General features: G+C 45.6%; 2 protein-coding genes, 4 non-coding genes and 1 pseudogene across 7 annotated transcripts; 4 read left to right on the top strand and 3 right to left on the bottom strand.

Moving 5' to 3' along the window:
- Positions 1-17,597: 17,597 nt before the first annotated feature.
- On the bottom strand, positions 17,598-17,714 carry LOC120603133 (uncharacterized; annotated as a pseudogene).
- A 16,528-nt stretch (positions 17,715-34,242) lies between these two features.
- Positions 34,243-36,172, top strand: RPL21 (ribosomal protein L21). The gene is made up of 5 exons (XM_039862861.1): positions 34,243-34,331; positions 34,615-34,676; positions 35,184-35,296; positions 35,714-35,864; positions 36,048-36,172. Exons 1-5 carry the CDS (start codon positions 34,265-34,267, stop codon positions 36,135-36,137), a joined length of 483 nt encoding a protein of 160 aa, XP_039718795.1. The 5' UTR covers positions 34,243-34,264; the 3' UTR covers positions 36,138-36,172.
- Positions 35,015-35,085, top strand: LOC120603038 (small nucleolar RNA SNORD102). Its single transcript, XR_005652949.1, has one exon. It is a non-coding gene; the product is annotated as a small nucleolar RNA SNORD102 (small nucleolar RNA).
- On the top strand, positions 35,341-35,467 carry LOC120603049 (small nucleolar RNA SNORA27). Its single transcript, XR_005652954.1, has one exon. It is a non-coding gene; the product is annotated as a small nucleolar RNA SNORA27 (small nucleolar RNA).
- A 6,399-nt stretch (positions 36,173-42,571) lies between the features above and the next one.
- Positions 42,572-44,858, top strand: RASL11A (RAS like family 11 member A). Of its 2 annotated transcripts, XM_039862859.1 has the most exons (4): positions 42,572-42,742; positions 43,032-43,088; positions 43,198-43,277; positions 44,175-44,854. In XM_039862859.1, exons 1-4 carry the CDS (start codon positions 42,634-42,636, stop codon positions 44,640-44,642), a joined length of 714 nt encoding a protein of 237 aa, XP_039718793.1. In that variant the 5' UTR covers positions 42,572-42,633; the 3' UTR covers positions 44,643-44,854. The 2 variants fall into 2 exon arrangements, with proteins under 2 accessions (XP_039718793.1, XP_039718794.1); XM_039862860.1 differs by lacking the exon at positions 42,572-42,742 and having other exon boundaries at positions 43,055-43,088; positions 44,132-44,858.
- Positions 44,859-54,594: 9,736 nt separating this feature from the next.
- LOC120603196 (5S ribosomal RNA) lies at positions 54,595-54,713 on the bottom strand. The gene has a single exon (XR_005652970.1). It is a non-coding gene; the product is annotated as a 5S ribosomal RNA (ribosomal RNA).
- A 9-nt stretch (positions 54,714-54,722) lies between these two features.
- On the bottom strand, positions 54,723-54,795 carry TRNAA-CGC (transfer RNA alanine (anticodon CGC)). Its single transcript has one exon. It is a non-coding gene; the product is annotated as a tRNA-Ala (tRNA).
- Between the last annotated feature and the right edge of the window lie 15,946 nt (positions 54,796-70,741).

Raw genomic sequence — 70,741 nt, 5'->3', positions numbered from 1 at the left:
TGACGGAACCAGACAGGAAGCTCTCACCTGGGGACAGGTGGTCCTCCCGGTGGGCGGAGCTGCAGGTACGACGCGCGGTCTGCTGTGGCCAGAAGGTCTGAACGACCACCGAGCTCGTGGGCGGCGGGTAACAGGTTCGCAGCTTGTTCGGGGCGCGGACAGAATAAGTTGCACGTCTGGTGATAAGCAGGGCTGGGGAGAGGGATGCGAACGGCTGTGTGGCGTGTGCGTGGACCACAGAGACACTTACAGCCCCCGGAGGCGCCCCCCAGGGCTCCCGCTGCGGAGGGGGCTCGGCCGCCCGAGGACACTCCAGGGACTGGTGGCTTCAACGACAGACATCCACTTCCTCGCAGCTGTGGAGGCTGAAGGACCAAGACGGGGCGCCGTCCAGCTTGGCTTCTGCTGAGCCCCCTGGTCCCCGCCTGCGGAAGCCCCTTCTCTGTCCCACGTGCCCTGTCCCTGCGCGCGCGCAGAGAGCGCCCCGCTGTCTCTTCCCCTTTTCGCGGCACCTCGTTTTCTTATTTTTCCCTCCAGCTTTTAGATACTGACACTTAATCTTCCTTTCATAGAAACACCAGACCTTTGGGGGTAGGGCCCCCCACCGATGGCCTCATTAAGGCTCCATCTCCAGCCACAGAGACACCGTGGTTAGAGTATGGGCACACGAATTCGGAGGGACACAGTCCGGGGCCACGATGACGCGTTCCGTGCGCGTGGGTCTCTTCCCCTGCGCCCTGAGCCTATGCGCACAGGGGCGGCAGTGGAAGGGAAAGCGCACAGCTCAGTGACACGGGAACCGGGCTCCCGTCCAGGCCCAAGGCCCAGTCTGCGGCGGCTGATCCCCGCTGAGACCCTGAGTGGCGCTGCTCCGCAAGGGAGTTGGCCAGGGACTCGGTAGCACGTAGGGGACCAGCGGCCGTTCTCACCAGGGAGGGGCCAGGATGAGCCTCATTCTGATACCTGCTCCCAGCGTGGACTGGCCGTCCCTGCCCCCAACACTCCGCCTGGACCAACGTTCACAGACTTGCGAATCTGTATGTGTCACGATGCTGTTACGACTCAACTTCTCCCAGCACCCCGGCCCGCGACCCCGCAGATGGCTTAGCAGAATCGGGGACGGCCTGCGGCAGGCCCCCATAATCGGACTTCGCTGTCTGGGGGCCAAGGGGTCGAGGTGGGTAGGAGTGGCCTCTCTCGCTGTGACAGCAACGACCACGGACGGAAGTCTTGCTTGCCCTTTGACCTTGGGCTTAGTGGCCTAGGAGGAGTTTCCGCCAGGGAACACACGGGGCCATTCCAGTGGAAGCTGAAACTGAGTCTGACCCTCAGCCATTTGGGTTTCCTCGTGTTGCTTAACTAAACGGCAGGGGAGGCCGGGGAGGCGGGGGAGGCAGTCGCGCTGGCTGCCCCTGGTGACCGAGGGGAGCGACAGGCTGTTACACGCGAGAGAAGGGACGCAGGATTCCCTGGCGCCTCTTGCTCTAGCGGTCAACGGGACATGGGGCAATCCAGAAAGACAGTGCGCCAAGGACTGGAGCCACACGAAGGCCTGGGCCGTCTTACCAAGTGGCACTGGGCCCTCAGCCTGGCAGAAGGTGAGGTGGGTGTGGAGCGGCCGGTGGCAGGAAGAAGTTCGTTTGGGCTTGGTGACTTGCTGCGGAAACAGGGGCCTTGGCGGTTGTGTTTTACGGCGATGACTTTCATCGACGCCCTCCCTCCTGCTTTCTCCTACCTCCCCCCGCCCCATTCCTTCTCCGGAGGCCAGTGGCAAGGGCCAACATCTTAATTTCAGCTCAAATCACTGCAACCATACGACAGGTGGCAGAGCTTGCGCAGCCGCCCTGCGCTCAGAGAGGAGGAGCAGGCGCGGCCGGCTCCTGGACCACATCCCTTCCGCTCGCTCCCCGCCAGCTCTGGGCCAATGGGCTCTCTGGACCTCTAGGTTCTGGTTCGGTTCGGCCAATGGGAGACGTGAGCAGGAGATCGGAGGGTGGGGGAAAAGGGAAGCTGGGTCGCTACGCCCGGGCCCCTCCGTGCCAGGTCCCCACGGACTGGCTGCGTCCCTGCACTGTGAGCTTCACGCGACCCTCTCCCGAGCTTCAGTACCATCCCTTCCCTCTGCCCCGTCATGAAGCCTGGGATACTGCGCCATTCCTTGTCCATCTCACTTACCGCCCCCTGCACCTGTGCAACCGTCCCCTGTTAACTGTCCTCCAGTACCCGGTTTGAGGGCGCCCTCTGTTTCCTGCTAGGAAGTTGACAGAACCAGGCCCTGCGCACAGCACCGGACTCACAACCATGAAGCACACGTAGTTCTTGCCCTCGAGGAACTCGTGTGCGCTACAGAAGAAACAGGTATAAGACACTTGAAATTCTATGTAACAAAAACGCGCAACGGGAGCGTACATGAGGTCCACTGCGGCCACCGAGGCGGAGTGGTCAGTGACTGCCTACAGGTGGGGCTGGAGTGGGGGAACCTGGATTTGAACTGGGTCTTACGGGGGAACCTGGATTTGAACTGGGTCTTACAGGATGAGTGGAAAGTTAGGAATACATACCGCCTTTTACACCCCCACAAAGTAGAAGGTTCTCTGATTCTCTCCGGTGCCAAAAATGTCTCCAGCACGATGCGACCAAAGGAGACAGTCCAGAAGAGAAGAGAAAAGTGCCGGGCCTGGCCAGCAACAACGACCTCGCCCCGCACCGTGGACCCCAGGTCTAGCCGGACGGGGAACTGCGACAGGCTGACAGCGCCACTCTAAATGGCCTACCAAAGAGGCATGACACAATGGGCTATAACTAACACTTAATAAGTGTGTTTATTCAATCTTTATCAATCTAAGAAGCCAGAGGAAATAGAACATGTTCAATAACACCGTGAAGTTACAATCAGCAAAATTCAAGCTCTGGAACGCTCTGTAGGACAAACCGGTTTATTTCACAAATAAATTGCAAGGAGAGAAAAGTATTTTGAAGAAATCAATACATGAAAAGAAATCTAAATGACATATCCAAACTATCATGAACGATCCTTACTTGAATCTTGATCGAACTATTTAAAAATTATAAGACGACTGGAGAAAATGTGATCAGTATCTAGATTTTGATGATATTAAGGGATTGTTAATTATTTAAAGTGTCATAATGGTATCTGGGTTATGTCTTTTAAGACGCGTACTGAAATATTTATAGAAGAAATAAGCTGATGACTGGGATTTGCTTCAGAATAATTTAGAAGAGGAGGAAGTGGGTGTTGGCCCGGATGAAAAAAGATTGGCCGTGAGTTGGTAATTATTGATACTGAGTCATTAGTACATGACGGCTCATTATATTAGATTGTTTTACATGAGTTTTCTATAATAAAATAATTTTTTTAACCTTTAGCGATCACTGGAAAAGTATGAAGCATTAGAGCTCGAAGTGGGCTACGGAGGAGTCTTCTGAGGATGGGTGACACAGGGGGTCAGGATGGCTGCTACGTCACACCTCACGTCAGGGTTAGAGGCACGGCCTTCCCATTGGGAGGTGGAACATCGATTTTTTTTTAAATTGAGATATAACATACATATTATATTAGTTTCAGGTGTACGACATAATGATCTGGTATAGGTATATATTGCGAAATGATCACCAAAATAAGTCCAGTTAACATCCGTCACCACACCGTTATAGTTTTTCTCGTGACAAGAACTTTTAAGATTTACTCTTAGCAACTTTGAAATAGACAACCCAGTATTGTTACCATAGTCACCACGCTGTACAGTGCATTCCCTTACCTTATTTATAACTGGGAGTTTGTACCTTTTGACCCCTTAGCCCACCTCTCACCCCCATCCCTTACTCCTGGCAACCACCAATCCATCCTCTGTATCTATGAACTTTTTTTTTTTTAGACTCCACATATAAATCAGATCTTACGGTGTTTGTTTTTCTCTGACTTATTTCATTCAACATAATGCTCTCGAAGTCCATCCACGTTGTCACAAATGGCAGCATTTTCTTCTTTCTATGGTTGAGTATTATTCTGTTGTATTTATACACCAGATTTTCTTCATCCACTCATCCATCGATGGACACATAGGTTGTTTCCATGTCTTGGCTGTTGTGAATAATGCTGCAGTGAACATGCAGGGGTGCAGGTGTCTTTTTTAGTGTTTTGTTTCCTTCTCATAAATGTCCAGAAGCTACATTAGTGGACTATATGGTAGCTCTATTTTAATTTTTGAGGAACCTTCATACTGTTTTCCATAGTAGCTGTGCCAATTTACATTCCCAGCAAAGGTACACAAGTGTCCCCTTTTCTTCATGTACTCATCGACTTGCTATTTCTTGTCTTTTTGATGATGGCCATTCCAACAGGTGTGAGGTGATATCTCAATGCGGTTTCAATGTGCATTTCCATGATGACTAGTGATGTTTTGAGCACTTTTTCATGTACCTATGTATTCCAATGTTTCATTATGGTTGGATTTACCAAAATGGTGGTTGAGCTGCTTCTAGGCTAAAGAGAGAACAAGAATCTTCAAGAGAAAGACCTGTCCCCAATATATCTTGATCCAAGATATAGCAGGATGGAAAGTAACTCTGACTGCCCAAAGTTTCCCTAACTTCGATCATGTTACACATCACCCAGGGTCTTTGTTAAACATTAGACTCAGATGCAGTAGGTCTGCTGGGGTTCAGATTCTGAATGCTAACGACCTCCCAGGTGATGTTATCCTTGGACCCCAATTTGAGTACACGGCATAGCTCTGTGTGTCACAAACCCATTACAGTTTAGAATAACCTAGGGCTTTTAAGAAGTACTGTCATAGCTAAATCTCTTTTCTAGAGATTCAGATTTAACTGGGGCTTGGGTATCATTTTTTAAGTCTTCCATATAATGCTAATGATTCCTTAGAGGGACAGTTTTAGGATGAAATGGCATAGTCAATTATTTCCAATTCATTAATGATGCATTTTGAATCAACTATTCATTCACTCATTCATTTACCCAATTTCTAACTCTAATGGCTGAATGTTCTATTTTAGAGAAATTATGTCTATGAAGTCTTTATTTTTCAAAGAGTTATTAGTATCTTTTAGAAATATCTACATTCTTTCTGCTGGATTTTCACTGGGTTTCTACATATTGAAATTAAACTCAGAATAGCATCCTTCCCACAAATTTCACAGCAAGCTGCTTCTTTTGGAACTAGACAATAGCGAAAGAGAGCAAAATTAAGTCGTCTAGACAAGGAAGAAAAAATTCTATTTTCGGTTTATATTTTATTAGAGGTGACTTGCCAGTGAGATATGTCAAAATTATCCAGAATAAAAAAAAAGAGTAGTTTTATGAAAATCTTCTTGGTTCATTTTAAGTACTTTCTCTAGGCGTTATGCACATAAACTGAAATTCTACGTGACTTCAGCAATGGGCCAGAAATGTAGACCTTTGCACCTGTCGAGCCTGAGAAAGAAGACAACTACCAAGAAGGTCTTCTAATGGCTAATTGGGCTCAAATTTTAAAACAGAGCCTAGTAACTGTTTCTCAGTAGGGGCCTAACATGCAAGCCCAGCTTCAGGGAGATGCCTGCACTGCACTGCCTGCCTCCCGCTGCCTGCACTGTGTTCCTGTCATTTGAGCCAGTCCCCATAGAGCTCCTGGAATCAATAGGACTGACTTTTCCTGTCCAATCAGAGCTGTGCAGCTGTCATCCTCACCAGCATCTTCACCAACCAATCAGAGCAGCTCCATTCCAACCAATAAGGACAGTACTTTTTGGACCAATCAAACTGTGGGGATTTGGAGTCCTCATTTGCGTAAGGAAGAACCAATCAGGGACCAGGGGCAGAGCCGTCTCTCTGTATACGTTGGCTCTCCACTAGCTGAGAGTGCCCACTGCCCTTTCCACCAGAGATGGAAGGCTGCATGTCCCCAGCTGAAGCTGAACCTCCAAAGCTGTCTCCCTGTAACAGAGCGGAGCAGGCATGGGTGGAGCAGAGCTGTCTAGCCAGAGAAGGAGCTTGCCCCAGTTCCAGCCATGCTGTCCCTTAACTGAGCAGTGACCCTACTGAGCTGATCCATAGCTGTGCTGAACCGCAACTGAGCTGTCTGTACTGAATAAATATTCCTTCTTCACCGCACCCCTAACTGGGGATTTCTCTTCATGTTGAATTGGTGCCAACAGTCATTGGTTGATACTTCTATCCAGCACTTTCAGAAAACATGGCGGAAACATGAAGCTTCAATCGTGCTATGAATGTGTGTACACGTGTCTCCTTATGCGCATGCGAATGCGCATGCGCAAACGCTGTAGGGGCGCCCTCTAGTGGAACTGCAGGTTGTGAATGTTCGACTATTAAGATATTACCAAACTGTGTCCCACGTGGTTGCATATATTTATTGTCCCACCAGCAGTGAGTAAAAGTTTCTACGGATTTGGAGACTTGTGATTATAAAACTTCTTAATTTAGCCAATTTAGTGGCTTTTATATGACATTTTATTGTAGTCTTGATCGGCATTTCCTTAATGACGAATAAAGTTGAGTGATTTTTAATATATTTATTCACCACTTCTGTTTCTTCTTCCTGTGAAGTATCTGCTGTCATGAGCTGGGGCAGATTTTCCGTTGGCTGTTTTGTCTTTTTCTGCTTGTTTTATATGAGTAACCTGAATACTACTTTCTTCGTCAGATATGTGTGTTGCAAATACCTTCTCTCAGTTTGCAGATTATTTTTGCACTCATAACATAAAATACTAATGCTACCGAATTGGTGTCTCTTGATGAACAGAAGTTCTTCATTTTAACCTAGTCAGAGGTATCAATCTTCCCAATTAGAACTTTTTGTGTGTTTAAGTCCTTCTTTACACAGAGATAAAAAAAAAAAAAGATAGTCTGTTTCTAAATGCTCAGAGGCTGTACATTTAAGTGTTTAATCCTTCCGAATTTAAGTATAATAAGCCCACTCCTAACGGCTGATTTACATGTGGAAATGGTAACCCACAAACTGCTCCCAGGGAAACTTGCCTATTGTACGCTCTATGGCTTAGGAAACCCTCCCCTTACACATAGTTTGAGTTTCTTGCTTCCTTGCAGGCCAAGATAGTAACAAATATGGGGAGCCTTCCCTTCGTAGTTACTTCTGGCCAACCTGCTAGAGTAAATTAGCTTCTCAGTTCTCAGTCCCAATAGATCTGATAAGGGCAGTAAAATACTTCTGAACAGAAAAGAGAATTATAACCCTAAGGGCTGAACAAAATCCCCTCTGCCCTGAAAGTGTATTTTTAAGTCTTCGTATTACATGACTGAATTTTTGATAATCATTAAAAGGACTTTCTGGAAAAACAACTGTAGTTACTCCTGTAAATGAAATAACATAAAATACTAATGCTACCGAATTGGAAAACAACAAAAACTATAAGCCAACTCTGCCGTCAAATCCACATGTTCCCTCCTGACTAAAGGAGGGAACGCAGAAAGCCCACAGTGACACACGGCTCTATCTGCGAAATGACTGAGCACTTCACAGTCAGCGGTCAGGAAAAAAAGCGAAGCACTCTGCACTCTGAGATACACCGAAAATAACAGGGTCACCCTAGCTGGTTTAGATCTCCAAGATATTAAAATATTGAATATCCTATAAACACGGATTTCTGAACAAAAACAATTTTATTCTTGATTTTGCTGTTGGTATCTGAGAATATGTCTTGGTCTTTATGACTATAACCATGTGAGCAAGCTGTCCATTGCTGCCATGAGCACACCGATATAAGCTTGGGAATCTTGATAACTTCATGGTTTATTTCATTAAATACTTGTTAGTTCTCTATTTGAGAAGTGAGTCCTTATGAAGTCAGATAAAACAGACATTAAGAAAAAAATGTTAGAAAATAAGAAAGACAAAATTTGAGACAAAAAAGGCATTATATATTGATAAAAGGGTCAAACCATCAAGAAGCTATAACAATTACATCTAATAAAAGTGCTCCAAATAAAAGAACTTCAAAATATATGAGGCGCTCTGAATAGAAAACCTAATGAAATAATTCCAAAATATATGAAGCACGTAATAAAGATATCTAATAAAAGAGCTCCAAAATATACATAGCAAAAACAGACAAAATTAAATGGAGAGCTAGATAATGCTACAATAACAGTTGGAGATTTTGATACACGATTTTCAATAATGGATAGACCAACTAGGCAAAAGCTCTCCAACCCAAGCAACACTATAAACCAACTACAACTAACTGACATATGAGAACATTCCATTACAAAACAGCAGAATACACATCCTTCTTAATTAAGTGCATATGGAACATTCTCCAGAATAGACTATATGTTAAGCCACAAAATGAGTCTTAATAAATTTAAAAAGATTGAAATCAAAGTATATTATCTGGTCATAATGGAATTAAGCTAGAAGTCGATAACAGAAGAAACCTGGAAAATTTTAAATATATACAAATTAAACCACACACTCTTAAACAATTGGGTCAATGAAGAAATCACAAGATAAATTAGAAAATGCTCTGAGGTGAATGAAGGTGAAAACACAACATACCAAAATCTATGGGATGCAGCTAACCAGTGCTCAGAGAGAGATTTACAGCTGTAAATGACTACCTTACAAGAAAAAAGATCTCAAATCAATAACCCAATTGTACACCTTAAAGAAACCAGATAAATAAGAGTAAACTAAATCCAAAGCACATTAATATAATGAAGGGGTAAAAAACCACATGATCTTCTCAGTTGATGAGGAAAAAGCAGTTAACACAATTTAACACCCTTTCATATAAACGTATTCAACAAACTAAGAATAGAAGACAACTTCCTCAATATGAAAACCTGCAGCTAACATACTTAATGGTGAAAAGTCTAAAGCTTTCCCCATACAATCAGGAGGAAGAAAAAAACTGCCAACTTTCACTAAGTTAGTCAACATAGTACTGAAGGGCTTAGCTAGAGCAATTAGGCAAGAAAAAGAAATAATAGGCGACCAAACAAGAAAAGAGCAAGTAAAACTACTCACAGATTACATGATCTTATTTTAGCATTTTATGTCATTTTATTAGTTTTGAGTATACAGTGCATTGGTTAGGCATTTATAGTTTATGAGGCGATACCCCCGATCACTCCATCGCCCTCTGGCTCTACGCCTAACCATCGCTTTACTGCTGACTACGTTCCCTATGCCAGGGGTCCCCAAGCCCTGGGCCATGGACTGGTACCAGTCCGTAGCCTGTTAGGAACTGGGCTGCACAGCAGGAGGTGAGCTGCAGGGGACCAAGTGAAGCTCTATCTGTGTTTGCAGCCGCTCCTCAGCGCCAGCATCACCGCCTCAGCTCTGCCTCAGACCCTCAGGCATTGGATTCTCACAGGAGCACCGGTCCCTGGTGCCAAAAAGGTTAGGGAACACTGCCCTGTGCCATGCTCCCCATCCCCACGACCATCTGTCAACTACTGATTTGTACTTCTTTAACCTTCCACCCCTTTCTCCCAGGCCCTCATCCAGCCCTCTCCCCCTCCCCAGCCATCACCAGACGGTCCTCCATATTTGTGAGTCTGTTTTCAATTAGTTTGTTCTTTTTGTCCCTTAGATTCTGCACATAAGTGAAATCATGCAGTATTTATCTTTCTCTGTCTGACTTATTTCACTCAGTATTAATACCCTCTAGGTCCATCCATGTCGTTGCAAATGGTAGGATTTCTTTTTTTTTTTTTGTGCTGAGTAATAATTCATTGTGTATATGAACCACAATTTCTTTATCCAATCGTCTGTTGATGGGCATTTAGGTTCCTTCCATATCTTGGTTATTGTGAATAGCACTGCCATGAACATAAGGGTGCATAGATCTTTAAGAATTATTGTTTTGGTTTTCTTTGAATAAATACCCAGAAGTGCAATTGCTGGGCTATAAGGTAGATCCATTTTTAATTTTTTGAGAAACCTTCAGACTGTTTTCCACAGTGGCTGTACCAGTTTGCAGTCCCACCAACAGTGCATGAGTGTTCCCTTTTCTCCACATCCTCGCCAACACTTGTTTTTTGATTTACTGATGATAGCCATTCTGACAGGTGTGAGGTGATAGCTCATTGTGGTTTTAATTTGCATTTCTCTGATGATTTGTGACCTTGAGCATCTTTTCGTATGTCTATTGGCCATCTGCATGTCCTCTTTGGAGAAATATCTATTCAGGTCTTCTGCTCATTTTTTAATTTTATTGTTTTGTTGTTGTTGTTGAGTTGCATGAGTTTTTTATATATTTTCAATATTAATCCCTTATCAGATGTATCATAAGCAAATATCTTCTCCCATTCAGTAGGTCTTCTTTTCGTTTTGTTGATGATTTCCTTTGCTGTGCAAAAACTTTTTAGTTTGATGTAGTCCTATTTATTTTTTCTTTTGTTTCCCTTGCCCTTGGAGATATATTCGAAAAGAAATCACTAGCAGCAATATCAGAGAGTTTACTGCCTATGTTTTCTTCTAGAAGTTTTACGGTTTGGGATCTTATATTTAAGTCTTTAACCCATTTTGAGTTATATGATCTTTTATATAGTATCTCCTAAAGAATCCACAAAAAAAAAGTTTAGAGCTAATAAATGACTTCAGCAAAGTTACAGGATGCAATATCAACATACAAAACTTATTTGCATTTCTATACGCTAACAATGAACAATCCTAAAAGGAAAGCAAGGAAACAATTCCATTTATAAAAACCATCAAAAAGAATAAAAGACTTCAGAATAAATCTAACAAAGGAAGTTCAAGACTTGCACTCTATAAAACTACAAAACATTATTGAAATAAATAAAAGAAGACCTAAATAAATGGAAAGATGTCTTGTGTTCATGGATTGGAGGACTAATATTATTAACATGGCAATAATCCCCAAAGTGATATACAGATTCAGTGCAATTCTTATCAAATTCCAACTGCCTTTTTTCCCAAGAAATGGACAAGCTGCTCCTAAGGTTTATGTGGAATTTCAAGAAATTCTAAATAACCAAAGAAATCTTTTAAAAAAGGTCAAAGTTGGAGATCTCACATTTTTCCTATTTTAAAACATACTACAAAGCCACGGTGACCAAAACGGTGTTACTGGTGTAAGGCTAAACCTTTGGTTCAATGGAATAGAATTGAGGGTCCAAAAGCAAACCCATAAAGTTTAAATGGGTGCCAACATCACTTAGTAGGAAAAGAATCACCTTTTCAACAAATGGTGCTGGGTCAATTGGACATTCATACGTAAAAGAATAAAGTGGGACTCTTACCTCACACCATTATAAAAATCATCCCTAAATATATCGAAGACCTAAATATAGCTAAAACTATAAAACTCTTAGAAAAGATAGAGAGAAATCTTCATGGCCTTAGATTTGACAATGGTTTCTTAGGTATGAAACAAAGAGCACAAGCAACAAAAGAAAAAATAAATAAGACTTCATCTAAATTAAAACTTTTGTGCATCTAAGGACACTATGAAGGAAGTGAAAAGACAACACAAGGGAATGGAAGAAAATATTTGGAAATTAAACATATGTTGGAAAGATTTAGTATCCAGAGTATATAAGAAACCTCACCACTCAACAACAAAAGACGACATAAATTCAAAACGAGCAAAGGACTTGAATAGCTATTTCTCCAAGTAAGATATGCCAATAGCCAATAAACACAGGAAAAGATCCTTAACATCATTAGTCTTTGGGGAAATGCAAACCCAAACGGAAAATGACAACAGTTGGCAAGGATGCAGAAGATTGGAACACTTGTATGTGCTGGTAAGAATGTAAAATGATGCAGCTGTTGTGGGAAACAGTTTGCTGGTTCCTCAAAAAGATAAACGAAGAATAAACAAATGCCCAAAAGAACTGAAAACAGGAACTTGAACAGATATTTGTATGACAACGTTCACTGCAGGATTATTCACAATAGCCAAAAGGTGGAACAAACAAACGAACATCGACTGATAAATGGATAAATAAAAGTCCATCCATACAAAGGAATATTATTTTGCCATAAAAAGAATTGAAATTCTTACTGATATTGCAACATGGATAGACCTTGAAAACACTGTGCCAAGTGGAAGTCCTTAAAGTCTTTAGATGGGCGCTAAAGACATTTTTCTTTGATCACTAAAATAAAATGCCACCCACTCAAAATTCTAGATTGTTTTCCCTTTAAAATATGGATAAAGGGGAAAAAAACAAAAAAGAAAAAATAAAGGTACTGCTAAAACTTCTATAATGCCTCCTCTAAGCTTTTCATAAGAATTAATTAAAATATTTGAGGCGAGGGAAAAGCAATGTTGAAATCCATTATTTACTATCACAATATTCCATCTTCAAGGTCAGGGTGGGCATCTTGTTAGCTCAGTATTTATATCCCACCATCACTCAGGGCAAAGGCCTCCCTGGACAAGAGACGTGTTTGTTCTAAATAGCTTTATTGAGATATAATTCGTATTCCACATTCCAGTGGTCTCTACTGTGTTCACAGGTCTGTGCAGCCATTACCACAACTCAAGTTTTGACCATTTCCATCATCCTCCAAACCAACCTGGTGCCCAACAGCCATTAACTCCTTCCTCCTCCTCCGACTTTAGGCAACCACGAATCCACTTCCTATTTCCATAGGTTTGACTATTCTGGATATTTCATATAAATCTACATGTTCTTCTATGTCTGGCTTCCTTTACTGAGCACGTTTTTGAGGTTCGTTCATGTTGTAGCACGTATCAGAATTTCGTTCCTATTTCCTGTCAAATCATCTGTTATATGGATATACTACATTTCGTTTATCCATTCACCAGCTGACGGACATTTGAGTTATTTCCACTTTTTGGCTACCGTGAGTATTGCTATTCTGAATAGTCAACATAAAAATCTTTGTGTGAACATGTGTCTTTATTTCTCCTTGGCAAAGATCACTGGGTCATATGGTTACCCTATATTGAACCTTCGGAGAAAATGCCAAACTCTTTTCCAAAGTGGCAGTGTTACTTTACATTCTCATCAGCAGTGCATGAGGGTTTCGTTTTCTGCACATCTTTCCCAACACTCATTAATGTCTTTTTTACTATAGCCACGAGTGGGTGTAAAGCAGTATCCCATTGTGGTTTTGATTTGCATTTCCTTAGTTACTACTAATATTAAGCATATTTTCATATGCTTATTGACCATTGGAATATCTACGTTTTAGAAATGCTTGTGCAAACCCCTTGTCCATTGGAAATAAACTGGGTCTTGTTATTTTTTGAGTTGTTAGAGTTTTTTACAGATTCTAGATATAAGTCCCTTACTGAATATATGATTGGCAAATATTTCTCCCATTCTGTGGGTTTTCTCACTTGCTAGAGAGTTTTTTGAAATGCAAAAGTTTTAATTTTGAAAAGTCTAATTTATTATATTTTCTTTTACCACTGTGCTTCCTGTTATTTCTGAGAAATCATTCCCTAACTGAAGGTCACAAAATTTTTTTTTTTTTTTTGTCCTAACACTTACAATTTTAGCTCTTACAGTCAGGTCTGTGATCCATTTGGGGTTAATTTTGGGGTATGGTGTGAGGTTGGGGTCTAACTTCATCTCTTTGGGTGGGGCATATGTTTACACCCAATTGTTCCAGAACCATTTTTGAAGACTCCTTCTTCCTCATTAGATTTTCCTAGTGTCTTTACCAAAAATCAATTGACCATAAACGTAAGGGTTTATGTGTGGGCTTCTTAACTCTATACTTGATTTACAGTCTATCTTTATGTCAGTACAGTGCTGTCTTGATTATTGTAACTTTGTATTAGGTTTTGAAATCAGGAAGTGTCGGTCCTTAAACTTTCTTTTTCAAAATTGTTGGCTCTAACCTGGGTCATCTGCACTTCCACAAGAATTTTAGCATGTCAATGTTTGCCAAAAAAAAAAAAAAAAATAGAGATTTTAATAGGTTTTGCATTGAATGTGCAAACCAGTGGCTTTGGGTTTTTTTTTTCTTTTCTTGTTTTTGTTTTTGCTATCTAACGACATTCTTTCAATCTATGCACATAAGATGTTCTTCCACTTATTTAGATCTTCTTTAATTTCTTTCAGCAATATTTTGTAATTTAAGTATAGAAGTCTCTCGCTTTTGCTACATTTATTCCAAAGTATGTCGTTCTCTTTGATGCTATTGTGGTTGGAATGGCTTTATTAATGTTATTTTTGAACTATTAATTGCTAATATATGGAAATACAACTGGATTTTGTATATCCTGTGATTCCACTAGTTTATTCCTGATAAACTAAGTTTTATAGTGGATTCTTCAGGATTTTCCTGTATACAAGATTACATCATCTGGAAATACAGATAGTTTTACTTCCTCCCTTCCAAGTTAGGTGCCTTTATGTTACTTTGCCTAAACACTCAGGCTAGAAACTCTAGTGCAATGTTGAACAGAAGTGATGTAATGTACAGCATGGTGACATCTTGTTTGTGATTTTAAGGGAAAACCTTTTAGTCTTTTGCCATTTAGTAAGATCTTAGCTATAGGATTTTCATAGATGCTCTTTACCATGTAAATTAAGTTCCTTTCTGTTCCTAATTTGTCCAGAGTTTCATCAATAATTGGTATTGAATTTTTTCAAACACTTTTCTGCATCTATTGTAATCATGTAGTTGTCATTTATTTTATTAATATATTATAGTAATTTATCTTCAGATGTTAAACCAGCCTTGCATTCTTGGGATAAACCTCATTTGGTCAAGATGTATAATCTTTTGTACATGCCGTTGGATTCATTCGCTAGCATTTTAATTTTTTTTCATCTATATAAATGGGAGATATTGTAGTGTTCTTTTCCTGTAACGTCTTTGTCTGGTTTTGGTATTAGGTAATACAATCCGTAGGATCAGTTGGAAAATTTTCATAATCCGCTGTTTTCTGGAAGTCTGTAAAGGATTTGTAATTCATTTTTTATTAAATATTGGGTAGATTCCTTCAGTGAAATCATCTGGGCCTAGACTTTTCTTCGTGGGAAGATTTTAAGTTATTGATTCAATGATTTTACTTGTTATAGGTCTATTCAGAGTTTCTATTTCTTGAGTCAGTTTCAGTAGCCTGTCTTTCTAGCAATTTATCCATTTATTGTAAGTTGCCTAATTTGTTGACATACAGTTGTTCACTGTATTCCTTTATAATCCTTGTAATTTCTGTAGTCAGTAGTGATGCCCCCTCTTTCATTCCTGGTTTTAATAATTTGAGTTTTCACTCTTTTTCTCTTGGTCAGTGTAGCTAAAAGTTTACTTTTGTCAATGTTCTCAAAAAAAAAACAACTTTTGGTTTCATTTATTTCCTCTGCTGTTTTTCTATTTTCTATTTCATTTGTATGCTCTCTTTTATTTTATTATCCCCTTCCTTCTGCCTGCTTTAGGTTTTGTTTTTATTCCTTTTCTACGTTCTAAGGGTGTAAAGTTACTTGAGATTTTTTTCCTAAGATAAGATTTACAGGGGGGTGATGGGTGGGCAAAATGGGTAGAAGTCAAAGGTACAAACTTCCAGTTATGAAATAAATCGTGGGGACATAATGTACAGCATGCCGACTATTGTTAATTATACCGTATTGCATATTTGAAAGTTGCTAGAATAGATCTTAAAAGTTCTCACTGCAAGAAAAAGAAATGTCATAACTATGTACGGTGACAGATGTTAATGAGACTTATTGTGATCATTTCACAATATGTAGAAATGTTGAATCATTATGTCATACTCCTCAAATGAATATGTTATACCTCAATAAAAAAAGAACTTACAGCTATAAATTTCCCTGTAAGCACTGCTTTCAACTGCATCCTATAAATTCTGCAATATTTCCTTTTCATTCATCTCAAAGTATTTTTAAATTTCTATTATCATTTCTTCTTTGATCCATTGGTAACTTATAGTGTGTCATTTAATTTCCACGTTGTGATTTCCAAAATTTTCCTTACGTTTCCACTGTGGTCTGAGAACACGCTTTGTATGAATTCAATTATTTTAAATTTTTTGAGACTTGTTTTATGGCCCGGTATATGGGCTATCCTGGAGAATATTCCATAAGCACTTGAGAAGCTGTCTATTCTGCTGTTGTTGTTCGAATGTTCTATAGATGTCAGTTAGGTCTAGTTGATTAGTAGAATGGTTCAAGAGCTCTATACGCCTGCTAACTTCTGTCTGGCTGTTTTTTCCCATTATTGAGATGGGCCAATAAAAGTTTCCAACCATTATTTTCAATTTTCTACTTCTCACTTCGGTTAGCTTCTGTTTAATCCTAACACTAACCTCAGAGTGATCTTTTACAAAACTCAGTCGGATTATGTCACTCCTCTTGAAAATCCTCTCATGCCTTCGCTCCTCACTCAGAATACAAACCAAAGTACATACAACGCCCACCGGGAGCTGCCCGGTCGGCTCCTGCTGCATTCCGCGCTGCCCTCCTCGTTTTCCTCGTCTTCCATGCAGCCGGTTGCCAACACCGCACCCCCAACGTTGCTCAAACACGTCAGGCCCGCTTCAGCCACAGGATCCGTGCGCTCGCTGTTCTCTTTGCTTGAAACGTTCTTCTCGCAAATATATGCACGACTCCCTTCCTCGCTTCCTTCAGGTTTTTGCTCAGAGGTCCTCCTCAGTGACGTCTTCTCAGGTCACTCTGTTTCAAATCGTTTTCTCATCCCTCCTTTCCTGCTTTGTTTTCCTCCACGGTACTGGTCTCCATCTCTTGTAATGTACAAATTATAAAACCGTAAATTAATTGTTTTTTTTTTCCCCCACTAGAATGTAAACTTCAGGAGCACAGGGATTTCTTGTCTTTTATTCCTCTGTATCTCTAGCACTAGATCAGGGCCCATAACATAGTAAGTGCTCAATAAATGTACGCTCCATGAATAAAGGAATGCTCTGAGCACTGTTTGAGGAAACCAGTCACCTGCGCAGCAGACTAAGTTGCATTCATTGTCCATCTCAAGAGGACCCTAAATACAAACTCACTCTTGTTACCGTAAGACTCTGCGACTGGGATCAATCATTTTCTTAAAGTTCCATTAATGCTATTAAAATTACCCGTATTGACACTGATCTAATTGGGCCAGAGTGTTGGTCCCTTCCGGTTCCATTTTTCCATCTGTTCCTGAATATCTTTTGAACATTTACTATACGATAAGCACTGGATGTAAAGTAGTACACCTCCAGTGACAACGGCCTTACCTTTGTCGGGCTTACATAATAATTTTCTGAACTTCACTGGGCACAAGGAATCGGACACTATCTCTAGAAGTCCCCTGTCCAGCTTACCCTCCAGTTTCAGCTGTCTTCTCCTGGGTCAACTAAAGCCAAACAGAATTCTAGCAAATGCTTTCAACTGAACCTTACCAACTTAATGCACACAAATCAGCTTTCGAATACTGCGAAAAACCAAGATTTAAGGATCACATATTTGAAGAGTAGTTTGAAGAAAACAGTTAGCAATGGAACTGGATCTATAAAATTTGAAAGCTTAGTGCAAATTAGCAGCCGTCTGACAAAGATTCTTCGCATAGCATTTTACGCTCCAGCTACAAATCCCAAAGAGGAAATTTTTAAAAAAGTCTTTTTTTTTTTTTTTACGCCTACAGCACCTGGTCTTCAGGTGGTCTCCCATCCAAGTACTAACCAGGCCCAACCCTGCTTAGCTTCCGAGATCAGACAAGATTGGGTGCGTTCAGGGTGGCGTGGCTGTAGACCAATGATGAAACTAATAAAGGCATTTTGTATCAATTATTTTGCAGGAATATTGTGATGTCATTAAAGTTATTGCCAGTTTTCAAAAAAAGTCTATTTCGATAATTCCTGGCATATATGAAATTGTAGCCAGAGTAATTTTTCTAATGGCTAAAAACGTTTTCGTCTTTTGTCAGCAAATAGTCTAGTTAAAATATTTCAACCACAGACTTTCCTTTTTTCCACAGAGTACAGCCAAGTCTTGAATGAGAGCTCGGAGGTAGAGACAGGACACTGTGCCGGTCAGCAGAAAATTGTGAATCTATTCATAGTATCTAAGCCCAATTGCTCACCTATTTCATTTGACAACCAGAAAGGCTATTTTGAGAAAATATTTGTGGCATTCTTTTTAAAGCGTCTCCAAGATAACTTTTAACGAGCATCGCCAAATGCTAATTCCCTATCTGCTTTTCCCACAAAATTTGACCCATTTGACTAATAAACAGCTTCACCAGAAATCTAAGGACATGACAGAGTAGGAGGAAAGCGAAATCAGCTTAATTACAGGACAAATGAAAAACTGAAGACCTTTAGTTCAAAGCAATTTAGCAGAGTTGTGCTGAGACTTGCCCAGAATTCACAAAGCAAAATGGAAATAACCCCGTGTGTCCGCGTTCCTGAATAACTTTGCAGAAGCAAGATCACCATGGAAACATGCATTTTGACCTGGGACTCACCCAAACGGCACAGTAGTCACAGTTTGCTACAAATGGAGATTACTTCGGGAGCTTTCAGTGACAGCCCTGGCTCTCCTGGGAGCACACCCAGCAGAAGTACGAGACCAGGACAGTGTTCTTAAACCTTTTGGTCTCAGAACCCTTTTACTGCTTAAAAATTATTGAGGATCAATCAGAATTTCTGCTTATGTGAGTTTTATCTATCAATATTTACATATTAGAAATTGAAATCAATTTTTAGAAATACTCATTAATTTATATTAAAATAAAACCTCCACTACATGTTAACATAAGTAATGTCTTTTATGACAAATAACTATATTTCCACTCTCCCCCAAAATAGCAAGAAGTGTGGTATTGTTTTACATTTTTGCAATATCCTTGATATCTAGCTCAGTCGAAGTCAGCTGGACACTGGTATCTGCTTCTGCACTGAATCTACTGCCATACGCTATTTGGTTGAAGTATATGAAGAAAATCCAGACTCATACAGATGTGTTATAGCAGTATTTTAATAACTTTTTCAGGTAATTGTAGCTATTCTTGCTTGATACTACACCAACACTCAATAAGTGGCAGACTTTTTTGAAGAGAGTAGATGCAACGTAATATCTAAAATGCCATCGCTAAAGTTTTCAGTTACATTAAAATCTACTGGTGTATCTTATACTTCAAATGATCTTTTCCAAGTCTTTATTTTGTTATGGTTGGTCATTTGAAAATATGATTCCCTCACTTAGGCAGATGACCCAAATGCTGACACATTTAATTATACAATATAAAACAAAATACGTTGGTTTATATCACCAATGATCTCATCAGAAAAATATGTACGTTATAGGAAACTATCAAACTCATCGTGGTGGATACAAGTTTTCCAAAGTTCTCATTTTTACTTAAAAGCTCAAGTTCTCATTGGCAACAAACACTGCCAGCTGTTTTCCTTGAAGTAACAGTAGTCTAGTTTAGTTTATTTCTCAGGAAATGTCTGCCAAATACTCAACTCTGAATAACCACAGTTTGTTGTTCTTTAAGTAAAAATAGTATTCAACGGGACAGACGAAGTGATGGTTAGCTCAGCTTTCACCTTGAACAACAGAACAAGTGCTTGCTTCTCCTCCAGGCAATCATCAAACTGGTCATAGAGCAAAGGTTTCTTACGCATACTTCCCATTTCGTCACTATACAAATAATTAAAAAGATGTATACTCGAAACTGGAGATTGAGTAGAATTAATGATTTTTACAGCCCTCATCTAGCATATTCTTAAGTGAGCTGGCTTTTTTTTTTTTTCTGTCTTAACTGTGAGTACCTGGTGATGAAAAACACAATAATGACCAGTACGATTTGTTGCCACTGCCCTGATTCGTGGTAAGGCACTGGGTTGTTTTTCCCATTATTGCTTTGGCTCCATCGGAGACATGTCCATGCAGAGAAAAAGGCAAATAATGTCTTAGCATTATTACGACTACAGTTGCGACCTCACACATCCCTTGCAAAGGTCTTGGAGACACCCACACACACACAGACCGGACTGAAGAGGGACACCATAGAGGAAAGCGTGGGACAGCTCGCTTGGATTCGGGGACGCCTTCTTTGAGAGTGCCCACCCCCGTGATAAGCCACGTCCCCTATGCTGTCTCCCGCCCTGTTTCTGTATCTGTGCAGACCTTTGCTTCTATCAGTGAAATCGCTTTGCCCAGCACCGGTTTTGTCACCAGCGGTGACAAAAATCTGGCGTGCGGAGGTCTTTTCTCCCCAGTGAGTGCCTATCAGGCACGAATACTCTTAATTTTCAGTCAGCCTGGAACTGGCCTCAGAAACTACTCGACCCAAGTACACGTAGCCATAATCAATCGGGGCTCACAACAGAGGTGACATTTGTCCACTCCCATCGAAATCAGCAGGAAGCACGTGTGTGGGATCCGAGGTGAGCCTCTTTCTTCTTCGCTGCAAATAGAAAAAAGTTAAGTTTGCCAGGAAGAGACGTGGACAGCTCCAAGCGATGGTGTGGCCTAGAAAAACTGACATAATCACTAAGAGTAAGCGCTGTTGATACCGACTGACCAACTCGTCTCCTTGAATTTATCCCAAGTCCAACAGTCTACTCAGATGCTTCCTGTCAACCACAAAACTTCACCCTGCATCCGTTTTCACATTTCCAAATTGTGCTCTCCTGCCTGAACAATTAGGCCACCATAAATCACTGCAGTGGCTTCCGCACTTCGCCACTCTTCCCGTCTGAACGTGAGACGTCTCGTGTTTGATGAGGTTCTTCTACGTGTTGCGTTGGCCTTAAAGTCTAGGGCAGTTGAAGGTATTTTGGAAGCTAGAGCAACAAGCAAGATTCGGGAGCGGAAAAATCTGGATGCAGACAGTGAAGGGTTAGGGGGTTGAAATTAAATTCGAATGTCCAATCGCGTGGGCACAAGCCTGTTTACTATGCCTATTTTCAGGTAGAGAATCGAACTCTGGAGGAGTGCAATCTTTGCCTTGTTCATTAAAAGAAAAGATCTTGTTCATTTTGTTTTTCTGCTTCTCAGGATCTCAAATGAAAATTTCGATAAAAAAATATTATTTTATGTAAGTATTCCTCACGCTACGTTTTAAAATTATTCCTATATTTCTGCTCTCCTTACTCTGGATATCATTACAGTGACATTTTCCTGGGAACAGGAATTCTCATTATTTTACTTTCTACACTGAAAATTCCTAATCAGTTCTTATTTAAAACTGTTTTGCTCCCAATTTCCCAAGAGAAAGGGGATATCAAACAGCGTTGATTGATACTCAAATGGAGCTGTCGACTAGATCCTCACATGTAGAAAACAGGTCTCTGTTTCCTCCCAGCTTGGAAAATTTGCCCTGCCGGAGTTAAGCTGTCGATGTCTTCTGAAAGCCAAAATAAAACAAAAATACTTTGTTCAAATCTTTTCACAGGAGAAAACACAAAAATGGAAAAGAGGTGTGAATTTAGCTGAACAACTAAGCGTGATGGGTTTTATTTAGTATTTTACTCAAGCCTGGTGCGAAATTATAAATTTGCTTCATTTTAATACGTCGCAGTCCTGTTCATTTGTCGACCTTATTCTCTAAAGCTACTAAGTTTTTAAAGCTGTTCTCCATCGCTTTGCCTTTACATAAGCTAAAAGACTTTCTGCCTAAAATAGCCTTGCTAGCTGTTCTCCGGTCAAAGTGCTCCTCTTTCCCGAGTTCGGCCTCCTCTGTGAGGCTTTTGGTCAGGGTCTCCTCCCTTCCAGCCGCGTCCTCTAATGCAGGCACTGTGCCACCGCCCGCCCGTGGACGGCCTCGCTGCTCCCGCTCAGTGGCCTCCGTCACGGCACTGAGGACGCTGTACTCGTCTTTCTCCTTGTGGAGTCCTGAGGACAAGGACCTCATTTGATTCATCGTTACAGTCTCATCGCTCAGGAGAGTCCCCGGCTTAATCTAGATGCTAATAAATATTGAGTGAATTTTCAGTTTTACCATTTTCTACGTTTAATTTACTTCACATTTCTTTTTAAGTTTCAATGTTTTTCTTATTCTCTTGACCTTAACGATCTAAAAGTGCAGACATATTGGCCATTAGAAACTCAGGAAACCACTTCGGTGTTCAGATCTATAGGACGGAGCTAGTGACGCAAGACTATTTTAAAAGCCTATAGTAAAAATAAATGTCTACTCTCTTCAGAGAAAAATGCTAAATAATTAAAATAAAACTTTGCTTTGGAAAACCATTTGGCAATTTTTGATGACGTTAGACACTGTCAATCGCGAACAAAAAGTCGGCAGGTATTCTTTCGGCAAAAAAAAAGTATTTATTTGGGAAAAAGAAAAGATTGCAATCCTGTACACGTAGCCATGGTGAGGCACGTGCAGGAAGAACGTGGAACAAGACGAGGGAGCTCTTTCACGGGGGGCAGAAGAAGTTAGGGGAGGGCGTTATTACCATTATGCAGCTTAAAAACCTTATCTCAATCTCTTCCTCTCTCCCTCCCTCTCTCTAGATATAGATATATAGATACAGATACACACACAGATACACACACACACCATACTACGGTTCAATTATTTACATTAAGTCAAGAATGATGTACAAAGTTTAAAATGGTGGGCCACAGCAAGAACACATTTAATTTTGGAACTCGTTTAGCTGTACTATTTTTTTTTATTTTCTTAATTATGTTTTTCTCAGGATAACAGTCACATCATTTTGGTCACACTTCGCCAGGGTCAACTGACAAGTGAGCTAAATAACAGAATATGCTAAAACAAACGAACGAAAGATTTAGAATTAAATTTCTCCTATGACAAATATTTTTTTACAGTTAACTAAAATAGAAGTAATTGTATATACTTTGGTCACAGACATTTGGTTTGCTCTGTAATTAAAACGTCTTATTAAATTCCAAGTTATTCAGATGGACAAAGCGATGTATACATTTAGGAAGAGGAGAAAGAATGAGCCATTTGAAGGCAACCAAAGCCCCCGAGGCTAGAGAGCGCTTGGCGATGGGACTAAAAACAGCAGTGGGCGCCACCAGGAACCAGGGAGGGAGCCAGCCAGCCTGGGAAGATAAGGGAACTGGTTTGTGCAGGACACCTTGTAAACTAAGGTAAGAATTCAGATTGCACTGTAAGATCACTAGAGAGCCTTCGGAGCGCCTTAAGCTAGGACGTGATATAATCAGGCCCACATTTTTCAAAGGTCATGCTATTATCTGGAAAGTGGATAGAGGCAAAACAGGAAAAAAAAGTGAGCTTGATGAGGTCATCGATCCTTTAGGACAGTGGTGGCGGCGGCGGGGGAAAGGGGTAAACCATCGGAGATATGTTTTTGCGAGGGGACAAAATCTGCTGACGGACTGGATGTGGACGGGGTGGGGCACACGTAAAGACCAGGCCAAGGTCCCTGGCTGGTGCCGCTTCCTGACGTGGCAGCGGCTGGAGCAGAGACAGCGCTGCGGGCGGAATCGAATGGTTTTTTTCGGACAGGTTAACTTCGAGATGCTGGATGGTATCCAAGAACAGCTGTTAAGCCGAACAGGAGTTTTGGGGAGAGGCCAGAATGACAAAAATCTGGTGGCGAGCAAGATGGAGATGAAATTCAAAGTTCTGGGCACGAACGGAAATTCCCTAGGAAGAGCGCGCAGAAAAGAGCACAGCAGTCACGCCGCACGTGACGACGCTTCGGTCCTCGACGGCTGCATGCTCGCAGACGTCCCACGGATCGCAATGGAGCTGACAGCTTCCTGTCGCCTAGCGCGACACCCCCGCTGCCGCCGCCGTGCTGCGCAGCGCCCGGCTCACGGGCTGGCGGCGCGCAAGGCCAGTGCGCCACGACCGCGCGCTCCAGCCCCACGGCGCCGTCCCCACGACGCCCGCGCCCTGCACGCGTTTCCAGGCACTGCCCTTCCTCAAGCGGCCAGGGCTGTGGCTCCACGCCCCGAAGACACGTGTGGCTTCCAGGGCGGAGAGCGGGGACTCCGGCAAAATCGCCTGTGGCGTGTTCGGGAAGGGTGGTGTTCCCAGGAGGAAGACAGTGGCCAACCGAGCCCAGAGCTTCCGCGAGATTAAGAAAGACGAGAACAGGGGCTGCCTTAGGTTCTGGCGACATGCGAGCGGGCCATAACCTTGACAGGAGCAGCGTTAGTGGCCTGATGGGGGCAAAAGTCAGATTCAAGCGAACACAGGGTGGGAGACGAGGAAGAGATAAATAACAGCGTTCCCGTCCCGGGGAAAACCACACTGCTGAAATCCGACGGCTTTTGGTACAAAAACGGTAACTTCGTGTTCCTTTTTTTCAAAGCTGGATGGAGGAAAAGAGAATGCGGCAGACGAAAGGGAAAATGAGGTCGATGGGGGCCGGGTTTTAGATGGAAAGACCAGGACACGTTTGCCCACTGATCAGAATGAGGCATTCATGGGCCTAAAGAAAGGTGAGCAGAAGGGACAGGAGATTTGATGATCGAAGAAAAAGTGTGAAATCGTCTTTACAGAGAGAAGGTAAGCAAACTAACTCGCACTGCGCTGCTGATGAGGCATTTGAGAATGGCTGATCTTGAACTTGCAGCAGAGGCTAAAATTCAAGTGCCTGTGGGGCAGGGCAGGCAAACGATGAAAGCTGCCTGAACCGACAGGAAACTCAAGAATGCACGCCCAACCTAAAGTGGGTAGCCGCTGGGTTGCCGCCACCAGGACCGTCGGCCCTATGTCGCCAAATCTTCTGATTTTTCAAAAGAAGCAGAAATCTTGATTTGTACGTAATATACCTTAATTTTAAAAACATTCTTTGAGCACTGTGTGCAAAAACTAGAGGCCGCAGATGACTAGTTCACATTGACGTCAGAGGGCCTGTCTGGAAGACCGTCTTCCACGATGCTCGGCTGTGGGGATGCCGGCCCCGCGAAGGCAGAGGCTGCGCTTATCCAAGGCGGCACATTTGCCAGGATAATGCTACGAAAGGAAGAATGACTGCAGGTAGCTGGAAGGGAGTGACGCAGTGAAGAGCTATTGATAATCACGCTGGGTAAAGAAGAAGACAGAAGTTAAAGGGGGCTCGTGGTTACAGTGAAGGTGAAGTCAATGCACTAAAGGGACTGATGAAGACTGAATTCTATTCTTCCTCAAGTTCCTGAGCAGGTGAGCTTAAGGGCTAGAGACTATGGTCCGAGAAGACAAATTTGAAAATTTGGAGCCTGCCCGGTTTTTAGAAATTACAAGTCCCAGATGCATCAGAGGAGAGAGTCAAAGAAATGCAAATTTCAGAATCAACAGGTAACATTCAAATACCAGGAGGTTAAGATTTTTATTGCTTAGCTAATTTTTAGAAAATGCATTATAAAAATAATACTTACAGGGAGACTTCCAATCAACATGGCAGAGTAGGTAAACTCTGTGCTCACCTCCCAAGAGCACATCAAAATTAGAACTAAATTATAGACCACCTGAAGACTAGATACACAGAAGTCCTAACACTCTTGTTCGGGATATAAAAAAACAGGTACATCGAGACTGTTAGGAGGAGCCAAGATGTGAAATGGGCTAGCCCCACACTCAATCAGAATAATGAAAAGAAAAAAATTTTTTTTAAACGACGATATTTTAAGGGATTTGGGGGACAACTTCAAGCATACCTATATTCACATCATAGGGGTCCCAGAAGGAGAAGAGAGAGAGAAAGGGAATAAAAACCTATTTGAAGAAATAATGACCGAAAACTTCCTCAACCTAGAGAAGGAAATAGACATACAAGTCCAGGAAGCACAGAGAGCTCCAAACAAAATGAACCCAAAGAAGCTCACACCGAGACACATCATAATTAAAATGCCAAGTTAAAGACAAAGAGAGAATCTTAAAAACAGCAAGAGAGAAGCAGTTAGTCATGTAAAAAGAGCTCCTATAAATCCATTAGATATTTTTTCAAAGGAAAATTTGCAGGCCAGAAGGGAATGCACATAATATTCAAAGAGATGAAAGACACAAACCTACAACCAAGATTACTCTGCCCAGCAAAGCTATCATTTAGAAGCAAATGAGAGATAAAGTGTTTCCCAGACAAGAAAAACTTAAAGGAGGAGTTCATCACCGTTAAACCAGTATTGCAAGAAATGTTAAAAGGACTCTTTTAGTAGAAAAGAACGAAAGTAAAAATGAGAAAATATAAGTAAGAAAAAACATCTCACTCACAAAGGCACTTAGTAAAAGCAGTGGATCAACCAATTATAAAGCTAGTACACAGGTTCAAAGATAAAAGTAAAGAGATCATGTGTAATTATAAAAATAAAGGGATATGCATATATAAAAAAAGTAAGAAATACCAAAATATAAATGTAGAATAAAAGCTGTAGTGATTTTACAATGTGTTCGAACTTAAGTGATCATCAACTTAAAAGACTGCTATTAACATAGCTTGGTTTATATGAACCACATGAACAAAAATCTGTAAGAGATATACTAGAAATAAACAAAGGAATCTAAACATAACACCATAGAAAATCATTAACATACAAGAGAACAAAAGAACAAGAAACAGAGAACTAGGAAAACAACCAGAAAACAATTAATAAAATGGAAATAACTACATACCTATCAACAATTATTTTAAATGTAAAGGACTAAATGCTCCAATCAAAAGACACCAGGTGGATGAATGATAAAAAAATAAAACCCGTACATATGCTGTCAACGAGGGACCTACTTCAAATTGAAAGACACACAGACTGAAAGTAAAAAGATAGAAAAAGATATTTCAAGCAAACAGAAATGAACAAAAAACCTGGGGTGCCAATACTTATATCAGACAAAATAGCCTTCAAAACAAGGACTGTAAAAAGAGACAAAAAAGGGCTTTTCATAATGATAAAGGGATCAATCCAACAAGAGGATTTAACTCTTATTAACATTTATACACCAATGTAGGAACACCTAAATATATAAAGCAAATATTGACAGGCATAAAGAGACAGATAGAAAGGAACACAGTAATAATAGGGGACTTTATACCTCATCGACTTAAATATATCATCAACACAGAAAATTAACAACGAAACGGTGGCTTTAAATGACACATTAGACCAGACGGATCAATTGATATTTTTAGGACATTTCACCTAAAAGCAGCAGAATATATATTTTCAAGTGCATATGGAACATTTTCCAGAATAGACCACAAGTTGCGCCACAAAAGAAGTCTCGATAAATTTAAGACTGAAATCATATCAAACATCTTCTCTGATCACAGAAATCAGTTACAAGAAGAAAACTGAAAAACACACGAACACATCTTGGCAAAATTACATACTACTAAACAATAAGTAGGTTAACAAAGAGATCAAGGAGAAAATCAAAAGATACCTGAGACGAATGAAAACACAGCAACCCCAAATCCACTGGAAACGGCCAAAGCAGTTATAAGGGGGAAATTCAAAGCGATACGGGCCTACCTCAAGAAACAAAAAAAAATATCACATAAACACTAAACTTACATCTAAAAGACTGGAAAAAGAACAAATCCAAAGTAAGCAGAAGGAAGGAAATAATAGAGATCAGCGTGGAAATAAAATAGGGCCTTAAAAAACAATAGGAAAGATCAATGACACCAAGACCTGGCTCTCTGAAAGATAAACAAAAAGATAAACCTTTAGCCATACTCCAAGAAAAAAAGAGGGCCCAAATAAATAAAATCGGAAATGAAAGAGAAGTGACAACCGATACCAAAGACAAAGGATTATGAGAAAATACTATGAGCAATTATATGCCCACAAATTGGACAACTTGGAAGAAATGGACAAATTCCTAGAAACATACTAACTTCCAGGAATGAATCAGGAAGAAACAGAAAATCTGAACAGACCAAGAACTGCTAACAAAATTGAAGTAGTAATCAGAAAATTCCCAACGAGCAAAAGTCCTGGACTACATGGCTTCACAGGTGAATTTTACCAAACTTTGAAGGAAGAATGAATACCTAGCCTTCTCGAACTATCCCAAGATATTGAAGAAGAAAGGCTCCAAACTCATTTTACAAGGCCAGCATTATCCTGATACCAAAACCAGACAGATGCTACCAAAAAAAGAAAAGTATAGGCCAATATCCCTGATGAACAGATGCAAAAATCGTCAACAGAATATGAGCAAACCGAGTTCAGCAATACATTAAAGAGATTATACACCATAATCAAGTGAGATTTATTCCCAGGATGCAAGGTTGGTTCAATATCTGCAAATCAATTAATATGACACACCACATAAACAAAATGAAGGATAAAAATCATATGGTCATATCAATAGATGAAGAAAAAACATTTGACAAAATCCAGCATCCATTTATGATAAAATCTCTTCTCAGAAAAGTGGGGTTGAGGGGAACGTACCTCAACATAATAAAGGCCATATATGATAAACCCGCAGTTAACATCATACTCAATGGTGAAAAAGTTGAAAGCTTTGTCTTTAAGATCAGGAACGAGACAAGAATGTCCACTTTCACCACTTTTATTCACATACTATTGGAAGTCCCAGCCACAGCAATCAGGAAAGAAAAAGAAATAATAGTCATCCAAACTGGAAAGGAAGAAGTAAAACTGTCATTACTTGCAGATGACATGGGACTATATATAGAAAACCCTAAAGATTCCACCAAAAAACTATTAGAACTAATAAATGAATTCAGTAAAGTAGCAGGTTACAAAATTAACATTCAGAGATTGTTTGCATTTTTATACACTAATGAACAATCGAAAAGAGAAATTAAGAAAACAATCTCATTTACGATTGCATCAAAAAGAATAAAATACCTACAAATAAATTTAACCAAAGAAACAAAAGACTTGTACTCAGAAAACTAAAAGACATTGAAGAAAGTAATGGGAGAAGACGTAAATAAATGGAAGATACGCTCATGAATAGAAAGAATTAACATAATTAAATTGTCCATACTCCCCAAAGCAATCTACAGATTCAATGCAATCTCTATCAAAATACCAATGGCACTTTTAAGAGAATTAGAATAATCCTAAAATGTATATGAAACCACAAATACCCTGATAGACAAAACAATATTGAGAAAGAAGAGCAAAGCCGGACGTATCACGCTACCTGATATCAAACTATACTACAAGGCTATAGTTATCTAAAGAGCATGGTACTGGTATGAAAACAGATACATAGATCAATGGAACAGAATAAGGAGCCCAGAAATAAATCCACACCTATATGACAATGGAGGCAAAAATATACAGATATTTAAAAATATACAGATTATATAAAGATAGTCTCTCCAAAAATGTTGGGAAAACTGGGAAGACGCATGCAAAAAGAATACGAAACTAGATTATTTCTGTACACCACACACAAAAGTAAACTCAAAATGGATTACAGACTTAAATGTAAGACCTGAAACCATAAAACTACTATAGGAAAAAATAGGCAAAAAACTCTTTGACTTTGCTCTTAGCAATATTTTCTTGGATATGTCTCTACGGCAAATACAATAAAAGCAAAATAAAGAAATGGGCTACATTAAACTAAAAAATTTTTACCACAAAGGAAACCGTCAACAAAACAAAAAGGCAACCTATCGAATGGGAGAAGTTATTTGCAAACAATACACCCGATAAGGGATTGATATCCAAAATATATAAGAATAAAGAACTCATACACTTCAACATCAGAAGAACAAACGATCCAATTTAAAAATGGGCAGAGGACCTGAATAGACATGTCCTCCAAAGAGGCCATACGAATGGCCCATAGACATCTGAAAAGATGTTCAACATCACTAATCATCAGGGAAATGCAAATTAAAACCACAATGATATCTCACCTCACACATGTCGCAAAGGCTATCATCAATAAATCAACAAATAACAAGTGTCGGTGAGGATGTGGAGAAAAAGGAATCTTCGGGCACCATTAGTGGGATTGGAAATTGATGCAGCCACTATGAAAAAGTCTGAAGGTTCCTCAAAAAATAAACATAGAACTACCAGATGACCCAGCAATTCCACTTCTGGGTATTTATATTTATCCAAAGAAATCCAAAACACTAATTTGAAAAGATACATGCATCGCTACATGCGCCGCAGTATTATTTACAAGAGTCAAGATCTGGAAGGAACCTAAATGGATGAATGGATAAAGAAGAGGTGGAACATACATCCAATGGTATATTATTCAGTTATAAAAAAGAATGAAATCTTGCCATTTGCAACAACACGGCTGGAACTAGAGGGTATTATGATAAGTGAAATAAGTCAGACAAAGAAAGACAAATATCATATGATTTCACTTATATTTGGAATCTCGAAAGCAAAATAAATGAACAAACAAAGCAGAAGCAAACTCAAAGATACAGAGAGCAAACTGATGGTTGCCAGAAGGGAGGGAGATTGGGGGGGATGGGTGGAAAGGTGAGGGGAGTAAGCAGCTCAGATTGCCAGTTATAAAAATAGTCACGGGGATGTAAAGTACAGCACAGGAAATATTGTCAATAATATTGTAATAAGTATGCACGGTGTCAGACGGTACTAGATTTGTCAGGGTTATCATTTCCTAAGTTATATAAATGTCTAATCACTATGTTGTACACCTGAAACTAACATATGTCAACTGTAATTGAAAAATAAATGTTAAAAATGGTAATACATACAGTTATGAGAAAAACATCATACAAATTCCCTTACTGAGGCATCCTACAAAATACCTGACCAGTGGTCATCAAAATTGTCAAGGTCATCGAAAACATGGAAAGTCTGAGAAAATGCCACAGCGTAAGGAGACATGATAACTACCTGGAATGTGGTATCCTGGATAGAATCCTGGAACAGAAAAAGGATATTATAAAAGTTAAGGAAATCTGAATAAACAATGAACTTTAGTTAGCAATAATGTATGACACTGGTTCATTAATTTTTACAAATAATGTTAAGATGTTAATAATAGCAAAAGTAAGGAGCCAGGTATAAGAATTCTCTGTACTACTTTCTCGATTTTTTAATAAATTTAAAACTACTCTAGAAAAACTCTATTAAGATAATACATATTACAAAGTATAACAAACAACAGAATCCTCTGCATAGTTGCTATCCAGCTTTTAAATATCAGGTTAAAGCCTTCCTTATACGTTTTACAGTTCCCCTTCTACCAGACATGACCACTTTTCTAAATTTGATTTTTACCTTCTTGTATCTCTTGACTTTCATGACATATACATTTGTACCTAAGCAATACACAGTATTATTTTAAAATTGTATGCATATAAATTGTGATACTACGTACATTCTACACCATCCTCTTTTGCCTCGTCTCATTTCTGGGTTCAGTCTTAACTTAGTGGTTGATACTATTCCATCACATGGATATCCCATAGAGTATTTATTCTTACTGATGTTACCAATTTTTTGCTTCTCTAGTCATATTGCTCTTACATACATCACTGTCTACATATCAAAGTTTCAATGCGATCTATACCTTGGAAGGAATGCTGGGATTTAGTATTTAAACATTTTCAGTTTCACTACTTCTTGCTCAACTGCCTTCCAAAGTGGTCGCAACATTTACACACCTATCAGTGGGTGTTTAGTATGCTCTGACGCGTTGGGGAAAAAAAAAAAACTTTTGAGAAGACATACAAACTGGATCATGTTCTTGCCTTAACTACAGTTTGAATTTTGTGCCCATGCGGTCATTTCTACAACCAGCCAACCAGCAGTAAATACCGTGTCAAACACCGACGCGGCATAGCACCAACCTCTCCCAGCTGCGCGAAGACGCAGACACGCCCATTTCCGACGTAACCCCTGACGCAGGGGCGGACGTCGGCACGCTCGAACTGACGGCGTCCTGTTGACGCCCTTGAAAGCCCCTTTCCGGGCCGCCTGTCAAGATCCAAGTATCAGCATCTGTTGGTACATCGCCTATTTTTCATAAGGAAGAAAATATTTTGAGAGTCTCTCCTTGTTTCGGGGACGCGTCCCTAACCCCGGGAGAGACGCTTTTAGGTTGGTTTTTGCTCAGGCACTGCCGCGGGCAGCCCGCAGGCTCTTGTAAGGCGGGCGCCGCGGCCCCGCCTCCTCCTTTTCGGCCGGAATCGCCATCTTCCAGGTAGGTGCCGCGCGTGGCTGCCGGCCTCCCGTCGTTCCGCAAACCCGTGTTTCCCACCCTGGGGCCGCTGAGCTAGTGCCTTGGGGCCCGAGCGAGACACGGTGTAGACGGTCTGAGTCCCACCGGCCCGGGCGTTGGAGCTATGCCCGTCCCGACCGGGAGCGGCGTGCGCTGGGCCGTGGCTGCGGGCCGGGCCCAGGCTCGAGAAGAGCGACGTCGAATCACCGTAGTGACTCGGGTCGCTCAGGAAAGGAGTTCGGGGTGATTGTTCCCGAGAGTTCGGGGTGATTGTGTCCCCGCGGCCTCTGCTCCCCCATCCATCCGTGTTCCTCTCGGACGGGCTGTACGGGGCCGCGCGTGGCTCGAGGCCTTCCGAAGTCCTTCCGTGGTGGCGTTTTGACTCCCGATCCCGGTTTGCGACCTCGAGGTTATGGGAACGGTTTTAAAAACGAGCTTCAACTTTCATCCCCGGCGGGGCCTCGTTGCGCGTGAAAGTCTGCGTTCGTGGTCGAAAAACGGAGTAGCCCGCTCTGTGGACCAGATGACGAACCCCGGGCCGTTCGTGGAGGGTGCGTGACACGACATCCGGTTGTCTAATTTTGGCCCCGGATCGCAGTTGGACAGCGGGAAAATACCATCAGTTCGCCCCAGGTCTTGTTTTGTTAACGATAGTGCAACCTGAGTGCGTGGATTCCCGAATAGCTTTGTGTCTGATTTAGACATTTAAGGGAGAAGTTATTGAACAACCAGTTAATCGTCGTTTCTCGTCTTTTTGTCTAGTTTGTAGCTAGTAGCCGCCAGCTCCCAGAGTTAAGCAAACCGAAGATTGTACCCCATAAATGGGTCTCATTTTTGGAAGTAGGAATCTGTCGGTGATACTTAACTTTTTAAATATTCATTCTTTTTTATTTGATGAAATGATTCCTAAGTTGGGAAGATGGGCCCAGTGCAAAGAGCATGGGCTCTGGCTTCAGAAATGACTCGTTACTGATTTTGCCTCTTTCTGACCAAGTGACTCGGATCTCCTAGTTTATGAACTTATACAAGTTTATTTAAAATTAATAGAGAGTCTGAGGATTAAAACGGTACCTTCTACTTAATAGATCTTAGATGCCTTTTAAAAGTAAAGGACGCATTCCTTATGACAGTGGTTTGGCTTTGGTGGGTTAGGTGACACATTCTTGTGTCTCCTTGCCACACAAATTATATGAAAAAGGTACTTTGGTGGGGTCACTTTAAGGAGTGTTAATAAAGAGACCGATTTACATTAGAACACTGTCAAGTTAACCCTGACTTCAGTGTATTTTGCCTTGTGGTAGGAGTAATTGCCAACAACGAGAGGTAGTTCTGTCCTTAGATGACACAAAGCAGTTGAAACCATTATTTTGATCTTTTGGGAAACAAAGTGAAAGGTTCTATTCCAAATGTCTTTAGGTGAATTCTTAGTGATAAATTAGTGAGCAGTTTGCTTGTGCTAGGAATTACCGCGTGCTTTGTGGACCTTACCTCAGTTAATTATAAAAGTATTAACCCATTTCACAGGTGAGTATCAAGGAATAAATGTAGGTCTTCCAGCAAGTAAATGGCAGAATTTATGTCAAAATTAGGTCAGTGATGGTCCCTCTCACTCTGCCTCTGAGAGGATACCAGCCTCTGTGGAGTGTTACCCCTTTTCTAATAAACTTTCCTTTTGACTAAAGAAAAATCAGGTCAGTGATTATACAACCTGTTTTTGTAAACAATCAAATATAAATAGAGGTAGAGATTTTTGACGGCTAATAAATTCTGTATAAGACTCAAAAAATTGTTAGGGGTTTAATCCATATGAAAAGGCAACGCTGAGTTTTGTTAATGCTTTCTAATAATAAATTCCTGTGCCCTGGGATTCTGGCCTCTTCTACAGATGATAGTGTGGTGGAGGTCCATGTCGTGTTTTTATATTCTAATAGGGAAGGTAGTGTTTTGCATTCTAAAATCCAGTCCTGCTACTTAGGACTTTTAATGTTATAGAACCTAGGCAGTTTTGGCAAAGATCTCGCTACAGTGATGGGTTTTACCCTTTATAAGAACTAATGGTTGGTGAGCCAGCTGTTTAGATTTGTTTCCTAATTCTGACATTGCTACTGAAATGCAGGCATTGGAAATGATGGGTTTTTTGGTTAAAAAGGCAAATAACAATTTTGTGGTTGTATTTGACCATTAATACCTTCTGGTTTCAGTAATTCGCCAAAATGACCAACACAAAGGGAAAGAGGAGAGGCACCCGCTATATGTTCTCTAGGCCTTTTAGAAAACATGGTAAGTAGATTTAACCTTTTTGAGAGCAAGCGTGGCATTCGTTTGTGTATTAGTAATACGTTTGTGTTGCAGTTGTGTAATGTATTAGTAATGGCATTAATTATCTAGCATTTAACCTAATTTTGTAATAAAAAGCACAAATTTTATATAGTACTTAAATTGTCAACTAGCAAGATTTTTAAAAAATGTGCATAACTCAAACGTGTGTCCAAAGCTAGTAGAGTTACAGATTTCTTTAACTCTTCACGTTTTAATCTTGATACTACTGTTATTGTTTTTTAAGGAGTTGTTCCTTTGGCCACATACATGCGAATCTACAAGAAAGGAGACATTGTAGACATCAAAGTAAGTTACAAAATTGGGGAAATAACATTAGAAATGAGAAAAGTTGGATTTAATCTAATATTGGAGTTCAAGTAGTAGTGTGCATGGATGGTACTTGTTGGCTGCATTTTATCCTAAATGGGAAAAATCCATTCCCCGAGTAAGAAGTCGTAAGAAACAGCTACAATTTAGTTTTACTTTGGAAACCAGTTTAACGGCCAGTGGAGAAATTATGAGTTTGTTGAGGTGAAATGAAGACCTTAGTGCAAAACTTAATCATCAGTGGAGGTGACTAATAAAAAGGAAAAACCAGTGAAAACTGTCGATGACCGATATTGAAATGTGTCCTGGCACTCCAGAGCTTAATGATGATTGTCTTTTTGATTGCTGAAAGCAACGTGAAAAATGCATTTCACCGGCTCTGAAAGCTCTTGAGTTGCCATATAAAAGAGAAGAATCTTAAGAGTGTCTTAGTTACTTTAATAAAAAGAACTTACTGTCTTAACACTTAACATCCTTTCCTAACAGGGAATGGGCACTGTTCAGAAAGGCATGCCCCACAAATGCTACCACGGCAAAACTGGAAGAGTCTACAACGTTACGCAGCATGCAGTCGGCATTGTTGTAAACAAACAAGTTAAGTAAGTAACCTCATCGTTCTTTGTGGCTGATTAGGATTCCCTCGCACCCCCTTTTCACTTTGCCAATTGGACTTATGTCTCTATTGGTCATTCAAGTGGGGCAAAGGAAATAGCCTTTTAAAACTCAAGCAAACTGGGTGTTTGTCTTGTATCCTGTCAGAGGAAACAAATTGAAATAGACTTATTGGAAAGTCTTACGGGATTTGGTATCAGTTATAGTTTTCAGAGGATAAGTTTAATAAGTTGTCAGTTGTATTAGCTTTCTGGTTCCGGTTAAATTATTTTACATTTTGGGGTCTGACACCTTATCCTGTCTGCGGGTAAAAGGTTCCTGGTTTAATAAATGAAATTGCCGAGAGTTTTGAATTTTGGTTATATTTCTTATGAGGGATTTATAGGCATTTCTCTTTTCTCCAGGGGCAAGATTCTTGCCAAGAGAATTAATGTACGTATTGAGCATATTAAGCACTCAAAGAGCCGAGACAGCTTCCTGAAACGTGTGAAGGAAAATGATCAAAAAAAGAAGGAAGCCAAAGAGAAAGGTACCTGGGTTCAGCTGAAGCGCCAGGTGAGTGCTTGACGAAGGGTATCTCAGTTGATCTTGGAACTTGAAAACTGCTGCTCGGTGATAATTTTATATGAAAGTGAAGTTAAAGACTTGAATACACGTTATTTCACGGGTTCTGAGAGCACTTTGAAACTGAGTTACAGGACTTGACATAATTATTCCCTCGTCTTTTTGTTTTAACAGCCTGCTCCACCCAGAGAAGCTCACTTTGTGAGAACAAATGGAAAGGAACCTGAGCTGCTGGAGCCCATTCCCTATGAATTCATGGCATGATAGATTTTCAAAAAAATAAAAGACCTCTAATTGAGTATGTGTCCCTTCCTCCAAAGAAACGTTTAAAGAAAACCAACTGTCCTGATTGACTGGGTGATGGCGTTGCTATTCAGATTTAGTGGTTTGTTTTCTTTCTGAAAGACAGGTGGTTTACTGTGCAACAAAGAGTATGGTCCATTGGTTAGGAAACTGCATCTGTTGCATTACAGTTAAGGTCAGAGTGTGTGGATCACTCATAACTGCATCATAAATAGCTGTATTTTAAGGATCGGGAACTTGCCTTTGAAGCCTGCTACTTTAAAATAGTTTAAAGTCCCTTGTTCTTTGTGAGTTAACATTTGTTTCCACCTTTCATGGAACACGACTCAGAAAATAATAGTGTTTGTGATCATTTGGAACTAAAATACTATTTTTATTGCAGCTGGGGTTGGACATTTATATATAGCCATTAACATAATCTATGGCATTCTAAGCACTTTACTCAAAAATCTTGGAGTAAGTGGTGTTTTACCCGTTTACATAAAGGAGGCCGAGGCACAGTTAACTTGCCCAAGGTGACACGTGCGCAGAGACCCAGGCCCCAGGAGTGTGGCTCCATCGTCGGGTCTCAGTCCCTAGTGTCGTGTCGCCTCACGTTAGTGGGGACATTGTACAGCTACTTTGTATAGTGAGCACATGTAAGTTATTCAGTTGCTTCCTGGGTATTTTTACTTTAATGTGGCAAAAATCTTCAACGTAGTCACAAGGGAGTTGTCACATCCCATCCTACCTGCCGTCAGTTTTCTGTGATAGCTATAGCCATAGCATCTTGACTTACGTTCTCTTAACACTAATAGACTCGAGGATGAGAAACTATTTTTCATAACTTCATTTGGTACTGTCGGTAAAAGCCCAGTGCTAGTGGCCTTTGGTTTTATCCAGTGAAGTTATGAGTCTGTTTTCAAACCCAGCAAACCTGGCTTTGAATCTCGCTGAATGCCGAACATAACTCTTTAACTGTCCTTAAAGGTTGACATCTGGTGGTGAGTTGTGCTTTAAGCACGATCGTATTGGTCAACAGAATTTACTGCCACCACAGGAATCAACAAGGAAACCCCGCTGCGTCAGTTGGTGTTCCTGCTGTGTACCAGACCAAGTCATCTTACATGAGTGTTCCTCACTTTGCGTATTTTTAAATTGTTTCCCAACTATCTCAGCCATTTCTTTCTATTCCTATCCCTTCAGTCAACATTTTAATTTCTCCTTTAAACATAACTTGGGAGGATCCTCATGGTTTGTCCCCTTCCGGTCTCCTCAAATTATCCCAAGGCCGCAGCCTAGCTTTCTGTAAGAATGAAGCGCACTCCACGTTCTTTTTCTCATCATAATACTTAGCACTGCTGGATGCGTGTGGGAGGAATTTGAGTTGATCGATTTGTATCAATAGAAGTTAAGGAATAGTGTTACCTACTGGGGGGGGGGGGAGGCAGGAGAGGGTTGAGGGAGGCAAACGACCATCAAGACTATAGGAGAAGCAGTAAGGTCCCAAGCCCCATGGTGAAGCTAAGGGATCAAGTGTGGGGCAGCTGAGGGAGGGGACGGTGCGGACGAGGCTCTTGTTTCTGCCCTGTTTTTTCACTGATTATTCCTAGTCTCATCCTTGACCTTTCCACTGAGCGTTTCAGCTACAGACATAAAAACAAATGAGCAGCTTTTCCTCCTTTCATAGCTGCATTTCCTAGTCTCCCACTGTAAATTTTGTTTCTGCCTCCACCGCCGATGAAACTAAAAAGTTCACCAAACACTAATTGAGACGTTTGCAGTTTCACTGTATCTCCCTCCGTGTTTGACAACCATTTCTCTGAGGCTCCTGCCATCATACTTTACCCAGTTCTTCTCTGGCTGTTCTTCCATGTTCCACGTCTGTCATTCTAGAAGTTCTGAGTGATGGAAGCCAGTGGTTCCCCAGCTGGCAGCACCCACATCTAGAAACGGTACAAATGCAGACATAGCCCAGAACTGAGATGAGGGGGGCAGGGCCCAGCAGTTAAAGCTCTCCGGGTGACTGAGGTGCATGTTCAAGTTTGAGAACCATGGGTTTATGCTTCAGCCATCTCTTAAGGCGTGGACTCAGATTTCAGAGCCGACTTTCTCGGAAACCTGAAATCTGTATTTACAACTCTTTCCTGGACAGCTCCATCTGCATGTTCTGCCAATATTAGACTAGCGTAGAAGCCTTTGTTAGAGATGAATACACTGGAAATCCCTGAATTCTGAAAGCGTGCAGGTGAAATGTGCCTGCCTTAAAATGCAGGTCTTTTTAAATGAGTGACTGTCACAGATTGTGAATTTGTAAAGTAATCCCTATACAGTCTTCCTTAAACTTGATGAGAATGAAAAGTATTCACCGCTTTCTTGAGCCATATGTGACCATAAACAAGGTCGCATGCTCCTTGAATTATTTCTCATCCAGGTATGTTTTAAAAGGCCTATTTTTTGTTGCTGTTGTTTTTGTTTTTGTTTTTCAGTTGAACCCAACCCCAAAGATTGAACGTATCACACTCTTTTTGAAGTTGTTCTTTGCTGTGGCAAGAAAAACAACACAATTTCATATCTCTGTGGGCCCACTAGAGTAGCATTTTCTCTACTAGGATGGAAAAAAATACTAAAATGTAAACAATCGCTAAAATACAAGGTATGTTTATCTTTTAAACACGAGAAATAAAACAATTTTATTTGGAATATGAGTGTTTACAGCATCATTTCTTCATCCCAGCCCCATTTAAAGGGAAGAAGAAAGCCGATATTTTTTATGCAAAAAATCAATAGACAAGTTGCTTGGTTATAAATAATGATAGGCAGCGGCTGCAGCCGTTACTGCCTATGGGAGATGTGCCGAGCACTGGACAAGCAGCCAACGTCCTGCGGTGGGATTCTTTTCAAATAGCAGAGGTGCCTGATGAAGAGCAGTTGACAGGCCATCTCAAAGCCCTCAGTGGAAAAGGCACAGAAAATGCTCTCGTGCATCTCCCTAGTGAGATGGGAATTTGTGGAAATCATTTAGATTGGGAGAAAACGTAGCGGGTTACTCTACTGTCTCTAGGAAATGAGGTGAGGTTAGTAGCTGAAGTGAAGATGTGACTGGATGTTTTGCTCCCGAGAGAAGAGAGATTCAGATTCATTGCTGATGGGAAATAAGCAGTTCCGCCTGCTTTGTTGTAAAGAACAATAGTTCATAAATGATCATTTACGGGATGTCTGCGAAGACGGGCGTGTTGTAGACTTTTCTGTCTGTTCTTTGTGTAACATACCAGCACTTAACAGCCTTGCGGAGAGTAGATTTTAAATAATTTTGAATTGAAATAAAAGGAGCAGGTAGAGGACAGAAGCATATAATCTATTCTAGGGAAAGTCCTGAACAGTGGAGTCTCTCGAGTGTCCATGACGGCAATATTCAAGGAGTCGGGGTATACAGGAAAGGTAACCGATAATGGCTGATGGGTGGAGAGAGGGACCTTGAACTAGAGTACCCTTGGCAGAGTTTGCCTCAAGGCTAAAATCAAGTTTATCTGGCTGGCGAAGGGTTAATAACTTCCCAAGCCCGGTGATGTGTGCACATTTCCAAATCCTGTCCTTCGCACTCAAGAATAACACCCACGGATTTGTGTATCCGTATCTGTGCCCACACATTTCTATTATCTTTCTAAAAAGCATTTCTATTTTTCTAAAAGGACTTCCGCATGCCTCTTATGTTAGTTGCACCAGTTTTACATAACGACACAAAGAGCTCCAAATGAAATAGAACACGAGCAGCAACAATTTACGTGAGGCTATTTATAATTCCGCAGTTAAGTAATATGTTGCCTGCATTAAAAAGTCATGGGTTATCTTGTGTATTTGCAAATGCAAAGAGATCTCCAAGGAGAATGGAATAACTTTTTGAGCTCTAAGCAAAGGTGGAATATAAATGCAAGATTCAGCCAAGAAAGGCTCTCTTTTCCCTTGAAAGTTCTGCACTTAAACCCCAGGACAGTGAAGGGCGTCTGTGGCATGTGCCATCTCCAACTGCGTGGGTGCGGAGCAGAGACACCCTTTCCTATTTCTTGATTTTTAACAGAGTAGCAATGCGTCTAGCCCCTGCGGAGGAGCTGTGTTGTTCAAGCCAGCTATGCTAATGTCATCGTCTTCATTAGATGCTTCCATAAACTATCAGCTTCTCAGTCTTGGCCAGTGAGATGGAAGAGAAAGTCTGCTGGGATCTTCTGTGAATTATTTCCTAATAAAAAGAGACGAAGGAAGAGAGCCCCTCCCTCCCCTCTTGCCTGAATGAGGACTTGATGTTTGGTGAGGCAGGTGCCATTTTGTGTGCAGGAAGGACAGGCCGAGAGAATCCGAGAGACAACAACCCAGACCTCTGTCACTGAACTGCTCAAGGACCCCGGAACCTAATAGTTTTGCGGTTCTGTGACTATTAACTCGTTACGGTGGCTTTTCCCCAGTCAGGGAAGGAGGTGCTCTGCTTCGTGTGTTTCCAGTGCAGCTGAATTTTAACGGGAGGGGCTGGCCCTGTGACCGGCCAACAGTCCGTGTAGCTGATACTCGGCAGTTCATCTCGGGACATTTCCTGGGACACCTGCTCCTGAGAGCAGGTTGTTCTCAGAACCAAGGAATCAGGGTAGTGGTTACACACATGATTTCTGTCTTTTCCAGTTCACACAGCGAAGACATCATCATTCACTCGTTTGTTCATTCACAAAGGCAGTGAACATTTAATCGGGACCTCGTAAGTCCTGTGTACCACTATGGGCTGTCTACTAAGGACACAAGCTAGAGTCCCTGCCCTCCTGGTGACAAGTGAAATAAACATCCCACCGGAAAGTAGTGACAGTCGAGTGCCTGCCAAGGGTGCCCTGAGAATAACTGGGAGATAGGGGTGTGGCTGGCAGCGGTGGTCAGAGGACGCTTCCCCGAGGGAGGAACGCGTAAACTAGTCGCCATCTATTCAGGATTATTCAGGATGCTTCAATTGAGAAGTGAAGAGAGCCATGGGGGTGGGGAGGAGACACCAAGAAACGATGGAACGTGGAAATGAACCCCTGTGAAGTGAGAGCAGCTGAGTCAAGGACGACTCACGGGTCGCTGGGCTACTGGGTGGGTGGAGGCACACTTGTCACTGCCGACAGCCGCAAAGGTGGACCCCATTCACTACCCCCTCTGCATCCCAGCCCTTTCCAGGGTGTCTGCCTCTCCGCAGCTCCCTCCACCAGGGAGTGGCGTGTCTTTCGCCGCCACTTGAATTTGGAGCGTCATGACTTGCTCTGGCCAACAATGTAGCAGAGGTGATGGGTTCCACCTCCCAGCCTCGGCCTCGAGAGTCCTTGTCCCTTGGGACCCTTCTCAGCCACCATGAGAACAAACCCTTGGCCAACCTGCTGGCTGAAGAGAGTCATGCCTGCCAGATGATGCCACCCCCCACCTCCTGCCAGCTCTCTGCAGATGCATGAAAGAGCCCAGCCAAGATCAACCCAGCCAAGATCAGCCCAGCCTGGCCTAGAGTAGGATAACGCCGCTTTGACCTTGAGATTTGAGAGCACCTAGGAGGCACTATTGTTTTAAGCCAACTGGTTTTGTGCAGTTTGTCCCTCGAATCAACCAGGATAGAGGAAGGGACGAGTATGGGCGGCGGAGAGGGCTGTAAATAGGGAACTGGACATAGGAGGCTGGGACACGGGAGGCCAGAAACACGAAGGTTTTCCAACCTGCGAAGACAGAATCGCGCGGCTCTGCCCTCCCGTGCTGGGCCCTCAAATGGAGCCTGTCTGTATTTTATGTCCTGTCACCCCTTCCCCCATCCCGCCCCAACTCCCCGCGGACGGAATGCTTGCGTGTCCACTAATGAGTCAATTCAACCGAGCTGCAAGCAGCTACTGCCCCCGAGGGGCCTTAAAAGATGTGGGTCCGGGTCACAGTGGCTGCGAGCTCCCTTATACTGGTAGTAACTCGGGGCTCTTTCCCCCGTCCCCCTTTTTCACCTATTAACGCCACCCCTCGGCACCTTGGGACAATCCAAAGGGCAGCATTCGACAGGACTCTCTCCTCCCGCTGTTGGGGAAACATCGGACCGATTGCATTTTCCCTCTTCCTTTCGTCCCCCAGCTCCTAAACCCGACGTCAGGTTCACCCACTGGTCCAGGGCCCCAGAGTCGTGCCTGCGGGGTGGGGGGCGGGAGACCCGCCCTGCGCGCTCGGGACGGCGGCCGCGTTTCCAAGGCCGGGGGTCCCGGGGCCGCGCGGCGCCCGAGCGGAGCGCGCCAGGTGGCGAGGCGGTGCGCACGCCCGCGGCGACGGTCCCCAATCTCTGCTCCCGCCCCCGCGCGCCGCCGCGGGGAGGCCGGGCCGGAGGAGGAGCCGGAGGCGGCCGCCGCGCCCTCCCGCACGCGGGGCCGCTTAAAAGCCGCCCGCGGGGACAGCTCGGCCGTCTCCGCGGCGGGACGCGCGCTCCACGCGGCTGCCCAGCATGTCCGGGCACTTTCTGCTCTCGCCCATCCCCGAGTCCTCCTCCGATGTCCTCCTGCCCAAGGACGTCAAGCTGGCCGTGCTGGGCGCCGGGCGCGTGGGCAAGAGCGGTGAGTGCGCGGGGGACAGCGCGGGGCGGCCGGGGATCTCGGGACTGGGCCAGAGCCGCGGGGACCAACCCGCCCGCCGGGCTCCCCGGCTGCGTCCCGGAGCCTCCGCCCGTGCGCTGTCCACCTGTTGCGGAACCGGGGCCGGTGCGGCAGGTCGGGCCCCTGCGGCCGTCCCCGCCACCGAAGGCTCGGGAGCCCCCTCCCTCCGGGTCCCCGCGAGGGTCCGGGTTTGGCAGCCTTGTCCGGGTCCTTCGGCTGATTTTCCTGTCCCCCCCACCCCCCTTTCCAGCCATGATAGTGCGCTTCCTCACCAAGAGATTCATTGGCGACTATGAGCCGAATACAGGTTAGCACAAGCGCGCGCCCGGCGGCCGCGGCGGCGGGCTCCCTCCCCTCCCTCTCCTTCGCGAGGGGAGGGTTGAGATGTTCAAAGCAGGCTCTTCTTCGTTCTCCAGGCAAGTTGTATTCGCGCCTTGTCTCGGTCGAGGGCGACCAGCTGTCCTTGCAAATCCAGGACACCCCCGGGGAAATGCAGGTAAGGACAGGCCCAGTTCCCCGCGAAGCGCCACGGCAGGGGGAGTGGGGATAGGGCACGAACACGTCTAAACACGCCTGTCGTGCGTTTAGATGGAGGAGTGGGCTCGGGCCAGTCAGCGGGGAGTTAGGAACCCTCCCAGGGGCTTGGGGTTTGGGGGGCGCCGAGGGCGGATGGTTAGAGGCAGCTTCCCCCTTGCGCGCCACCTTCGGGACAGGGAGAGATGCTTAACCTTTTTCCAAGGCTATTAGGGCGTCGCTCCTGGGATGGGTCTCGCCACTTCTTTGAGAGGCTCGGCCACGGGACCAGCAACAAAATGGGGTGGGGTCCTGGACGGCGCCAGCTCCCCTAGCGAGGACCGCCCAGCGCCGTTTCTGCCTCTTGCCTGGAGCCAGTAACGGCCTTCAGACAACCCCGGGCCACCCGTCAGCGGTGTCACTTGATTAACAGGTTACTCTTGCCCTCCCTTCTAGGGAGGGGAGGTCTTGTGGACGAACAGAAAGAATGTGTTTCTGTAACGTTCTCAAGAAGGACATGCTAAAAATATTTTTATGGGTTTTGGGAATAGATGTTTATCTTGGCTTATTTTCAAAGTTTTGTTTATCCTCAGTAAGTTCTTTAAAAATTGCCACATGCTGATTGGAAAGTTCTCAACGAAGGCATTCTTCCTTCAGCCCCCGATTCATCAGAGGCTACCTGCTAAGCCAGGGGCTTAAAAGGAACACGTTGGTAACCGCTAATAAAATAACTCAGACAGGGAGCTCTCCTGAACGTCTCTGCTCTTTCTGTCTGAAGCTTCCTTCTGCAGAAGCTGGGCAGGATCTGAAAACTGTACTTAGTGATGTGATTTGGAGCCCTCTCCCACGGGAGGGTTTCCTTGATCCGTTTGTTTCTCAGGTCCCAGACAGCCTGACACAGGTGGTCGAAGCCCTGTCCAAGTGCGTGCAGTGGGCAGAGGGCTTCCTGCTGGTCTACTCCATCACAGACTACGAGAGCTACCAGTCCATCCGCCCACTGTACCAGCACATCCGGAAGGTCCACCCTGACTCAAAGGCCCCCGTCGTCATCGTGGGCAACAAGGGGGACCTCCTGCACGCCAGGCAGGTGCAGACGGATGACGGCATCCAACTAGCCGACGAGCTGGGCAGCCTCTTCCTCGAAATCTCCACCAGTGAAAACTACGAAGACGTCTGTGATGTGTTTCAGCATCTCTGCAAAGAAGTGAGCAAGCTGCACGGCCCCGGCGGGGAGAGGAGAAGGGTGTCCATCATGCCCCGGCCACGCTCTCCCAATATGCAGGACCTGAAGAGGCGCTTCAAGCAGGCTCTGTCTTACAAAGCCAAAGCCCCCTCCGCACTGGGGTGAACCTGTCAGACAGACCGGCTCCTTCCTATTTTGCATTTGTGCAGCTGAGAAGACTGGGGGTTCCCCCTTTTTAATCAATCACACATTCAGAGTTTATTTTTTATACAGACTATCCGTTTGCAAGTCTCTGTGTAAATTCAGTGATTGTCTAGAAGTTGCATAGTTTTTTTCTTTTTTTAATAAAAGATTCTTTTTTTTTTTACTGTAACTGCTAACCACTTTTCCATTAAAGGCAAAATGGCAACATTGTGCCTCGTTTCTTAAATGTCTTTTTATAGAAATCATACCTGCACCAGAGCCCAGACCTGCTTGGTGCTTGCCCTCAGTCTGAACTCCGATTGGTGTCTTTCTGTCAAGAGGGGTTTAAGTAGACGGAATCTGTTGCGGGAGGAAGAAAAATATGTGGAGGAGGAAAGAAATGTGAATAACAGCAGGATGTCTTTAATTAGGGCACTTCAGCACAGGCATGAAATTGCTATCATGTGATTTTTCAAGGAAAGGAGTTCATTGTGCACTGATGCTCAGAAGTTACAGACATAAAATTACCGTTTATCGGTGCAAGTGGAAGTTTATCCTTCCCACCCTTATTTAAAAAAGCAAAAGAATCCTCTTTTCCCTGCATTTCGCATTTCTCACCTTTGTTAAGTGCACTTGAATCATCCGGGAGTTCGTCTTTCCTCTGCCTCCCTGGCCCTCGCATTCTGCGGGGTATGCGATCTGTTAATTCTCTCTCCGATTTTCTCTGCCTCAATTCATCGCTCTTGCCAGGCTTTGCAGCTCTTGCCGAGACCGGCAAGCGAGAGTCGAGGCAGGAATGATACCCCTCTAATTCTTTCTCCGCGCCAGAACGGCCTTACTGAAACCGACCCCAATCATTTGATTTCCGTGATTGGAAATCCTCAGCTGGCTTCCCCGTATCTACTGGATAAAATGGAAATGAGGCACGGCATCAGGATAATTCCCTACCTCTCCAGCCTCATCATCGCCTTCTGCCAAGACATACCCATTTGTGTGTGTATACGTGCATGTGCGTGCACGCACACACACGCGCGCACACACACACGCACACGCACACACAACTCATACTCCATCCCAGCAGAACAGTCTGCCTTTCTCAGCATCCACGAAGCTCTTTCCCGACTCCCTGATTGGCACAAACTATTCCCTCTGCCTTGAATATTTCCACCTTTTCTCCACCTAAAACGCAGCTAACTCATCTTCCAAGACCCAAGTCACACGCTACATTCAGTTTCCGGGGGGTCTTCTCTGAGTTTTCCTCTATCCCTGTCCCATTTGTGTTGTGACCCAGCCCATCACGGGGCTACTTGTCACCTCCTTGAGAAAGAACAATGCTCCAGGGCAGTAACTGCAGTTTACGACTCTGTATTCCAAGCTTCTAGCCCCGTGCTCGCCAGTGGAGTGGTAGGTTTTCAGTAAATATTGGATGGAAAGTGAGTGAATGTATTATTTATCGGTGCCAAGAGACAATCATGTGAGATCATGGCGGCACGCTTTGTCACTTGGTGCAGAGCAAAGACAGAACAGGTTCTGAGTAGTTAGAGATCCTTTATTAGCAGTGACGGAAAGTGACACATACGCGGTGTCTGGCCTTTGCAGACCATTACCCTTCCTTCCCGAGACACCTCTGTCTAGACCTACGAGGGTCACGTCCCTTTTGTCCATCCTCAAGGGGCAACTACCTGTGCAAATGGTTATGAAGGATTCAGAAAATTAGATAATTTGTTCTAAAGGAGCATCCAAATAGTGAAGGGAAAATATTATTTTAGATTCCATTATCTTTTAAAAAGCGCCTGATTTTTCTTGCTCGTTTGCATACTCTCAAAGCGACAGGAGTTCCTTCCAACATCATCCGTTCCTCGCTTCCCACCCGACATCTTAACACTGTAGGTGTGGACTCGAGAAACACTGCCCCTTCTAATCATTGTTATGCCCGCAGCAGCCCAGATTGCCACCCAGTGCCAGGGGCTGCTCTGCCCTTGAGCTGAGATCAAATATCCCACGGAATAAAGTTAAATCATAATGTGACAGCTAAAGAACAATACAAGAGATGTCCCAAGGCAGCCTCTAATGGAGTTCCAAGAGTTCCAAGCAGGGACAGGAAGTAGAGGACAGGAAGTACCCTCGAGCTCTCCAGGGGAGAGTACACTGTGGACCAGAGGAGTCAAAAGTGAGTTAAAGGGCAGTTCCAGAGGGAGTGACAGCCCTTAGGGACGCAGGCAGGCCAGGAGCCAAGCAGAAAGTGCTCCGCACTGTATTTGTCCAGTCCTCAGCATCACCAGTAACCGCACTCCAGGGCCACAATTCTTCCTTTATTCCCTGGTCCCCAGACCTGGCCCAGCACAGGACCTGGCTCTCTGGTGTCAGAGGGCCTTCAATTACTGCTGTCTCTTTCTGGGCCTCCTCCTGAGGATAGTGGAATCTCCCGGGGGTCAGGTGTTTGGAGGACATCAGGAAGGCTCCTGGGATGACAGCCTTGGAACTGGAAGAGAGGAGCAGGGAGTTGTCGGGGCGGAAGCTGCTGGATTAGTGTGTCGGGAAGAGGATCTGAGCTTTGGGCTCGACAGGACGTCCAGGAGGCCCTTAGAGAGGAAGCCAAGCCCAGGAGCCCACCTCCCTCCCCTCAGGAATGATGGGGGGCAGGGCTGTGGGATTCTCTTGCTGAGGCAGAACGCTCAAAACTCAGACGGGTGTGAGAGGCCAGCGTCTACACATTTTTACCCGGTCGTTTTGCCTGACCTCTGAGTGTCAGCATCGGGGGTCGCAACCGCCCAGGTGAGGGAGGCGGAGCTCCCGCCTTACGACCCCTCCCCCCATTCGAGCTCCGTCTTTGAAAGTCCCAGGTCTCCACTGGTCACTGATTCCCGCCCCCCCCATTCCCTCCCCCACCCCGGTCAAGGCGTGGTCTCATTCTGCTCAAAAACTGCAGAATGATCTAATTAACGTGCCGGTCAGTGTAGTTCGGGGAAATAGACGGGATTCAGGGAGCTAAATTGTACATTCTGCGGACGTTCTGTGCTTCGTGCGCCAATCGTGAAAAGCAGACTCGAATAATGGAAAAATAAATCAATTCTAACAGAAGAAAATAAATTTGTTTTGCTTGTGTTTGGAACGGAAGTTCCAAAGTTTATTAATATCTACTGGGAGAAATTAAGTTAAAAGAAATTAAAATAAATCACTACGGGAGGCGACAGTAAACAAAAGAGCAAACAGGAAAGGCAAGGTGATGGTTAAATCACGAATTTGGGGCTCAACTAGCTTTTTTCCCCTTCTACGTGTTGTAATTTCAACTCCTCATTACGCAAAGCTATCGATTCAAATTTGTGACGATGTGAAGTTATTTGGCTGAGCAATAATTTATTCTTGCCATTTCAATCTGTCTCCAAAAGGTGAAATATTTTGAGAGACTTCATTAAAATCGATCGTAAACTGCTCTGATGCCCAATAAGATAGATGTGCTATAGGAAAACAAACAAACAAACAAACAATTATTTTCCAAACATCGATTAATTAGCCAAGATAGCAGAACAGTTTTCAGCTTACAGAGTAGAAATTTGCTCACTCTAGAAAAAATATAGTCAGTCCTCATGAACTTCTCCACGCAGTAGAAAACCAGCTCCATGAGGAAGGGATAGCTCTTTCTTTTCAGCTCGATAGCATCCGTTAGAGTGTCTGGTCCCAAACAGGATTGATAAAACCGTTTGCTGAGCTGAACCCTTAGGGAGATGAAGGAGCCCGTACCGACACTTTCGGAGAGCTCACGAGTGCAATGGGGTGGTTTCCCTCTGTCCGATCGATCGTCGGGGGTGGCTGAACCAAACAGGTGCCGTGGCTTTTGAGTTCCCTCCTGTCTTTAGAAAGACCAACACAAGAGTGATTCGCGTGATCGCAAGTCATTTATTGAGAACCTGCATGCAAAGCCTTGCGTTCCATGCTGTTGGGGGCCCGCAGAAGGTCTGAAAGATGAACTACGGCTTTGATCCCAATCTGATGGTGTCCACAAAATGAGCTGAGGCTGCAGATCGGAGCAGAGCGGGGAGCGAAGGCAAATACCCCAAGGAGTGTGAAAGCAGCCTGCTGAAGAAACGGACAGTTTCTTATTTTACAAGTTGTAAAGGACTGTTTCTTTTGGGCAGGATTATGTTTGGTTCAGGATTAATGAGTTAAATTTGTGAGCTATTTCCTGCCATTTCTTACTGACATTCTCAATTTAAATCAGAGGAACATTGTGAACTGCAAGGCTTACTCACGTAAACAGATTTTGCCTGGAAATACTGACATGGATTTTTAACGGGAAAAACAAAGAAGTTTCAGGAGCCCTGACTGGTGATGGACAGGCGGTTACTAATCAGCCTTAAGGAGGCTGCAAGGCGTGGGTTGATCGGGCTCAAACTCCCGTTTTCCCGTTGATGGAGGTGGACGTGTGATCTCGGGCACGGTGTACTGTAGGTTTTTTGTCTTAAATAGAGATAATAGTACCCACCAGGCAGAGCATGATGTATGCAAGGTGCCTGGCAGGTTGTAGTTGTCTTACTATTTTTGTGAAAGTACGTTGGTACGTTGGAAAGCGGGTTTGGGAAATGGAGCTCTTCTTGAGCTCACTATAAAAGGCAGAGCAGTTGCTTTGAAAGACGTGATTTCTCCCATTTCAAATCTGGGAAAAAGAGCATTTGCAGGGGATCGGTTACTCCTTCAGCGATAATACTTAACAATTCTTGATCCTCTACTATGAGCCGGGACCTTGAACTGTTTTCATAATTCTTCGAGGTCGAACCATTACCACGCTCAGCTTTTGGATGAGGCTCAGAGATGTCACCCACAGGCCTAAAGCCACCTAATCCAGGGAACCAGGAGGCCTGGCTCCAGGAAGGGACAAGAATTCCCTTCAGCTCAGGGTTGAGCCCCCTGGGCAGGCCTGGGCACGCCAACACGTTTGGGGGGACTTGTGAAAGGCGAAGACTCTGTCGCTTGGGATTTGAGGTGTGGCGAGAACTAGGTGGCCTAAGGTACTCCCTGAGGGGCACTGAGGCCGGAAGTCTCGCCGGGCCTTGGGGAAGGGGCGAGTGCTCCGTGACCAGACTCGGGCGCTGGAATTCCTCGGCTGCCATGCCTCCTGCTGGGATCGGCTGTTCTCGTGTCCCTGCATCTGGTGTGGCATAGTGTCCCCGACACCGAGTCAGCGGAGGGGACAGCCGATGCCCCGAGCTTCCTGTTCCCTCTCGCTGCCCGAGCAGTCTGGTCTGCCGCTGCGAGCAGCATCTTCCAATGCTGCCGAAAGGCTCGGCTGACAAGGACGGTGATTCGGGCTGATTTCCTCGAGGTTTGGAACAGGCCGCGTGCATCTCGATGGTTCTGCCTGATCCTCCTTTCGTGTGTCAGAGCCCGTGATCCGTGAAGAGGTTTTAGCAAGTGCACAGAAGCAGTCGCCGGTAGACAGACCTCTGGTTGTTCTCAGGACACACTGAGCCCACCAGAGCGGACGGAGCTCTGTGTGGCCGTTGACAGGTCTCTCAGGAGACAAGTGGGAGCCTGGGTTGTGCCTGGAGAGCTTCCTTTACACACATGGCCGCAGCGGGAGCAATGGCAGAGAGAAAGAGCTTGGCCGTAGGGTTAAACGGGCACGTTTCAAACCCTCGGTCCTCACCAGCTACAGGACCCTCCTCGATAAGAATCACGACAGCATCTATGGGCCCTCATTCCAGGTCAAGGCCCTGCGCTGAGCATTCCCCATATCGTATCTCATTCAGCCCCCACGAGGACCCCGAATGGGTGCTTCCTTTCACAGATGAGGACACTGAGGCTTGGAGATGGGAGGCCAGGAGGCTGGGAGGCCGAGTCCTCCCTCCAAGGTCCCACATTGATAAAATAGCTGATTTTTCAGTCAAGGTCGTGTCTTTGTTCCTCCCATCCCTGGCTCCCTCCCACCCTCTCTGTCTTTCTCTCTTTTACTCCTTCTCTTTCTTCTACCCAACAAACGGACAGGCGTTAGGCGCTCGTAAGTCGTGGGAGATGTAGTGGTGAACACAGCGCATCGATCCCCCCTCAATCAAACCCACGATCTATTGTCTACTGAGTCGTTTAAGCCTGGTCCGGCACAGCCCCACGTGGAGACAGCTCCCTTCACGGGGCCCCAAACATCTTCCCTTGACTTTTAGAGGCATTCAGAGGCTGGCGCACGGAGACCGAGAAGCCCGCAGGGCACACGTGCTGAGATATTGGGGGACTAGGGTACAGCTTTTGAAACTCGGGGACAGACTTGGGAGGGAATGCATTTGTGAAGAATGAGGTGTGCCGTGGGAAGAAAACCAAGGATGGAGTCGGAGTCGATGACAGAGCAGTGACAGTTAATGGGTGGGCGAAGAAGAGAGGCCGGTGACAGGGCCAAGGAGGAGTATCAGAGAGGCAGAGGCAGAGGCAGAGGTGTGCCCGGTCCTGGAAGTCAAGGCAGGCTGGACCGCCGAGTCACAGGCCGTGGTCATCACAAACAGTATCGCCTGTCAGCCACAGTTCGGCCACTCTTTGGCGATTCGTTTTGTTTGTTTGCTACTACATCTAATGCCTCCTCCGATGTCTTTCGGAATCGTTCTCCTTTTTGACACACCGTGAAAGGTCAGTCTCTCTCAGGTCTGATTCTAGCCGCCCAGACACACTCTCCTGAAGCCGACAAGCATCTCCTTGTTTTTTCTACCTCCTTCCAGAGGTATTTTCTCCAGTTCATATTTTTTTTTTTGAAAAGCCAAATCGTCGACTTACGAACCAATTTACCTGCCTAATACAATCGTGTGCAAGTTCCATGCTTTTGGGGGGTCTTGTGACACTCTTTACATCCTGTCTTAAATATTGCAAGTTTTGTATTATTTTCAACGTGGAGTAGGGTTGGTAGTTTGACACCATACGTTCCTTCCCCACCCCCCCCGAGAACTGCAAATAAGTGTCCATCCTTGTTCTGGAGACAGTCCTGGTTCACAGTCCCCCTGGAGAGGGGGAGGCTGATGCCAATGTCAATGGTGGAAACCACCGTACAATCTAGGGAAGAGCTTTGCCTCTTCCCAGCGTGCACAAAGCTCGCTCGTTCAGACTCCTTCTCCAGGATTGTCCTTTTTCTGATGACAGCGTTCGACATTTCAGCAAAGTTTAAACACATGAACACTTGAGCAGTCATGAGAGCCATCGAAAAAAGCAGGATGTGGTTTTGCATTTTTGGACATTTTTTGAACGGAAAACATCTGCTAGTCCAGATGCGACTTCGGATTTGATATTGACCTTTCATATTAACTTGAAATTGCCGTTTTCTTATTACAAGAGGGTTTTTTTCCCCCTCTTTTTTTAGTGGCTCCATGTCACGGAATTTAAAAAGTTTTGCTTTGTATGGCTTTCCTTTATAATACTGACGTTCTTAGGAATTTCTATTGGATATTTATTGCATTGCTTATGGTAAGAGAACTTATAATAGCAAAACAATAGAGAGAAAAAGGAGTAATTATCATAGTGGTTTCAAATCACAAAGCTTCCGAGGGGATGGTCAGGACGGGTTTACTCTATGAGGTTGATTTGCATAAGTCTCTTTGAGAAGTCTGAACACTCCTCTGGATCTAAGAATCTGCTTATCTTTTGAAATTCCCGACTTCACACGAAAGAAGCAGGAGGGAGCGCCTGACGGCTCACCTGTGACAATTGGGAGAAGTGGAGACACCCAACTATCTCACAGGTTAATTATCCTGAGCCCGAAATGGAGGAGACCACGATCCATGACATTATTTTTCTAGTTCTGAGTTACCACCTTATTGGATGACGGATCCTTCCAAAAAGCCTCCAATATAAAGCTTTTATGAGTATTAATCTCTGGGGAGAATAGCAATGATCTTATTTCTTTAAACGATGTGGGAATTTATTACACTGCGTCTTTCTTCCAGAGAGGAAGACTGAATGCTTTAGTTCTATTCGTGAAGTACGATGTCCTCCTTTGCCTCTTTAGTTGCACAAAGGAAGAATTACAAAGCATTACACGACATGGGCCACAAACACAGCTGAAAAGAAAAATGGATTGTCCCTAGTGGAGAGGCCCCTTCCTTGCTAAGTGATGCCTGGTTGCAGAGAAGGCTATGAATTGCGGGAGAGAAGGATTCTAGCTCGCAGAGTTAACAAACGGTGTTGCAGGGGACCACAAAGAGCTGACGGGTGCTGAAGCCTTTAGCACACCACGGAAGCAGAGACCCCAAAGCGTGCGTGCGTGTGTGTGCGTGCTCTCCTACCTTCCTCATCTCCCAACACCTCCCCCCACAGTTTGCAATGATAGGGACCCTCCCCCGTTGCTTCCTTCACCGTGCAGGCTGCTGAGCTGCACCCTCCGTGAGGTCCAGGGAGAGAGAATGTCTTGTCTGTGCCATTTCCGTTTATACGAAAACAGCCCTCTTCCCTCTCCCTCTATATTCCGGGGTTAAAAAAGGATTTTAGGTGAGTCGTCAGCTCTCAGCCAATAATTATGTCCTGCGAGACTGAACAAAGGAAACCTCATTCGAAGAGGAGTCAGGAGGCCAGAAGGAGGAGCTACCACCGCACGTCAATCAAAGACGCCAACAGGAAGAGAGGAACCTTGCGTTTCCAACAGGAAGTGTCTCTGTCACCCCAGCAGAAGGAAGATTTCTTCTCGCTCAGCCTCGAGGCCAGTGGGAACCATCACCAGTCAACTGATGAGAAGCCATCAGCATGATGCTTACTTTCCTCCCATGGACTTTCCTTCAAAATACCCCCTCCCAACCTCCTTTTCTCTCTAGCAAGTACTACTCCTCTCCTTTGTGTGTTAGACTTGCTTGGAGTTTTTATTATACCATGTTCCTCTTTGTCCTGAATCGCGGTCTTCTGTTGTTCCCAAAGACACCCATTTCTGCTGGTCAAAAGTAACCGGTTGTTTTATTTTTAAGGCCAGCAGTACTAACGAGGCCTTCGAAATGCCCTCTTCTCGGTTTTCATGAAGTACCAGCACTAGCTGATACACGGAGAAAAGACTACATTTCCCAGCTTCCCTTGCAGCTATGTGTGGCCATATGACTAACGAGATATAAATGTAAGTGTTGGGTTAGACTTCTGGAAACGTTAATTCATGAAAGCTAGGTCGTTTGGCATGCTCCTTCCTGCTGCCTGGGACTTAGACGGGTGCCCTTCGCAAAGGGAGAATGAATTTATTACACACATCACATTGGGAAAGCGGGACAGATATAACTCATATTCAGAAAAGCTGGTGAATATGAAGTCGATTTGTTAAAAAAAAAAAGTCCAGGTTAGCTGCCTTGGGCTGGGGTGGTAGTTCCATGTCCCTCTGAGACCCAGAAACCTGTAATCTTTCTGTCCTTTTAGCTAGGGTGTGGCTCTCATCCTCAGGGACTCCTCGCGGTCCAGGAAAGCCGCTGGAGCACTGGCCGTCTAAGTCCCAGGCAGCAGGAAGGAGCATGCCAAATGACCTAGTTTTAATGAATTAACGTTTCCAGAAGTCTAACCCAACACTTACATTTATATCTCGTTAGTCATATGGCCACACATAGCTGCAAGGGAAGCTGGGAAATGTAGTCTTTTCTCCGTGTGCTTTGCCACCCCTCCTGATATCGAAGTTTTATCCCTAAGGCAAAATAGAAGAATGGGTATCGGATGGTGACAGTCTGTCTCTACAGCAGGAAGGCATCGGCATTCTGGAGATCTTAGGGTTTGGCCTTTTAAAGAAGGCTGCAGTTTCTCAGGGACCCTGCTAGGTCTTCCCCAGGCAAGAGGGATTCCAGAAGAAATTCTTGACCAGTGGGGAGGAGTGTGGTGACTGCTTGACTTGGCAGGAGACTGAGAGGGATACTGCCCACACTCTACCTCTTCAAAGGATCACTGATTTGGGTGCAGTGAGAAGCAGAAGCTTCTTCTTCTTCTTTTTTTTTTTTTTAATTATTATTTATGCCTACAGCACCTGGTCTTCCTAGGTGGTCTCCCATCCAAGTACTAACCAGGCCCCACCCTGCTTAGCTTCCGAGATCAGACGGGATCGGGTTTGTTCAGGGTGGCATGGCCGGAGACCAGGGACCGTGGCTCCACTGGGGCGCGAACCCAGGGCCTTCTGCGTGCGAAGCAGACGTGCTCACCGCTATGCTATGGAACCATGCCCCAGAAACTTCTAAGGAGCAAGCCCGGGAACTCCTGGTCCCTTAAGGCAGTGTAGGCAGCTTCCCTGCAGCGGGAATGAATCACGGCCCCACGCCCCCCAGCATGGAGTGGGAACATGCTGGCAGGGCTGATGGGGTTTCTGATGACCCTCGCCATGATCTGGAATTTACTGCGCTTGAGCCTTGTCCCTAAACGGTGTCTGTCCTTCCAGAAGCGGTGAAGACAGATACAGATGACAATGGTGTGAAATCTCGAAGTGGCACAGGTGGCATCCCGCTTGAATTATTTAAAGAACACTTTGTGGCCATCGGAACATGTTTAAACATCCTGCCGAGAGAGAAAAAGACAAAATGGAAGGAAATTTTGAAATGAATGAGAATGGAATTGCAAGATCATGTGGCGTTGGTCCCACCCATCAAATCAGTCACTTCACCCAAGATTTTCCCTGACGAAATTATTTCTTTTTATCACTCTGAGTTGTCATTTTTACCACTCCCTGTTTATCTTCAACACAGGCCGGGCAGGAGGCTCCGGCTTCTCCCGTTTACCACGCACATCGAGCTGCGTGTTATAGTGTCTTTCGGAGGTTTATATGATGTCGTGATAACCCAATTTAGGACGATTCTCCAAGCCAATCATCATTGACGATTTAAACCAGTGAACGTGGACAGGTTCGTCGACTCGAACGTCATGTCGATCGACTTTTTAGGGCGGTCTGAGGTCCACGGCAAAGTCGAGCGGAAAGCACACGGAGTTCCCACGAACGCCCTTGTCCCCAGCACACTCAGCCTCCGCTCGGCCGGCACCTTGCACGGAGCGATACCTTAGTTACAACTGACAAATGGACATTTACAGGCTCGTTATCCACACAAGTCCGTGGCCCACGTCAGGGCTCCCTCTTGGCCTTGCGCATCCTACGGGTTCTAGCAAATGTTTAAGGACGAACGTCCACCATCATAGCCTCACACCGCAGACAGGGGTGGCTCCTTGCTGAAGACTGACTTCCAACCACAGGAGCCATCGCCACTCGACTGGCATTCACCATCTTCGATATTTTTATTATTAAAAATGTCGAAATTACAGAATTGGCAAAAGGTTGGCGCAATGAGTATCTGTACTCCTTCTACCCAGAGTCAACTGCTGTTAACTTTTTGCTATATTTGCTTTAACTTTCTCCATATTCTTCTATACCCTCTAGATCTTTCTCCATATTCTTGTATATCTGGAAATTAAGCTAGAGACATGACGTTGCTCTCTCAAATAGCTCAGCAGGCATCTTCTAATAATAAGAAATGACCCCACATAACCATAAGAAAACATTTAAAATTCCTCATTGCGAGCTAACATCCGATGCATATTTAAATTCTCCTAGTTATCCCCAAAATGTCTTTTTTAGTTGTTCATTTTTTTCAAGCCCAGATCTAAACAAGTTTCTCTCAGCATATCTGTTTATAATAGCTCTTCGGTCTATTTAAATATGAACAGATTGTTGCATGATCTTTTTTTTGCGTGAGGGGTGTTTTGTTTTTGTTGTAAAAATCAACTCTGTTGAGGTGTAATTTAAATCTATAAAATGCGGTCACTTTAAGTGTACCGTTCATAAGTTTTGACAGATGTATATACCAATGTAACCATCACCCGAATCAAGATAAACATGTCTATCACCCTGAAAGGCGACTTCGTGCCCCTTCGCAGTCACCCACCCTCTGCTCATTGTCCCAGGCAACCATCGACCTGCTTTCCCTTATATTGATTTTCTGAAGAGACTAGTCTAGTTTATCTTGTAGAATGTCCCACGTGTCTAATCGTTTCCTTGGAGTCTCATTTCCTTGATACTCTAGGTATTGAATCTCCTGTGTGCTGTAAGTTAGGTCTAAAGGCTTGGTTAAATGCACGTTCAACTAATCTGGAGAAAGTACCTCTGAGGTGATACTGAATACTTCCTGTCGGGTCGCATTGGGAGGTAGGACACCAGGGTGTGCCCTTGTTGGGGATGCTAAGTCTGCTCCTTTGGTGGGGCTTTCTTTGTGAAAGCAGGTTGTTTTCTTCAAGTGGGCAGAGACGATGCTTGGTAATGACCACAAGGTCCTAGCTTCCCACGACCTTTCACGCAGTGGTCGTAGCTGTCATGGATGGTTCTGGCCTGCATGGGTTATTCCACGGGGAGCTGAAAAACGGTCATTTCCCTATTCTATTACTTCTTCTACCTTTATTAGCTGGCATCCTTTGGTAAAGAAGGTGTTTCTTTCGTGAACCGAGCAGGAACTACAGCTCCTAAAAAAGCAGAGTGAATGTTGATTTCTTTACCCTTAATTACAATTAGGGAAAATCTAAGCATCAAAACAAAAACAAAACAACAACAAAAAAACAAACTAACAGGCCACATTGAATGTAAAAAATTGAACAAAGAAAAGACTGAACGAATAAAAACTCTTCCCGATTTAGCTTTTGGATCTGCAATAAAGATGGGTTAGTGCAACGTGTTGTGAATTGTACTGATGACGCTTTTGTCAGGCTGCCTGTTAGTTAAATCTTCATTCGACGGCTAGGTTTAAGGCTGGCACGGTCTTGCTATTTAGTGACATGGGGTGCCGGAGGGGACTTTGGAATCGAGTGGACTTGGGCTGAATCCTGGCTCTGCCACTTACTCGCTGGGTGGCTTTGGGAAAGTATGTCACCTCTCTGAGGCTTAGTTCTGTCCTCTGACGGTGGTGGAGCCTGAGAGGAACCGAGGCACCGTATGCGACCTGTCCGGCCTAGGGCGAGTGACTGGTCGCCGCCTTGCATCCTTTCGCTGCCCTTGAAGGAGATGGGCAGCAGAAGGAGGAGCCGCCCAGGCTCCCAGGACCAGTGGAGAGCTGGGCCTGTCCAGACACTCAGCACTGTGCCCATGAATTCAGTCGCGACTCGCTGCTCGCTTGCTCTCCCTTCCTTTGTTCATCCGATGCTTGTCGAGTAGCGTCCTTATTGAAGGCAGCGTGATGTAGACCCCAAGAAACGAAGGACGACCCACGAGTGTGTTGCTGACCATGGTCCTAACCCATCTTTGGTCACCGATGCCGATTTGTATTCAGCCAGGAAAGGAAAGCAGCGAATCAGGCAGGAAAAGCAAAGACTTGCGTTAGCACAAACGTCTACGGAAGAAACCATACTAAGCACGAGTAAGTCATCAAATGAACGGACAAAGCACGAGGGATGTGCATTACGGGACGCAGCTCTGTGCGTGAGGTGACATGAACAAACGTGTTCGTGTGGCCGAGTAGACGCAGGCACGGAAAATGTCGTCCTCAAAGGAGACAGCATAAAGGGATCATAGTTCTTTTATTTTCTTCCTCAATTTCAGTCTCTGTCTTGATGGAAAGTTTGCAACTTTTACACAGTTATTTTGCAGAGGTAAAAATCCAACTCATATGCCACAACTTGCAGAGCTGAGATAAGGTCGTTTTCCTCCCAAAGATTGGGATTTAATACCATTATTTCTCTATGTTTGGAATTGTATGCTCTCAAAATATGTGTGCCCCTACATGATATAAAAGGTAGATACTGTTCTAAATAATTAGAAAGTTTCTTGATTTTAAAAATATATCAGATGATTCATTTTAAAGGTTTAGCGAGCGATATGATTTCACAAAATCTGGTGTGATGCTATGGCTTGACGAAATTTAAAAAAAAGCAACAACATCCAAAGAGATTCGAAAATGGAAAAATGTTGCTAGCATCTCGTAACAATTAAAGAAAGACACGCGCGGTACGTTCAGAGTGTGTAGGTTATTTTTAAATGCACCTCATTTTTAAATATAGTACAGGGATACGTGTAATGAAATTATAATGAACTCATACACCAGATATTCTGCCTCTGAAATCTTGTCATCTGAGACTGACAGCTAGACAACTCACCTAATAATAACACGGCTGCTCAGAGGGCCGTGTGAAGTGTTGCTAATTCCAGCTGTGGACCTTCAGCCCTCGGCGTTCGCTCCTTTTCAACAGGCTCATAGGGCCAAGGATAGGCAACATGAAAGCTACAAAGTGTTACATGAAGCAGCTGGAACCAGCGACACCAGCTGTGCGGTGGGGCGGGGGGCGGACAAGGCAACTTTGGCACCATCGGCAAGAAAGAAAACACTCTAAAATATATCTGAAGAACTTCCAATCTTCGAAGTTTTTTCATGAGGTCTCGTTGATGAGTTCCAAGGAAAGACACTTGGGCGATGTCTCAGGGATGACGTCATCCGCTCTGAGACACAGTCATCAGGGATGGCGGTCCCTCCGGGGTGGCCTTCTGCTCAGCGGCGATTGAGAAATTTGTTTTACAATCTTCAGCGGACATCAGTGAAGCGCACAGCTGGCTGAAGGTTCTCACCTGGCCAAAGAAACCCCACGCTAAATGTTGAGGGCGTGTGTGTGTGTGCGCGCGCGTGTGTGTGTGTGTGTGTGTGTGTGCGGGCGCACAGGCGTGGGCACGCACAAACAAAAATCTGGCCCCGAAGGCATCAATGGGAGATGACGCTGTCCATTACATACCGTGAATATGTCTATTACTCGATTTCTAGTTGTTACAATTTTTTTCTCCCTCCGAGACTACTGGAGAGTCCAGATCTCTTGATCATCTTAATGGAAGTCACTAACTTGGGTGCTCTGAGGGCAGAAGGACAAAGCAGACACAGACCCTAGCCCTGAGGGGTCTACAGAGCAAGGCCGTGTCTTCGGCTTTGCTCACACACCGAAATACCTGGGAGATTTAGAGGCGCTGCAGGCAGTCTCCCCGCCAGCTTGACGTCGCTGGTCCAGCGCGTGGTCTGGGCATCGACATGTGGAAACTTTGCAGTGAAGGAAAGAGGAGGCCCTCCCAGGCCCGTAAGCCAAAGAGAAGCAGCAATTTCAGCCTCTAGGGGTGACGCTACTGTTATACAAGCATTCTGGAAGAGCCGTAACATTTGGAGTTACTGTTCTCTTTGATATACATGGGTGTGTGTGTGTATGTGTTGTGTGTGTGTGTGTGTGTGTACATGTATTACAAAAGTGGCACGTTCTTGGAATAGGTCCAGCGACACAGAAGTAATCGGAGTGGAACGTGACTCCTCTTTATTCGTCCTTCACCAGCTAGACCACTGTCCTCTGCTCCCTGAGCAATGGCCCAGGCGCCTTTCCATGCGTTGTGAGCACAGGGACCTGGACACCTACAAAAGTGAGATCAGGTTACCTAACTTGATTTTTTTTTTTTAAAAAATCGACAACTTCCACGGCCACACTTTTTAATAGCAATTCAGCGTTATTGGTTATTTGACACAGTTATTCTCTTTTTTAGTTTTGAGCTTCTCTCCCATATGGACTTAGCTGTTTCCGGTTACTCCTGTTTTAATAGATGTAAAAACTCTTGAGAGCGGTGACAAAACAACACGAAGAGTTAAATAAGCACAAAAGAAACGATGACTCAGAATCGCATTAAGATGCAACTTAGCCTTTGATGTCTGTGAAAACCTAGAAGGACTTCTGACTTCATTAAATGCTCAGGCTTTAGGGCAAAAAAACTGGAGAACCGTCATTTTGGAAAATAACTATGGTTTCTGGCGGAAACCGTGACGGGAAAATGAGCACGAACCTTTCGAGTGAGAGGAAAAGAATTAAGAACAAGTCATTAGACCGAAGAGAAGAGAAAGCATGACACGCGTGTTGAGGAGACACCAACACAATCCAGTTCGGGTTCTGTTTTTTATTTGATTTTGAGATGAGGGTGGTTACGCAAACAGGAATCATTTGGGGTGACTAAGCTGAAGGCGAGGTGGAAGGCAGCAGTCACTGCGTTATGAGCCAGTTTAATTGTGAATCCAATCAGGGGATACAGTTTCAAAAAATTGCCACCGCTATTGTGGAAAGTGTCGCCTGCTTCCGAGAACTCCCAGCGGGTGGCGAAACCAGCAAGTAGATTTGCCAGGATGGAATGCAATCGCGTCAGCATTCAGTTCGATGTTTATGAGGTCTGAAATGAAAACCACACTGTGCCTGGCACCGTACTCCACCAGCTACCTCTGGCACGCTGGCGAAGGGACTGTTTGGGGGTCTGAGGAAATGCTGAGTTGCTCTCAGAGTAACAGCAAGCACAACACAGCCGATGCTGTGATTCAAGACGTCCCGGGAGAAATTTTCTGATGCTTGAGCCTGGCATTTCACCCACCACTAGCGAGTCAGCGTTGAATCCTCTCGTTTATCGGGCTTACTGAACTGGATGTGATTGTGCTGAGACATAGCTACTAGGGGTTTAGTAATGGATTCTTTTTTTTTTTTTAAAGATTTCCCCGCCCTAAGAAACAGATTAGAGGAAAGAAAGAATCAGGATTCTTCTTCAGGCCATTCTATTTCTCTAGTATTTTCTCTCTTCTAGTAAATAATTGTGTCACCATATTTTGGGTGATATATCTGGGGATACACCAAATAGACAGCACACGATATTCCTGATTGAGCTGGGCGTTCCCGAGGCTTCTGTTAGGCACTTGCACAGAGGGCTGTAGGCAAAAGCTGCAGAGAAATTGAGCTGGAAAAACATGAATAATTAGCATCATCCATAAGAGATGATGCCAAACCTTCATTTGAGGCACGTTTTAATTTTCATCTTTTTCTAAACACTTCATAGGAGTACCCACAGAAAATAAAATTCTCTTCTTCCTTCTAGAATACACGAGAGGCAGCAGTGGAGAGGTCAAAAGGTGAGTAAGGGGGAGACAAAGTCTAGGGGCAGAGGCCGGTATGGATAACTTTTCGGTTACCTGCCTCAAAAACATCACTGCTTTGTTTTGTCCGGTGTCATCTGTCAGATGGTGCCAGGCTAAGGGTCTGGAATGACAGCAAGCTGGTGAGGATCTACCCACGTGAGACCGACCGGTGAGGGCTTAGTGGTACACAGCAAGTCCTGGCCTCCTCTACCCACTTTTGTTTATGGTGTCGAGGGCTTCATCAGGATGAGAATTTCATTTCTTATTCTATTATTTTCATTGCACTTGTTGTTTCTTTATTTTTCACTTGTTATTTCATTAAAGTCTGGGAATGAACTCTGACTCATTGCTGCAAGCATGTGAGTGGGCATCCGGCCAGTTTAATAGCAGCCTCGTGGACTTTCCTTGTCGATATGATGGTTTGGAGTCAGGCCGATCTCGAAATGGGTAACCCCCTGCCCGGAAGCAGCCCAGCATCCACAGACTTACCGAGCCACTTCTGGACCACGTACCTTCCTAACGTGGTGAGCAGGCCAGTGTCCCAACAGGAGGGCCGAGTAGAGCCTGGGGAGGGGACAGAGAGGAGACAGCAGGAGCCCAGTCTTGGGAATGGGGGCGTCCGATCTCTGTAGACTGTAAACACCCTGAGGACAGGTACCAGGTGTGTCGTGGATCCGCAATGCTTAGCGTGTTGTAGGTGCTCAAGAAATAGTTGTCGGCTGAGTGAAGAGATTGGAGAACCATCTGGGCCAGCAAGATGGATGGGAAGAACAGCAAATATTCTCACAAAAGAAATGTGAGACTATTGCAATCTCGCGCTGTTCCAAATTTCCATCAGACGGTCTCCTCCAAGGGACAGGTGAAGAGGACGCTTGTCCTAGGGGGTCTGGAGTGGAGCCCTGGGGACGACAAAGCACATTTAGCAAAATGTAACTGACAGTCTGGCTTATGGCATATGGCTGTCACCTGTTTGTCCTGAGGCCCTTCCCATGGACACCTCTCGGCTGGCCTAGCGCCTCGACTGCCCCCATGAGAGAGAGGCCCTCTATAACTTCACTTATAACTTTAAGTGTGTTTAGATCCTTCGAGGTCTCCACCTGAGGGATTGTAGCTCTGAGAGCCAGTGTCACCTCCCGCCCTTCCACGTTGTCCTTTCCTGTCGGAGATCCTGGGACGGGCTCTTCTCTCCAGAGCAGGTGATAGCACCCACCTCAGAGGCACGGCCCTGACCTTGGGCAGCAACAGGAAGACATCATAACACAGAAGATGCTGCTCCTTGCGACACCACTCCCGACTCAAAGCCTCTCGGAGTGGTCCTTCCTTCCTCGTCTCTCGGCTTTCTTTCATATCGTCCACACGTCCTGGAAGAGAGTCACGGGGTCTCGTCCCAGCGTCTCTGACACTTCACCTAGCCCTCTGGGCACGGCTGCTGATTCTCCATTTGCAAGTTGTCCGGGGTGAGAGATGCTGTGAAGCCCAAGCCAGGTGAGCGGCCCAGAGTCGCAGCCCTGGAGGAGCGGCGTGGGCACAGGTCCAGTACTACCGTTTTCGAGGGTTAACAGCCCTCCAGAGCTGGTCCTTGAACCCTTGTTAGCAGGAGCTCTAGTCCCAGCCGCTTCGGTCTGCCAGGAGCCCCGCGCCCCACCCGAGGTCGGCAGAGGCCTGACTCTGCCGGGAATGTGAGAGACTGTGGCATCTGATGCGGCCTCCTGGCCCAGCTGGGCGTGCTCCTCAGGCCCCTGGGACCCAGCAACGCTGCCCCCTCGCCCCGGGGCGGGCCGGTCCCCTGCTGCCGATAGCTCGAGTGACATCACCATCCTCTGCTTGTTTTCCCGGCTCTCCCATCACCTGTATTGAATTCCTGCTCTAAGGATGGTGATTCGGCTTTCATGGTTGGATGCTAAATTGTACCCCTAGAAATTTCTACCCGTTCGGGTGTCCAGTGAAGACTCGGACCGGGCCAAATATTTTGACTAAATGAAAGAAAAAAAAAAAAGACCCAGAGAAGAAAGAAGTAGGAAGCTGCCTTTAAAAAATGTCCTCCTGCTAAAGATTGCCCCAAGGAGCTGCTTCTCGTTCCTCGGTGATGGGAGGGGCCCGGAGCAGGCTGGTCCTCCCGCGGTCTGAGTCACTGCGTGGCTGTCCCTCGTGGGTCATCTTCCTTCACCGAAGCCCAGCGTTTAATGATTTTTCAGGCTCCTTTCGCTCGGTTCTAACGCGGAGATGCTTAGCCTGGTACTTAAGGCAACGCGTTTCTGGTGCAAACCTTATTAGAAATCTAATTCCTCCCCCACAAAATGGCAGGGCGAGACCTCAGGCTCCCCGGGCCGAGTGGGGCCATCTCGGCTGCGGTCTATACGCGTCGCGGAGACTCTCCATAATGCACGGGGACAGACGGTGGCGGGATCTTGGAGAGAGAGGTGTCCTGCCATCACCCATCCGGTCCAGCGTCTGTGTGTCTGTCTCTTCTTCTGCCTCTGTCCTGGAATACTCTCTTTAGCACAGGGCTCGATATGGAAATAAAATAATTTATAGTAGTTCATCGCTGAATGAATGAATGAATGAATGAATGGAAGATGGCTGCCCTCAGGGCCGAGGAGTCTGCCCCTCGGAATGTTGAGGCGCAACCGGGGAACAGTGTGCCAGGGGCGAAGCTGGTCGCTGGGGTCAAGTCACTGCTCCTTCCTCCTCTCCCAGAGGGCACACTTCCTGTGGCTCTCTGGAACCTTCTCAGGAACGGGCTCTAGCGTGGGGAGGAGACCAGCACAGTGTCCTGCCCACACCCCAGCAGACCTCGGCCCCACCTGCCTCTCGGCCAGTTCCCCCAGCGAGAGAGGAAGCGGCGGGAGCACCCCAAGGAATGCCGAGCACTGCTCATGCACAAGCAAAAGTCCCTAAGGACAGAGCAGGGACATCACAGAGAAGCGCCAGCCCGAGAGAGGCCAGCGCTAATCCTCACCCTTTCCCGCACAGCCCGTCTCTGCTGAGACCGACTTAGATTATTGTTATTCGGACCTTTCAGTAATCACATGCCCGGTGACAACCAGCCTCAGTCCTTAAGCACACGGTACCTGTCGCATCCACACCAGCCACATCTCTGCCTCATCTCACTCTCTCAGCATCCGGCTCAGGCCTGACGGGCAGCTTCATCACACGTGCAGCTTTTGATGCTTCACCTTCGGGAGGGTTGGAAAAGCAAGGACCCGGGTCAGTAGGTAGAGCAGGTGAGGGTTTCACGGTTTCACGGTCACGGTGTAAACCAAGGGAGGGCGGAGGAGGGCGGAAGGCGGGGTTCGGGCTGGGTCACGGTTGCAGAGGCACTTCTGGGGCTCTGGGATAGCCTGCTTTAGGGCGGGGGGTGGGGCGGGGGGATCAGTGGGCCCTCGAGGATCAGCATCTTCGTGGGACTAATGACACCCTTCCTTTGAGCCACTGTGCATCCAGCTGCCGGTCCACTCCCTCGTCTCCCATGCCCCTTTCCGGAGCATGCTCCCTTCTAACCCTCCCGAGCTTGCAGAGACACCGCATTGCCACGCACACGACACACGAGGGGACCGCGTCCACGTCCCCTGACCAGAGTCTTCCCCGGACTCCTAGGGCGTGAACGAGAGGCTCAGTGACGCAGCAGAGGGGAACGGTCCCTTTCACTACACGTGGCGGCGGGGTGAAGGGGGTGAGCGTTATGCCCCGAGCAACGAGGGGCAGGTGGCGGCTGCGAGGGACACTCCCGGGTTTCTGGTTCGGGAGGCTGGTGGGGGAGCGGGTTTTAGCGGGGGAAGGGTCTAGCTTAGCTTTGGACAGACTGAGTTGGACATGACAGAGACGTCACGGAAAAACGCCCGGGAAGCAATGGCATCTGCATTTCCGCAGCTCGGGACGGGTCCGAATCAGAGACGGGTTGGGAGTCACGGGCGTTAAGGTTCTAGTTTTTTTTTTCTTTTTTTTAAAGTGAAGGGAATCATAGTGTTACCATGGCAACAGCAGGTAGGGCTCCATTTGGGGGGCTGCGGGTGGGGCAGGCGAGTCTGTGGCTTCCCTTCGGTGAGGGGTCGGGAGCTGCCTTCTAGAGAAGCGAGTTCTAATCTCGGTTTGGCCCCTGGATCAAGTCACTTAAATTCACAGCCTGTAAACGCGTGCCAAACCAAATCCTAACCTGCACATAGGAGGGATTCTTGCTGTTTTTGTTGACTTCGAACATTGAACAGCTCCACGAAACACCAGAGGTACTGGAAGCGAGCAATAAATAATAAGTAGAAAAACGATACGACGTGACAACAGGCTCTTGAAGGGAGGTCACTCGATGTCTGTCCTTGCCGTAGCGACAGGGCCACACTTGGGAGTGCTCGGTTGAAGCCCGTGGACCCTGAAGATCCTGCAGCAGAAGCTGAGTCACTGCTTCTAGGGAAAAATGTACCCGTGCAGGAATTATTTTCAAGATGGGGGCGAGAAAAAGGAAATGAATAATTAGGAGGAATTGAAGGGATGCACATTTCTCAGAGCCGGTGGGTGGATGGAGAGGCCTCTTTACGAGAGGATTCTCATCCCCTTTAATTTGCTTTCCTTTCGAGGGAGGGAGCGAAGGAAAGGGTGGCAGAGAACAGGAAAACGAAGCAGCGAACCAGCGAGATAAGAGAAGAAGAGAGAAAAATCTTCTTTCTACAAAAAAAGGCAAGTCGTTGCGATTCGGTCAGGAAAATGAAGTTGCAGGAAATTACCCCAGGAGAAGCTGCGTTTATAATCCCGGATGGGACCCCGGTGGCCACAAAGGAAGAGTGTCCTCGCTGTCTCTGCGATGCCCTGTCCTGTGGCTTCTCTCACTGTCCCTCGTCCCCCACCCCTAAGCTGACTGGAGGGCTGGTTAGCAAACGACTCATCGTACCAGCCCCTTATGCTCGGCTAAAAGCCCGTTCGTGACAAAATGTGCCCTTTTCCTCGTAACCGACGTGCTGTGGGCCAGGCGCTGTGCCGGGCACTTCGCGTGCGTGTGTCAGTGATGCAGGGTCTCCCTGGGGACAGAGGGCTGCGCCGGGCCTGCTTGCGGGACCCGTGGAGCGTGGAGCGCCCGCGAGGCGTCTCTTTGTGGAGATTTCTGGGGCAATAGCTCCTTAGAGGCAAGTGAGCTGCTGCCCAAATTGGCGGCCAGGGCAATGCGATTCTGGGACGCCTTCCCTGACTTAGGAGGTGTCTGGTACCCTAAGACACGGCGCCCCGTGCTCCCTCTCGAAGCACTTACCGCGTGGGGTTCCACGAGGCCAGGGGCTGCCCTTCTTTTGTTCACTGTCACATCTGCAGGGCAGAGAACAGCGGTCGGCGAACAGCATTGTTATTTTCCTGAAGATGTGTCGGCCGGATAAGCAAATGAGTGGGCCGGGGCTGCGGACAGGGAAGGGCTCGCTACGGGATCGATGGCCTGTCGCCTTCCTGTCCACCCCGAAAGTCGCCTCAGCGGGGGAGGGCGGCCACGGGGGACGGCACGCATGTCCTCCACGGCACTGGGACTTCGGGTCCCTTCCACGACCTGGGTGTTGTGGGTCCTCGAGGCTGTGGGGCAGGCGTCGTTGGTCTCCAATTCCCAGCCCAGAAAAAGAGGACAATGCGGATGGAGGGAATGGCTGCCGCCAGGCCGCAGAGGGATGCCGCTCATGAGGACATGGGGTCCCGGCTGGGCACGGCCAGAGTCAGCTGGAAGAGAATGTGGCAGAGAGGGAAGGCCCACCTCGACCAGGCCTCGGAAATGCCAAGGGCTATTGTTTTGGGGGAGCTTAGAACAAGGTCCAGCTGAAGAAACCCAGGCCCAACATAACTATCTGTGACACGTCTCTGCGTCCCCTCACCTTGCGAGGTAGGGGCTCTTTGTCGCCCTCCCCTTGCTGATGAAACGGAGACCGAGAGGCTGGGTGGCCGGCTCCGGGTCGCCGGGCTGGTCCACCGCTGGGCTGCACTTGACCTCGCGGCCCCGAAGGAAGACTTGGTGTGGGTGAGACATGCGGCAGGTGAAGCAGCCCACTTAGGACGCAACCACGCCGGCCGGGGGGCTTGTCCTGGGAAAGGAGCGTGAGCCTCCTAGGGAGGTGGGATTTGGCTGACGAAGCAGACCCTGCCGGCTCGCCTGGCGTTGTGGGCTTCGGGCAAGGTCTCGGCCAGAGGAGAGGACTTCGCAGCCAGGAAAGCAGCGGGAGAGGTCACGTGCCGCGGAAGGTTTGTGTCGGGGGTCCTCCCGCGTGTGGGAACGGGGAGCGAAGGCGGGATCTGAGTAATAAGCACGTGGCTTCGGTTATTACAAACAGAAGCAATCAATTCAACGCTCGAGTGAGTTATCAGGGAGCGAAAGGCAAAAATCCAACGCGGGAGACGATGCCAAACGGAATCAATCGCACATAATTGGGTTGCCGAGCGTACACTGCCAGAAAGGGAAACCATAACATATCTTGGTTAAAAAATACATGGAAGATAAATATGAACTGACTTACTGGCTGGGGAAACAATAATTATTTTCCCAGAGAGGGCTGCAGGCAAGGATTGTGCCTTCACTATCACGCAGTCAGTAAATATTTACCGAGAGTCCTTAGGTTCTGCGTGTTTCGGGTGCTCCCAAGCGGGTGACGTGCTACGTGTGCCTCGGGCCAGGCGTCGCTTGGCTGGTCGACACTCAGGCTCATCATCATGCTCCTCTGCCTGAAGACACAAATGAAGTCAGTCGGGTTTAGAAGGGTGGGTGAACGAGACCTCTCTCACGGGAAGATGCGGGTTTGGGCGGCGTGGCCCCGGCTTTGGGAGGGCGATGTCACGGACGGGTCTCTCCTGGTTCCGCTGGGACTCGGCGGTGAATGCGACAGAGCTGGAGTCGCCGTGAGAGCTGCCCAAACACCGCGTGGGCGAGAATCCAGGAAAAACCCCTTCGCAGATCTGCTTCAAAACCCCTGTTCCACTTCGAAGGGTGCGCTCCGGGCGGACAGAGGTTTTGGGAGGCGTGGTCCTTTCCAGTCACCCGTCCGCAGCTTCGAGAACAGCCTCACGCCGTGAAGCCCTCGGCTAATGCCTCACGCACACCGTCTTTGCGGAGGCGTTAAAATCGCCTTCGTCTGACAGATGCCAATGCCGAGGTCAGAGATGTTAAGTGACATGCCCGGGGTGACACAGGCAATGATGAGCTGAGCTGGGCGATACGGGCTTGACCACTGCACTCTCTGGCCTCTCCCAAGCAAGGAGGCTTCAAAGCTGCACAATTGGGAGAACGGTTATGGGCTCGTGCTAGTTAAGGTCACAGCCAGTTCTGGAGTTTTCTTCTCACAGAAGGATCTGATGCAGAGGTTGACTGCAATTCCCAGGGCGCCCAAAACATAGGCACCCAGAGACACAGGCCAGCGTCACTGACAGAGAACGTCCCGATGTGTGACAAGCCAGTCACACAAGTTTACAAGGGCCACGGTGTCTAAATGATTTCTCCAGGAAGCTCAGACGACACCACGTACAAATAGTGGTACAAACGAGATGATACCACTAGTGATTTCTATTTGTCTCCTAAAAAATAAAACAAAAACCACTGGTCCCAAGGCAGAAATCTCACGTGACCGGTGGCCCCGGCAGGTCGCATGAGATCGGTATGAACGAGCCGTTTGAATTCAGGTGCACCTGCAGCTCGGGTCCTGCGGAGCAGCGCAGCCCGGGCCCCAGGCTGTCGTGGTCAGAGGCGGCTGGACGATCTGCTCACTCGCCCTGCAGCCTCGTCCTCCAGTCACCCAGCTCAAAGAAGGACTCTGCCATGCTGGGCTTTGGGGTTACTCAAGTGGATGAAGCACACCCTACGTCTTCCAGTTGCTGACTATCTAGATAGGAGAGAGACCCCCTCGGGAAACGGAGAGCATTTCTGTCGGTCATGCCCGCAGGGGATCGCGGGGCGGGGCGGGCGGCACTCCTGGGGCTTTTTCCCGGAGAAAAGTCTGCAGCTGAATCTTAAAGGTGAACTCGAGTGGACCCATGAGGAGCGCGGGGAGTGGGGGTCAGGAAGGGCGCATTTCAGCCTGAGGGGGCAGCCCCTGTGCCAACTGCAGAGACAGGAAACCACAGGCAGTAGTGATTTGCTCACCCTCCCGGCTACCCCACCCGGCTTGGCAGCCTCGCCCCGCGGCTGGCCGATCCTAAACCCGGCACCGGGTTATTTTTTCTTAAAACCAGGTGTTCCGTGTCACTCTCCTGCTCCAGACCTTTCTGGCTTAGGATGCGAACCCCAGCGTCTGGGTTGGTGCCTGAGGCCCCCCGCTACCTGACACCCTCCGGCTGCCAGGCGACTTCCGGCCACCTCTGCTCAGGCAGCCCCTCCAACCAGCGCTGGCCTCAGGAGACTCTCAACCCTGGTGTGCTGGCAGAGTGGGTGACGACAGCAGACTGCTGACCTGAGGCCTCAGAATCTCTCCCTGCCGTGCCCCCAAGAAAATTTATCCGAAACCAGATTCGTCTCCCTCTTCCAGACTAGTCCTTCCTCGTCCCCTTCCCGTCCCCCGGGGAGGGTCCTGCTTCTTCCGAGCCACACATTCCTCCTGTCTTGCTGTGTCCTCAGACCTTCCACCCACCGAGCACAGACCAGTGTCGCCAGAAGGGACGGTGGGTCTCACCCGATCTGCCCGCCTCTGCCACTGGGAATCTCCTTTATCAGGGCTTCGAGCAAATATCTTCCAGATGATTTTTGTCCTTTCTCTGCCTGCTCAAGAGTTCTTGTTTGTATCAAGCGGAATTCTGCCTTCCTGGCCCTGGCCTGCCGCTCTGCCCTCTAGACACACAGGCTCGCCTCTCTTAAGTGGACGTGTCATTTTCTTCTTCACCTCCTCTGCTTAAACGTCCCTTAGGAATATTTTAGGTGACATTCGCAGGAGTCTTGCCCAGCTCATTGCCTCTTTTCACTAGTGCTGGTCTTCCCTAAAGCGTCAATAAATCTGAACTCGATTGCGATCTGCTCAAAAAGCAGATTCCTTACGTCGACCGAGAGAGAAGTGATAAGTCACGATAGTTATGGGCGTGGATTCTGGGGTGAGGCTGCCGGTGGCCACATCCGGTCTCTGTCACTTACTGAATGTGTCATGCTGGCCTTCGGTTTTCTTCTCCGAATCGGGGAATGATGATAGCACTTACCACACAGGCCTGCCGGGAGGTGCAAGTGAGTTAGTGAACTTCACATCCAAGAAACATTCTGCAGATGTTTGCTCTTTAAAAATATGCACTACGACAATGACCGTT

The sequence above is a fragment of the Pteropus medius genome, unplaced genomic scaffold (assembly GCF_902729225.1).
Source record: "Pteropus medius unplaced genomic scaffold, Ma_sr-lr_union100, whole genome shotgun sequence".
Taxonomy (NCBI): domain Eukaryota; kingdom Metazoa; phylum Chordata; class Mammalia; order Chiroptera; family Pteropodidae; genus Pteropus; species Pteropus medius.
The sequence above is the reverse complement of the archived record's forward strand: the minus strand, read 5'-3'. Positions and strand labels throughout refer to the sequence as shown.

What these genes read in the sequence shown, in the direction of transcription:
- RASL11A (XM_039862859.1), top strand. Translation starts at nt 42,634, where the DNA reads ATGTCCGGGCACTTTCTGCTCTCGCCCATCCCCGAGTCCTCCTCCGAT. An exon ending in CGACTATGAGCCGAATACAG is followed by an intron (nt 43,089 to 43,197) that starts GTTAGCACAAGC and finishes TTCGTTCTCCAG; the next exon opens with GCAAGTTGTATTCGCGCCTT. An exon ending in ACACCCCCGGGGAAATGCAG is followed by an intron (nt 43,278 to 44,174) that starts GTAAGGACAGGC and finishes TTTGTTTCTCAG; the next exon opens with GTCCCAGACAGCCTGACACA.
- RPL21 (XM_039862861.1), top strand. Translation starts at nt 34,265, where the DNA reads ATGACCAACACAAAGGGAAAGAGGAGAGGCACCCGCTATATGTTCTCT. An exon ending in TAGGCCTTTTAGAAAACATG is followed by an intron (nt 34,332 to 34,614) that starts GTAAGTAGATTT and finishes TTGTTTTTTAAG; the next exon opens with GAGTTGTTCCTTTGGCCACA. An exon ending in GAGACATTGTAGACATCAAA is followed by an intron (nt 34,677 to 35,183) that starts GTAAGTTACAAA and finishes CTTTCCTAACAG; the next exon opens with GGAATGGGCACTGTTCAGAA.